Genomic DNA, 70,880 nt, shown 5'->3' on the forward strand with positions numbered 1-70,880 from the left:
CCCTTGTCTATCTGATCTTAGTTCTATTTATACATTGAACTAAGATCGTGGCTTACATCATCACTCTAGGTCGTGGATGTAGTGTAGGTCATGGCCTAAGATCGTGGCCTGAGTTGACACCACTAAATAGATCGTGGGTGCATTGGAAGTTGTGGAGGCCTTTCACGAGTCCACTAACTCCTAGTTCGGTCGAATACTGAGACCGAACTGCTTTGGTCTCAGATCAGCTTTTACCGATCTGAGAGTAGAGCTTGATGCCGACCTGAGGGCAGAGCTTGATTGGTCGGCTTTTACCGAGCTGCAGGCTGAGGCCGAACTCTTTGGTTGTGCCGAACTGAACTCTTGGCCGAACTCTTTGGTTGTGCCGAACTGAACTCTTTCTTGGGCTAGCTGAGCTGTCACTGCTTTTGGGCTTGTTTAGTACGTACCCCATCACTCTCCAATTCATTCATGTTTTCCGGCGATTCCTCAGCTTGCTTTCCATATTGGCTGCCTGCAAATTAATGGTTTTACATTCGGCCACAAACACGTCACCTATTCGCTGTGACTTCCCACAGAGAAAAACCCTATATCTCCCCCAATCGCCTCTCCTAGGTTTATGCCCTTGCGCTTCAGATTCTCACCTTTGCCGATTCCGCCGCCGGAGGAGAGGGGTAGTCGTTAAAAATGTAGGATGGGCTCTATTTCAAGCTCAAGCCTGCATCAATGGCGGAAACCCCCCGCACCAATTCAGCGGCGGCGCCGCAGCCGCGGGAAGGGGCGCCAAAAACATAGTGCTGAAGCGGTTTTCAGATGAGGAGTTAAACCGCCCCTCTACATCTGATTCGAGCATTAACGCTGGTAACTATTACAGCACAAGTTTTGGGGAGGACCCTATTGTAAATAAGCTGAGGAGTCAGCTCGGGGTCATCCATCCAATTCCATCTCCAGCCATAAATCGCAGTGTTTTCGGCCTTTTCGCTTTGTTCTTTTTCGTGGGTGTTGTATTCGATAAGGTCTGGACATGGAGGAAGACAGATGAGAGAAGTGGCGGCAGTAAGCCCGGGAGCCGGCAGAAGGTGCCAACGGGGCTGTCGTTGTTCCTCGAGAAGGACTTGCAGAGGAAGGAGTCGGTGGAATGGGTGAATATGGTGTTGGGGAAGCTGTGGAAGGTTTATAGGGGTGGCCTTGAGAATTGGCTGATTGGATTGCTGCAGCCTGTCATTGACAATCTGAAGAAGCCGGATTATGTGCAGAGGGTGGAGATCAAGCAGTTCTCTTTGGGGGATGAGCCATTGTCTGTTAGGAGCGTCGAGCGCAGAACTTCACGCCGTGCTAATGACTTGCAGTGAGTTTTTCATTCTGCAATACATATTGCTTCTCAGTTATATGAAATCATTTTCACATTTGATTGATCCTGAGTGTAGTAAGGTGATTGAGAATGGGTGGATGAATGTTTCTCGTCTTTTAGAGCTCTTGTTGCGAGCTAGCAAGGGTTGTAAAAGAGTTATATCAACTGGAATGAATATGTTGCTTTATGGATTGCATTTGATATCTACACTCTCATCCCCTAATATAACTGATAACCAGAATAGATGTTAATTTTTTAGTTCCGATGTTTTGCCATCATAACTGAAAACTTTTCAATAATCAATTTTACATCAATCATAACCCAATTCATGCAAAACAAAACTTTCTGATGTTCTAAACTTTTACAAGAACTGATATGTGGATCTTACCAAAATAGATTTCCTTGATTGATACATTCAAGAGGTGTGTTGTTTCAGTCTTTCAGACCAACTCTGTACAACTTATATTTTCTGGGCTAATATTGGTTGGATTTTGCTTGCTTAACATAGAGCTACCAACTTTAACAAGTAACGGAAACTCTAATTAGTTTTGCATGTGCAGTCTGGGAAGAAATGGAGTAGTGAGAAGAATCTTTTAATCTTTTCTGTGATTTATCAACATTTATCCACAATCTGTACTCTGTAGTTATTTTGCATGATGCAAATATATTTAACTCTGAATGCATATTGAATGTTAATTTTTTTGTCCTGGTAAAAAGATACCAGATAGGCCTCCGGTACACTGGTGGTGCACGTATGCTTCTACTTTTGTCACTTAACTTTGGCATCCTTCCCATTGTTGTGCCTGTTGGTGTGCGAGACTTTGACATTGATGGGGAACTATGGGTTAAACTGCGACTCATACCAACAGAGCCATGGGTGGGAGCTGTATCATGGGCTTTTGTGTCTCTTCCGAAGATAAAGTTTGAGTTATCACCATTTCGCTTGTTTAATTTAATGGGTAGGTTATTGCAATTTCTCCATTGATTTTTTCTCTCAATAATGGCATGTTGTTACAATAAAGCATCATGAATTGCGAGTATGATTTAATGAAAACTGAAAGTCATAAAAAATCATATTTGAGGAGCAATTGAAACTTGGCGTTGAACCTTGTTAGAGTTTGCAGAAATTTCTTAGTTTATGATTATAAAGGTCATTGGTTGACATAGGACAGAGAATAATATGCATAAATTAGTTTTTATGTAATGAAAGTAGAGCAGTTTTGTACTAAAAAAGCCAGTTTCTTGCTTTCTGTCTTCATGTTTAGCAAGGCTATATCCTGCTTAAGTTACTTAGATCTCATCTGGTCCAAGTTTTAGAAACATAATGTCTATGCATAAGTATTGCATCTGAAACTATGCTCATTTCATATATCAGATCTTCTAACTTGTTTCTAATGCTGTTTTCTGTGATGGTGCTCGGGGAAATATTCAGCAATACCAGTACTTTCAATGTAAGTGATGTCCTTCAAGCTTTTTCTGGATTATTGTCCATATCTTGATTTCTGTTATTCAGCCTTAGCTATAAAACACTTATGCAGGTTTTTGACAAAACTTCTCACTGAGGACTTACCAAAGCTATTTGTTCGTCCCAATAAGATAGTTCTAGATTTTCAGAAGGGAAAGGCTGTTGGACCTGTTCCGAAGGACTCCAAATCTGGAGAAACTCAAGAGGGTAACAGTAACTTCGCAGGAGAATTGTCCGTGACACTTCTGGATGCTCGAAAACTTAATTATGTATTCTATGGTATAAATCTTACTCATTCCAATGCTAAGTGGAATAATTTAACGCTTCTCTTAGGCTGAAATTGTTAGCGTTTAGTTAAATGATCAGCTAATCGTTGCACTACTTCTGGTTCATGTATGTTTTTGTTTATAGTCGCGAGTTTTGTCCCACACTTTACAGGCAAAACAGATCCATATGTTATTTTAAGATTGGGAGATCAAGTTGTACGTAGTAAAAGAAATAGCCAAACTACAGTCATTGGGCCTCCTGGTGAGCCAATCTGGAATCAAGTGAGTTCTTTACTTGTTCTAGATCTGATGTATGTGGTTTCATGAGGGAGAGCTCTTGATCAATTACTGATATTCAGGTTTTTACATCTTACAGGATTTTGATATGTTAGTTTCCGACCCTAAGAAGAATAAATTATCAATTGAAGTAAAGGATTCTCTTGGATTCACAGACCTGACTGTAGGTACAGCAGAGGTGAGACTCTTAAATTTGCTGGCATACACATTTGTTTGTTATATCATATCAGATATTGTAAATGTTACATGGCTCAGTTTCCACTTTTGGAATGGTAAACTAGTAGTATTGTTTAAGACTTTTAGAACATTGCCACATTCACTTCACCTTTGTTTATAGTTGTGGTCTTCTGATTTTTGTTTGTAAAATCGAGACTCTGTAGGAATTTTAAACACAGCTCTGGAGTTGCTTTTTGAGCAGTCACAATTATAAGAAAATTATATTCAAGTTATTATTCAATTCTCTCATTAAGGTTTTGCTAATATCATAACAAAGTTGTTGGAATACCTTTTGCAGATTGATCTTGGATCTCTGAAAGATACAGTTCCTGCAGACAGGATAGTTGTACTTAGAGGAGGTTGGACTCCATTTGGAAATGGATCAGTTGGAGAAATTCTGCTGCGTTTGACATACAAAGCATATGTTGAGGATGAAGAAGATGAAAGGTCTGACAAAGTACTTGCAAATACAGAGGCATCCAAGGATGACTTGTCTGATTCTGATGAATCGGACATTGCAATTCCTGAGAAACGTGCAGAGGAATACATAATTGCAGCAGATAACGACTCTTTCATGAATGTTCTAGCAGCTCTATTAGTAAGTGAGGAGTTTCGAGGTATAGTAGCATCAGATACCACAAATAACAAACCTCCAGGTGATGGAGCCAACAACGGTGTCTCTGAACCAAACAACGGCACTTCTGTCTCTGGACAGCAAACTCCGGCTAATGACTCTGGTGGTTCTCAAGGTATGGATATCCGATTCCTCGGTGCTTGTTTTCTTAAATTGATCTTCTTTTTCAGAATACGTTGTAAATTCAGAAGCAACCGATCTGTTTTTCAGGATCAACTTTATTTTGGCTTGCCATTGTTACAAGTATCACAGTCCTTATAGCGTTGAACATGGGCACCTCGGGTTTGTTCAATCCTTGATGCAAGTGGCACATCGGTTTTGTAAATTCTTTGTGAGGTAAGGCATTATATAAGAGGATCCTATCCATTTGCCTGGTTCCTATGTAGTACTTACTATATATACTTCTTTTTAATAATCTTTTTTATTTTTTTTAATTATGGCAAGAACTTGTCTAAATTAGGAGGATTTTGTGATTGATGATGTTACTGACTCTATACATTATGTGTGATAGGGTTGTGGAGATTGAATAAGGCGGAGAAGGAGAAGAGTGGAAGGTGTAGAGCTGCTATCCTTTTGGTGAATGTATTGTTGTTCGGTAGAGCAATGTTTTTCCGGCTTTATATTCTTTTGTCCATCCAAATCTAAGGAGTATAGCTTAGGCAATGGACATGGACACTTTATATCCACTGATTAATTGTCTGTAGATAGCAACCACATAAGTTTCCTACACAAATAATATATGCAAAATAGCTCAAACCATTGTCCGAAAGTATTCCATATTGCAGAGCTGCATTTTTTTTTATACTTTATCCTCTCTAAGTAATCGTGTATGATATGTTTTTAAAATAGTTGTGATAGTACTCTAAAAATAATCTTAGAGCATCTGCAATAGTATGCGAGGGCCCACTACCAACAGTCCCCCTAGCCCTCCTATTTTATTTATTTTATCACATTAATACAAATACGAAATTAATAATTGGATAAAAAATGGAGAAAGTTGCAACATATTTCAATAAAATAAAACTTCTATGAGTGGTGTGAATAAAATGAAATACAACAAACAATATATATAGAGTTTGTTAGTATGCCTTAAATCTATATTGTTTGTAGCTAGTTAAACGGGGTCTCTGTTTTTGTTTGTTTCGATTACTCATGTGACGCCCCGACTTTTCCTATTTCTTTTAAGTTAGTTTTTGGATGATCGTCGAATTTTAGCCAAATATCATTTAATTTTATTTTGAGAGTTTATGGAATTTTTTTTCAGAAGTCCAAAATATTAATTATACATTCTAGTCAATCAGTCAAATTTTGGTCAAATATATTTCTCACAATCCCGCCCATATATATCTCAACTAGTCCATACCAGTTTCAAATAAATTTTACCTTTCCTCCAAATTCTGAGAAAGCAAAAGGATTTTACCTTTCCTCCAAATTCTGAGAAAGCAAAAGGAGTAGGGCAGCCGTGAATTCCAGAATTTGTTGTTCCACAAATTTTGATCCATCAAATTAGAGGTATACTCAAGTCCCACGTTTCTTTCTCCATAGCATTTTTCATATTCATATTAGTTCACTCCCATGAAATTAATACAACACTTTGAAATCTTTTGAGAGTCCTTTTCAATGTTCAAACTCTAATCTTTAATTTCCCGATGAAGTGCTATGGCCCTCTTTGAATAGTATAGTTTGCCAATTCGTTAATAAACCCTGAAATTTAATAAAATTGTGGAATAAATAAAAGAATAGTTTTGAGTGGGGAAAAGGGGGGACTTACCTGCTTGAGAAAAGAGAGGGCAGCGGCTGCTGGATTCCGCAGTGACGGCAGACCGCGGCGACGGTGAAAAGGAGAGGCAGCGGCCGCAGTTAGTGAACGGAGACAGCAGACGGTGAGAGAGAGTTGAGGGTGTGCGCTGTTTTGGGATCTGTAATTTCTGTTTTGTGTGGGAAATTGCGAATTTGGTGTATGTTTGTAGAATTTGAATTGAGAGAGATATGGTGGGAGCCGAGTTTGGTGGTTCTGGGGAGCACATGTTAGAAAGAAAGTGAGTTACAGAGAGAGGGTTATGAGAATGAAGACAAATGCGTTGTGATGGCTGGGAGTTTGCAGTACTTACTTTCTTTTTTTTAATTGTTTGCAATGTGTTGAATAGGGAGTATAATATTAATTTCTGGCTTCTTTATTTTGTTTGATTATAATTGTGTTTCAACGGCAGTTTGGAGTTTTGGTAATTGTTTGATTATAATTGTGTTTCAACGGCAGTTTGGAGTTTTGGTAATGGGTTGAACTTTTGGTTGTTTGGTGGAGCTATTTGTTTCCTCCAGCCCAAGAACATGAATAATTTTTGAACTGATGTTGAAATTTATCTTACATCAGTATGTTTAGTTGTAGTAATGATGAAGGGTAATTTGAACACACACTTAGGATGCATGCATTGTAAATTTATTTATTTAGTAAAGTCTAATTTTGCATATCATGCGGTTTCAAAAATGGTGAACTTGTGCACGATATTGCGGTTGGGAACTGAAAGTGGTTTGAGGAGTTAAGCATTTGAGGTGGGCTTTCCATCCTACATTATTGTGTAGGCTTACTTTTAAATTTACGCAATATCTTTCAAGTATGAGTTATGTGATTAAATTCCAAATATATTGTGTTATGCCGTATTTTGTTTTGTGGATGTGCCTATCTGATCGCCCTAGTGGGGAGTGAGTCCCTACTAGAAGTTATGAGTTTAATCGAATTCGGGTTTGTCTAGGGAGTGAGTCCCTATTCAAGCTAGTGTACACAGAGGGGATCGTGCGCTATCTTTCGAGTTGGCCGGTGCAGTGATCGAGAATTTGACCACGTTCTCGTTTCACATATGAGGTTCAGATATGGTACGAAGAGTGAGAAAAATGGGCTGCAGCCATACTTTTGAGCGAGAAAATGTTTTGATGACTTGGCCTTTTATAAAACCCCGAGTTCACTTTTAAATGTTGACACAATATTTTATGAAAATTATTTTGGCATGTGTCCACTGAGTGCATCAAGTACTCTGCCCTGCATTTCTTTTTAAAAATGTGCAGGTTGAGCGTGACGGGTGCGGTGGGTGTTGAGCAAGACCGTTGAAGAAATTTAAGTGTTTAGAATGTGTCATGTCTTCACACGTGGCTTTCTCTCAAATGCTTCCGCTGAGTAGTTGTCTTTCTTTTGAGTTTTTGTATTGTTGAGATATTCTGATTTTATTCGAGCTATTCCCATTTGTTTCGAACTATGGTCGATTTGTGTTATTTCCCCTTTCTTCCCCGCTTCTTTAATCCTCCCTTAGTCGCGATCAACCGTATTTTCTATCCTTAGAAAATGCGGGTGTGACAACTCAATTACTTTATTCCGTCAAAACAGAGTTGAAATAATAAATTACAAAAAATAATAATATATTTTCGGGCGTCTCTCTGTCATGCCCACAAGTTGGGGCATTTCTCTCTCCTCTTCTCGGCAGTCGCAATACTGCCCTAGCCGCACACCAGTGCTAGAGCGATATTGCGGATGCTCTTAGATCTACTTTTTCTTCTCTTTACTGTAGCCAACAGTTAATCAAATCACCTTTGATATATGTCCCTCTCCACAATTCATAACTCATAAACAGCCGCTAAACATTACGTATTCAACATAGCGGATTAGCTGCAATGTTAAAATAAACATACCTAAATTTAATTATTAAACCTATAGAAAAAACCTCCCTCTGCGGTCTGCTCTGTTTGTTAGCAGTAAGTCAACATTTAAAATCGACCATTGAAAACATTTTGTTTTGTTTGTGGAATTCCTTAGAATTGACCATGGAAAACATTTTGTTTTGTTTGTGGAATTCCATTATAAACCTATATGTACGCACTATTAGGGCTGGAGAAAAATATCGAAAAAATGATATATCGCTCATATCGTATTGAAAAATATCGAAAAATTATCGAATTTTCGATATATCGTAATTTTCGATACGATACGATACCGTATCGTAAGTTTTCGATACGATAACGATATGAATTTCCTTATATCGCGATATATCATTTTATATCGAATTTACGATATAAATCGATATTTTCGATATATCGTTTTATATCGAATATACAATATATATCGTATATATTGAAACATATTGAAATTCAATACATATTAAAATTTAAAATTATAAATATATATAAATCCATTTAATTGTACTTGGCTGTGTTGTATTTTGATTATGGAGATAAGAACACTATTAATTTTATTGTGTTGAAGTTTTATTAATTTTTGTGTGAATTTTAAGTTTTGAAATTATAATTTTCGATATACAGGTATTCGATACGATATCGATATTGATATTATCCATATCGAAAGTTTCGATATATCGAAAATTCGATATATCGAAACTTTCGATACGATAACGATATGAAATTCTTTCATATCGATATTTTTGATATGATATACGATACAACGTTTTCGATACGATATCTCGTATCGACCCACCCCTACGCACTATTTGTGAATAACGGTAGTTATTTTCAAATAATAGTATTTTATTGAAGTATGAGATACTCTTATATCCAGTGACATATCCAATGACAGGCGCAGAATTTAAACTCTAGGGAAGTGTAAGCCACTTACATTAGCGGGGATGTACATTTACTTAATCTTTGAACCTACTATATACTCCCTCTGCCCCTGAAATATTGTCGCATTTTTTCATTTCCGTCCGTCCCTCAAAATTTGTCACATTTCATTTTTTTTTATCATTTTTGGTAATGGACCTCACATTCCACTAACTTATTTATACTCACATTTTATTATAAAACTAATACTTTAAAAGTATGACTCACATCCTACCAACTTTTTCAACTCACTTTCCATTACATTTCTTAAAACCCGTGCCCGATCAAACTGTGATAAAATTTCAGAGATGGAGGGAGTATATATAGTTAAAGATACAAAAGTTAGGGTTTCCATGAACCCCAAAGCTCCATGTAGGTCTGCCTCCGAATATACCTCCAAATTATTGTTCTAATAACGTGGAAATATTTTTATCCATTTATAGTATTTAGAAAACCAATATAAAAGTACTAAAATATTAGACATGAGTAGTGATATGGGGCAAGTGCCCATTAAGTATATAACTAGAAAATAAATCTCAGCCATAAGATTAAGAAATCAAGGGCTGGTATTTAGCCATGTGATTTTCAAAATTGAAGCATAATTAGTTCACTGTGTGAATGATTCGGTTCACTATAAGAATGTGGGGGCATAATAGACTTTTCAATGGTTTAAATGAAATAGAGTTCAATTTGCTTCCCCATTTCCAGATTTCGTTCTCGCTCTAATTCTCTCAAAAGTGATGGGATTTCCTCTTCAATTCTGCATTTCTTCCTCATTCCATAGCTAGGGTTTAGTCGATTTTTCATATTTTCCCACAGTAAGGAAGATAGTTATGAAGAAGAGGGGAAAACTAAAGGTAATTTGTAATTTTTTTATTTGTTGAATTTTTTTTTTGATTTATTTTCAAATTTCTATATATTTTGTTATTTGTTATCGATTTACTGGATCAGGTTCTTGATTTGTTGAATCTGATTCAAAAATTCATTTGTTTTCTATTTGTTGAATCTGTTTATGTAGAAACTAATGAAAAAAGGACAAAACTGAAGGGTATGTTGTAATTTTCACTTCAATTGTTTTTCGATTTGGTTCATTCTACGTGAATGAATTGGTGTTGTGTACGAATGAATTATATTGATTTTTCATCTCAGTGAAGTAAAAACGTGCTTAGAGTGAAGTATTCTATGGTTAGAGTGAAGTGTTTGTGATCCATGTTATTAGTGATTTGTTTTTTCATCTCATTGAAGTAAAACGTGCTTAAAGTGAAGTATTCCATGGTTAGAGTGAAGTGTTTGTGATCCATGCTTATAGTGCATTGTTTTTCATCTCAGTGAAGTAAAAATGTGCTTAGAGTGAAGTGTTTGTGATTCATGCTTATAGTGCACTGTTTTTTCATCTCAGTGAAGTAAATGTGCTTAGAGTGAAGTATTCCATTGTTAAAGTGAAGTGTTTGTGATCCATGCTTATAGTGTACTATTTTTTCATCGCAGTGAAGTAAAATGTGCTTAGAGTGAAGTATTTCATGGTTAAAGTGAAGTGTTTGTGATACATGTTATTAGTGAAGTATTTTATGTCTATATTGTGACTATATTGTGTTTATAGTGAAATATAAAATTATGCTTATGTTCAAGTATATTGTGTTTGAATGTTGTCATTAATTCTTTTTTACTTTCTTTATATGATAGGATAACCAGTGAATTTTCTGAAGCTGCTGATATACGTAAAGAAAGACGAAAGATGAAGAGAAAAATAAAGAGTAGGGGAAGCTGATGCATGTATGGAGAATGAAACAATTGTAAAAACCGATATAGTTCATAACATGATTCAGTTCACTGTAATACCTATTCGGTTCATTTACATTCAATAGTTTCATAACTTACATTAATATTTGTTCAAAATTTTTATTTATGTAGTTCATAGATAAATAGATTCAGTTGATTTTGACCAGTTGTTCATAAATGATTTAACAAAATATAGTTCACAAATAAACTAATTAATAGTTGATATGAAGTAAACAACTAAAGAAGTGAATCAATTAGCAATCATAGTGAACTAAAATAAGTACACAGTGAACTAAAAACATGTAAGCAGTGAACTAATTCACACTTAATACTGTCCAGAGCCTTTGTCCTAGCGGCAAAGAGCTTAGACATTATTGCATGAGGTGCCGAGTTCGAGCCCTCTTGACATCAGTTGTAATTTCCTCCCTTATATAGGAGTTAATTTAAAAAAAAAAAAACTAATTCACACTTATACTGAACTTAAAATTAGGTATGCAATGAAATAGGTATGTTGAACCAAGAAGTATATTGATTGAGCATATACTTCACTAAAATGAAAATTATATTGGATATAGAATTAAAGAACCTTTTTTTTCTAAAATTATTGCAAAATTTCACAAACCGACTTTAAAAAATCATAGATAAATCTGATGTTTAATATGCAAAACTCTAAAGAAGAATTTATTTTGATGGATTTTGACCCAAAGAAATATGAAGAATTCATAGAGTACTTTAATTGACATAATCTTAATTCAATTCGAAATAAAAGAAACAGAAGAAGAAATCTGATGTGTAATCTGCAGAATCCTAAAGTATAATTTATATTACAAAAAACAAGTTTGCAATGAGATAAAAATCACTTAAAAGTGAACTAAAAATGAATAATAAGTGCACTAAACATGCTACAAAGTGAACTATGAAGAATTTATTTTGATGGATTTTGACCCAAAGAAATATGAAGAATTCATAGAGTACGTTAATTGACAGAATCTTGATTCAATTCGAAATAAAAGAAACAGAAGAAGAAATTTGATGTGTAATCTGCAGAATCCTAAAGTATAATTTATATTACAAAAAACAAGTTTGCAATGAGATAAAAATCACTCAAAAGTGAACTAAAAATGAATAATAAGTGCACTAAACATGCTACAAAGTGAACTAATCTTGTCCAGATTCCCACTTCCCCTGTGTTGTCTTCTCTTTCACCTTTTTGCAGTTCCTCGAATCATGGTGTCCAATCTCATGGTAGTTTCCACATTTTCGACCTGGTTTCATTGATAACCTCACTGCTGACTCCTTCTTCGAAATCTTCCTACATCTACTTCCCTTTGTACTCACAATATCCGGAGAATGAACTTCAATTAAGTTGGGAACTTGTGAGTCGTAGAAGTTCCCGATCAATGCTCTCTTTTGTATGGAAGACAGGACAATACCTTCTCCAAGAAGATGCTTCTTACCTGGGACAGAAGGGCAGCAACAAATGTCACAGGATGACCATGATTATCCTTACCTGTAAAAGGAGCAAATATCGTACATTAGCTACATATTAAAACCATCATATAAGTACACTATAAAGCAACTTTAATTAACTATAAGTAATACAAACTTCACAATAAAGCATGCACAATATATTTAATTGTAAGTATATACTAGTTCACTATATACTCAATATACTTCACTATATGCTCAATCTACTTCACTGAAATGAAAAAAATAGTACACTATAAGGCATGCATAATATACTTCACTGTAAGCATATACTAGTTCACTATATTCTTAATTTACTTCACTATATTCTCAATATACTTCACTATACGAAATATTCATAATAAATCACTTTTGTATAAAAAAGCAATGTTATACTTCACTATATGAAATATTCATATCACTATAAGCATTAAATCACCAGTGTATAAAAATGCAATGTTATACTTCACTTTATGAAATATTCACATCACTATAAATGATAAATACTTCACTCCAACATAATATGAGTAATTTTAGAGCTAATCATGTTGAGCAATTCACAAAACACGTACACTTCATTTTAAAGCATATACACATCACTTTGACTGTTATATACCTCGCTCTTACATCTTTTCACATCATACACACTCTAATCATGCTATAAGAACAAACACATAGACTTCATCTTCATCACTTTAACTGATAATAATTGATAATTACTTCTTCTTCTTCTTCTTCTTCTTCTTCTTCTTCTTCTTCTTCTTCTTCTTCTTCTTCTTCTTCTTCTTCTTCTTCTTCTACCTCCTCATCCTCCTCCTCACGAAGAGGAATCAGAATTAGAATAATCAGCCAACGATGGTTGCGGAATTGAATCCATGTGATCAGAAATTCAAATGTCGCTGATCAATCTCGCTGGATGAATGAATCAGAAAGAAATCGAGCTGCAGTAATGAATCGTGGCTGACCAATCGCGATGGAGGAATGAATCAGGATGTATAAATCAGGAATCATTGAATAGTGATGGAGAAAAATCATTAATCGTGGCTGATCAATTCACAAATTTGGACGATTCACGATGAACAAATTAGAAATCTGGATGATTCAGGAAAAATGCGATTTGATTAGGAAGATCAAAACAGAAATCTGGACGGAAGATGAACAAATTGTGAATCTATGGAAGAAATCATAAGTTGAATTTAGTTCAGATGGTATAAATTGCATACACACAATTCACGGTAATCTTATGAGTTTCGAAAATGCCCTTGGACTATTATTTTGAGAAAAATTTAAAAGATTATTTAAGCCATAGGATTAATTTGAAGTAATAAGATATATGGCTAAGATTTATTCTCTAGTTATACACTTAAACTTTAATCACTCATCAGTTAGACATAATCCACGTCTGTTAAATTTAAGTATTTAACTAAATAGAGTATGAATTATTTTATTATTAAAAATCGCCAAAAATTCCATCTCCAGCATTCAAGTTGCTAGTGGTAGTCAACGCTGACCGCCTCCCCCCATTTCCACACGCCCATGAAATCCGCCATTAAAATTCTTCAATTCCACCTTCAAAGTTCAAACCATCCTCTCCATAATGTCTTCTCTCAACCATCTCCTCCCTTTCATCTTCTTCTTCACGCTCTCAATCCTCAATTCATCCATCTCCTAACCACAATCCGCCACCAACATCTCCGTATTCTCCTCCTCCAACTCCCCATGGCGGCTCACCCAGAACCACACTCTCCTCTCCCCCAACGGTACCTTCGCTGCCGGAGTCCTCCCCGTCCCCAGCTCCCCCGGTCTCTACACCTTCTCCGTCTGGTTCCGCAACGTCTCCCAAAACGCCATCGTCTGGTCCGCCACCAATTCCCCCGTTTCCGCCGCCGCCTCGCTGATCATCTCCCGCTCCGGCGAGCTCCGCCTTGTCGACGCTCCTGGTAACGCCACAAATCTATGGCCTTCTCGTCCTGTTGCGAGCGTGAACGGAAGCGGCCTCTCGCTGCTTCCCACCGGTAATCTCGTTTACGGCAATTTTGAAAGCTTTGATTTTCCCACCAATACTATTCTCCCAAATCAACAGATAAACGGGACAACCCTAGTTTCGAGCAACGGGAAGTATAGGTTTGATTCTAGGCAGCTTGTTTTCATTGGTAGGAACGATAGTTATTGGACTAATCAGCGCAATTCGACGTTCATGAGTTTGGATGATTTGGGGGTGATTGTGTATGGTGATGCTGATAAGTATTACGCCTCCGATTTCGGAGTTAAGAAGCTGAGAAAATTGAGCCTTGACGATGATGGCAACCTTAGGCTGTATAGCTATGATGTGAGGTTGAGTCAATGGATTGTTAGATGGCAAGCTTTGTTCCAGTTATGTATGGTCCATGGCACTTGTGGTGCAAACTCCATATGCATGTATGATGCTTCCAACCTCTCCACTTCCTGCGTTTGCCCTCCGGGGTACACGAAGGGGCTCGGGGACTCGTGCCAGTTGAAGATCCCGTTGAACAGTTCAGGGAGGACCAAGTTCTTGAGGTTGGATTTTGTGAATTTCACCGGTGGATTGGACCAAACTGACATCGAGACTACCAACTTCATGGCGTGTGAGGCTTCGTGTTTGTCCAGGCCTAATTGCTTAGGGTTCATGTTCAAGTATGATGGCTCGAATTTCTGTGTTCTGCAGCTGGGGAGGATGTTTGACGGATACTGGTCTCCAGGGACGGAGAAGGCCATGTTCTTGAGGGTTGATGAGTCAGAGAGTGATGTGTCGAGCTTCACTGGGATGACGTCCTTGATGCAGACCATGTGCCCGGTGAGGATACGCCTCCCTGAGCCCCCACAGGAGTCCAGGACGATTACTAGGAACATTGTCCTCGTGTGCGCTTTGTTTGTGGCCGAGCTGTTTTTTGGTGCATTCTTCTTCAGGACGTTCCTCAACAAGTATATAAAGTATAGGGACATGGCTAGGACCTTTGGGCTTGAGGTCATGCCAGCTGGAGGGCCGAAGAGGTTCAGTTATGCTGAGCTGAAGGCTGCCACAAACAACTTCTCCAATCCAATCGGGAAGGGCGGATTTGGCATTGTCTACATGGGGAAGCTGAGTGACGGGAGTGTGGTGGCTGTCAAGTCCCTCAAGAACATCACCGGTGGCGATGCTGATTTCTGGGCTGAGGTCACCATCATAGCGAGGATGCATCACCTCAACTTGGTGAGGCTGTGGGGATTCTGTGCTGAAAAGGGGAGTAGAATTCTAGTGTATGAGTATGTTCCTAACGGGTCACTAGACGAGTTCTTGTTCCAAACTGTGGAGGATTGCCCATTGGAGAGTGAGGCCGATGCAGATGCACTAACCCTAGGCTCGAAGGGGAAGCCTATTCTTGACTGGAACATAAGGTACAGGATCGCGTTGGGGGTGGCGAGGGCGATAGCATACCTGCACGAGGAATGCTTGGAGTGGGTGCTGCATTGTGACATCAAGCCGGAGAACATATTGCTGGGAGATGACTTCTGTCCTAAGGTGTCAGATTTCGGGCTAGCTAAGCTGAAGAAGGAGGACATGATCAGCATGTCGAGGATCCGAGGGACTCCAGGGTACATGGCACCAGAGTGGACGCGGCGGGAAATCACCTCAAAAGCTGACGTGTACAGCTATGGATTGGTGCTCCTGGAGATAGTGAGCGGTTCTAGAAACTTTGCGCAGCTGGACTCAAAGGTGGAGAGCGACCAGTGGTTCCTACCCGGGTGGGCGTACGACAAGGTGTTCAATGAGATGAGCGTGGAGGAAGTGCTGGACCAGCGGATTAAGCAGAGCTACGACAGCCGGGCGCACTTTGATATGGTGAATCGGATGGTGAAGACCGCGATGTGGTGCCTGCAGGAGAGGCCCGAGGCTAGGCCGTCGATGGGGAAGGTGGCGAAGATGCTCGAAGGGACGGTTGAGATCACCCCACCAAACAAGCCCAACATATTTTACTTGGATGGTTGAAGTGAAGCCTCAATCTTGCTTCTCCTTCTTCTCCTATCATCTAAAATTTCAACCTTCCATTACTTCTCTACAATATATACTTACTATAAATGCTATCAATGTCACGACACAATCATATATTTATGTACCAATGCTATTATATTATAACAATATTGATTGAAATTTCACATTATAAGTATCTCATTTTACACCAACAGCAACATCGTGGTTGGTAATAGCAAAGGAGGTAAGCTTAGAAAGCAATATTTTCACAAAAAACAAACGTGTAAATTCGACAAGTATATCATTTTACCCCAACAATTCGAATTGAATTAGCATTGGTCGTAATCAGATGTTCAAGAAATCAAAATGATAGTACTAATTTAAAGTCGGTTGGTTGTCTGTTATTGGGCCATGATTAACAATTAAGTAATTATAAAGCCCAAAAAGGCGAAGGAACATATTCTAGAAATTCGAGAATATGGTAAGAGTAATTTGCGACGCCCACACGTTTTATAGTTGAAGATCATCTGTTAATTGCATATATCCAAAATTCCTCCTCCTCCGCAGCAGAAGCTCTTGAATTGAATCTAGAGGGAGAAAAGTTATGGCTCTGAATCCTCAACTTTTCCCCAATGGGATGCCGGTGCCCTTCGACAACGAGATGTTCGTCTTGGGTAGAGACGGCGTCGAATTTGAGATCGACAAGATCCCCGGGTTTCTTTCTTATCCTATTTTTCTATAATACTTTGTCAAATTCGGATCAATTTTGCTGTCGTCTTGGCATGATCGTCGTATTGATTAATCAGATAACTACTTGTGTGGAATTGTCACTTTTTTTCCTTTTCACTTGCACTTATTGTTTTGGAGTTGAATTGTTGGGTTTGTGCTGATATTAATATTCTTCTGTTTAATTCGCGCTAGTGTGGCCATGGTCATGGTCTCTCGTTCATTTAATTTAAATTCCGTTGACAATCATGGAAACGGTCTCTTTCTGATTTATAGCCCCAATATTGATTCCTTTATTTTGCTCTCTGCATCACATTGTTAGCCTAGTTGCAGATAGAAAGTTTTCGTAGTTAGTGCATTTTGCATTATTTAGATTAGCTGTTAGCATAGATATTGTTATGAGTGGCACTTTTCATGTCCTGTTATGCCAACTCGGCTTCTGAATGTTTCACGTTTTACACTCGCAGAGCTCAAGCTGGAACAGTGAAAGCAAAGGGAACTATTTACTTGTCAAATATCCGCTTGGTGTTTGTTGCACAAAAACCTATTGCCAATTTTTATGCATTTGATATGCCACTGGTAAGCATAAATACAGTAGTAGTACTACTTGTTTGCCTTCTTTGATGGACGTGCTGAAAGAACACTCCCTCGGTCCCATTAAATATGAAACGACCGCGTTTCGGGACAGGATTTTATTTCGTGTTGTTTTGTGATTTAGTGAACAGGGAGTGGTAAAAGGATAGATGATGGGATTTCTATTCTCGGAAATGTTTCATTTTTAATGAGACATTCCAAAAAGGAAAACTTTTCATTTTTAATGTGACAGATGGAGTATTAATCTATATTCACATCCATCTAACTTTTTTCTTGGATTTACTGTTTTACGTTTGCTATTTCGACCTAAAATGACAGTTCTGATGTTGCTCCAACTATCAAAATATATCAGTGATAATTTTTTACCATCACTTGGGAAAGGACAGAGTTTCACAAGAATGTGGCATAATAATATAACTTATTATGGTGCCTGAACACTACTCGAGGGTATGGTGTCCATATTTGACTTTGTGCCATGGGTCAATTAGCCAGAAAAGACACAATCTTCTCTAACATGGGTGAAATAGCCAGATCACTAGGCATTAGTAGTTCATGGGTTTTGAAAACTGAGATATCCAATCAACTTGCAACTGGAACGAGTAGAGAGAGATAGAAAAGATTGTAACAAATAACAAGGAACTTAGTGAAGTGCTCAATCGTCTGTTGTGGAAATATCTTTTAATGAATTGTTCTTCCAGCAAATTTGTGTTTTCTGGAGGATAGGATAATCTAAGGATACATTTTGTAGCCGTTTAACCACTTTCTCATGTGCAACACATTCTTTGCACTTTGTTAATATATTTCTCCTCTATTGGTTTCAATGTCTAATTAGACGAGTGAACTTATTTCAATGCAGCTCCATGTTCATGATGAGAAATTCCACCAGCCAATTTTCTACTGCAACAACATTGCTGGCTATGTAGAACCTGTAAGTTTTTAGAACATGTGCTTCTTATCTATTGTTTCACTTTAGCGGGTCTGAAGTTTCTGGTGCCATTTCCAGGTTGTGCCTGATGATGAACATTTGGCTCTTTATTCAACTCATTCTTTCAAGATTCTGTTCAAGGAAGGCGGTTGTGGAACATTCGTCTCACTCTTCTTTAACTTGATTGGATCTGTCAGACAATACAGCCAGCACCTTGCAGCACAGCCTCGAGTGGATCCTCTTCAAGCAGCACAAACTCCTGTCGATGAGATGATGAGACATGCGTATGTGTTGTTTTTGCTACAGTCTCTCGCTTTTGTTTGCATTTTTTTTTACATCACGGCCTGCTAACGAGAGAAGGCACTCTGTATTTTGCAGATATGTTGATCCTAGTGACCCCACTAGAATTTTCTTGCAGCAGCCAAATGCAGAATCTCAGCTGAGACGCCGCACTTACCAGCCAATGGATGGCTGAAAACCCAATGTAAATCATTGCTGTTTTTTCCGTGGAGCTCATGCTTGGAAGTCTATGTAATATAAATCTTGTGTTTTATTTGGTTGCTAACATATTGCTAATTTATTTTTCGTTTTGAACACCTCATAGCAGCAGAAATGTGCATGACCAGCATTTGTGTAGTGTTTTTATCATTTTCATGTGTTGTTTATATCAACAGTTAGGCTCTGAAAACGAGCAGACGATCATGCTCGGCACTAAGGGTAGGCATATTTGATTTAAATATACTCCCTCTGTTCCATATAAATAAACCGTTTAGGATTGACACGGGTTTAATGTGTAATTGGTAAAGTAAAAGTGTCCAAAATAGTAGCAAAGCCACACCTCAGCCACAAAAAACACTTGTCCGACTAGTCATCACATTCATGCCTTAGCCACAAAAAATTTGTCCTGCCACCCTACAATCACAAATCACATTATTTTAGTGATTGTTGGTATATTTTAATTAGGAGAGTGGATTTGAGAAATTTTTGAGATTGGAATGGAATGGAAAAAATGAATTGAGAATAGGTATTTTGCATATAAAAATTAAAGAATTAAAAAAAATAAATTGACCGGCGTTCATTATTAGATTGTTTTACTTCATTTTAAAATGAATTTCATATAAAAGGAACTAAAACGGACTAAAAATATTCTAAAATGAACTAATAACAACTAAAAATAAAGGGTTCGGTGTTAGAAATTAGTTCAATATTAATTATATTTTTATGGATCAAAATGTATTGTTTGATGGTAGAAATTAAGACAGTTAATGTACAAGAATAAAAAGTTTTTTATGCAAATATTGATAATCAATGTTTTAACTTTGCAACCATTTCCTATATACAACTAATCAATATATAAAATTATGATATTCAAACCAGTATTATAAACTCTATATTCCATTCGTCTCTTAATGTTATGGTATTTATTTTAGTAAGTTTTTTAAAATTATGAACTTTATAATTTAGAAAAAAATTCTTTCTAAGGTAGTACTCATATCATGATGGCATGTTCAACACATTACACATGTAGCATACTATCTTTCATAACTAGTCCGCTGTTCCATTGTACGAACAACCACTGGAATTGCAAGGGAAGTGAAGTAGTGCCATGATTGAGTTTAAGCTACACAACAAATTCACTATAATAATTGTATAATACGATAACTTTTACTACTTTCTCAGAAAGCCTCCAGTGCATTCCACGTAAATTGGTACTTCCATTTTTCGGTAAAATTTGAAAGAAAGTGTAGAAAGGACTGTAGCACCTGGTTGAAGAGGCATTGCCAAAATGGTTACTCACTTACTCTAACAAGGGAATGAGTTCAGGGAAGGTCTAACTTTATCCACCGTGTGCGGTTACTGAAGCGCTGTCAAGCCCAATTGTTGTGTAAAAGTTGGCTTACCCTGTCATATATTAAGTTTAGACAAATAAAATTTTGGAAACTACACAAAAATCTATTCCCTTATCATACACACCTTTTCAAGCTTTCTGAGGAAAATAATCTCAACTTCTTTTCGAAGATTTTCTACATCCAAAGCATACTCCTTATACTGATCATCGAGAATCAATTGCAGCAACTGTTGTTTCATTCTCCCTAGTGCCAAATCCAGTTCACAGATGTCTTTGAAGACAAGAGCATCAGTAGACCTTAGCATCAACAAACTCTTTACTGCATATAGGGCCTGCAAAAATTTGAACAAAAAATATATTCTGTAGATGATTAAATGACCAAAAAAAAACTTTTAAATTCAAAAAACATGATTGATGCATTCAATTAATTTGACCAGTACGAAAGTACCCAAGTCATTATTCTCTAAAACTCTAGATATTAATTATGTTTATTCAACTGCACCAAGAATGCCATACATACTGCTCATTGCTGTTCAGGTGAGTCACATTGTCTACAAAATACAAATAGCAATCACACATCATATATCATATATACTGATAAAAGGACAAGCAAAGACCTTTTCCTGGAGATCAAGGTCTGTTGATGCCATTAGATCAACAACAGATTTTAACAAGATGTGATTGCTGGAAAAAGGCAGTTGTGTATCACTTCTGCTTTGCAATTGACAGTCAACAAGATCAGCCAAGAGGAAAACTGATTTCCGGTGTAATCTGATATCAATGCTAGAATTGCTCAGTATTTTCTGCAAGATTGTATAAAAAGTAATAGCTGCAAATTAGAGAGACAACAAGATGTGTGTCAGAGCCCCAACGTGTTATATTATCCTTTAGTGTTTTCACCTGAAGCATCAAATCTCCAGCTTCCTTATAAAATAATTGTTGCCCCTCAGGATTATTTCTAATCAAGGCTGAAATAGCATATAATGCTTTAATGGCCTCTTCAATGAAGCCAGAGTGTGCTCTCTCCATTAACTTTGCCAGTGCTCCAAGCTCCAAAATCTGACATTCACAAATTTCAGTATGAGCTCTACACTACATGTCATGTGAGTCCCTCCAAAAAGAAGTATGACTGAGGTTCTGGAGGGATTAAGAGGTCTAGAAACACATCATCAACTTTCACATTGAATGGTAAAAGCAAATGACAAACCTGGTTCTGGACAAAGGGATTATTTTGGCTGGCTGTCCCAAGAATCCATGCTGAAATAGTTCTTATGTCTGGATTTGAATGGTTAAGGTCCTTTATGACTGCAGTGAGTCCCCCTAACTTGTGCAATTCTGGAAATAAAACATGTTTTTATGTGCCTTAAGCTAGTGGACAAAATAATTTTGCTTAGCATCAGTTTTTATGTGCCTTGAAAATTATTGATATATCATAATATCACATACTTATACCAAAAATTGCAATTATACTATTATCCTTCCACCAGCATTCTAATATCCTTCCACATACAGCCAATTTTAAAAAAACAAACATGTCACAAAGAACTCACTTAACCTAGTATTTCTGCAACAGTGGCGATGTAAAATTGATAATTTTCTTTTGTGAATGCAATGAACAACACATACCATTTGCATTATCTATTGGCTCCACAAGTATCAGGAGTTCTTGAAGGGCACGATGGCGGTCATCTAACGATATGGATAAGTTGTTTAGATCATTTATTGAAATCTTCATCAACTCTGCATCTGATGGTGTCTTCAATTTATCCATCAGTTCCTATGCAAGCATGCCATAACCAATAGGATTAGATTTCCATAGGAGAAAAAAGAACTTACAATTGGATGTATTTACCAATATCCTCCAACAGGAAGAAATGACACAGCATCGAGTATAATCATTCAGATTGACGGGACACTGTTATTGGTTAAGACCTTAAGTGTCCTCAAGACAAAAGGAAACCAGAAATGTAAGTAGGACACAAAATGGATCTCAATTAGCCAAACTGCCAAAGATGTTTCACCTTCAATAAACACAATAAAATTGGAGTGAAATAAAATGAGATCCCTTAAGGTATGCTTGATGAAAGTAATAACTGTAGCTACCAACACACAATGCAAAATTCAACAATCAATACAAACTTAAATACCATTGTCTGACAAACTATACATCTATAATAAGTTATACATGTAAATGTAAGGTGTAGATATGAATGTATTGATACTGTGCTCATGTGCTGTAAAATATGATTGCAAATGTGAATTAGAGTCGGAAAGAAACATTTCAGAAGAAATGATTGCAGAATAGCTGGTGAAAACCTCTGAAGAGTAGCTAAAACACCTTTGTAATTCTATAACCAGAAATAATAATGAAAAATCATGACGAACTACAAAGTTACCTTTATTTCCACCTGGCGTTGCTTTAGATCTTGAGAAGAAAGCCGCTCGATGTCTAATGCTGCTTCCTTCAACTTCTCTGGATCTGAATGGCCTGCCTCCATTTAAAAGATACCACATCATTCTAATATACTGCTAAACCTAAATCAACTACATAAAAATCATTGCACGCAGAGAGAGAGGATATATAGTATACCAATAGACCACTGTAACATTCCCTCAAGGGTAGAGAATCCGCCGTCCAAATGGCGTTCCTCCTCCTCCTGGACAGTAGTAGGAGGACCGCCTAAATCATCTCCTTCCCCTTTCGCACTGGACCAAAGTGCCCCGATCGACGACGTCTTATTTTCGCGCTCAGCACCAGCAACCGCCGCCGCCATAAACACCAGCATCGCCGCTGCAACCGATGAGGTAAAAATGGCTCGCCGCTTCATCTCTGCTACTTTTTTCTCTCTTCAATTACAAATACTCTGCGATTGTTGAATTCTCAATAGGAAGATGCAGCAATCGTCTTCGTCTTCGTCGGTGTTTATGTGTAGCTTGATGCCATCGGGGTTTTGGGCTTGGACAAATGGTTGAACAATTGCTTATAAAAAATACAGTAATTCGGTTGCTAATTTGGAGTCTCGAAAAACAAATTAAGTTTTTTTTAATTAAAAATAATAAATTAAGCTTATGGAGTACTACCTTATTAGCGGTGATATAATGGGCTTTGTATTCGTCTATAGCCCAATCAATCTATCTCTATGAAGCCCAACAAGCTTTAAGCCAATTTTACTTTTCCTATAAAAAGAAAAAAAAATACATATAGGAGTAATAGCTACTCCATTAAATTAAACCTTGGAACCTAACACAATGTGATTTAAGGAGCTTCATTCGAATAAATGTCAATACATCAAATATAGGAAATTTTATACCATTGTGGTTTCCATCTCTCTGACATAAAATAGGATAAGAATACTAAAACATAGAATTTACTTGATAAATTACCTCTAAATTAATGTATTCACATCATCGTGTCATAATGGTTCATAATTTGTATCAATTTAAAATTTCATTCAATTTTCTTACAAATTTTATTTTACAGGAAATTAAAAAAATCTGATAAAAAAGTATATATGAAGTTTAGTAGTAGTAATTATTTTAAGAATAATCGTCATTTAGATTATAATTTTTTGTTGACTTATGGTGAATCTCCTACCTTTTTAAACTATGATATAAAATCATAGTAGTAATTTATATTTTCAATTATCCCACAAAGGTTAAAATTGGAACTAATATAACAAAATTAAATACAATGTGACAATAAAATAATGCCATTATTTTGAGAGTTATTTTATAGATACTGATATAATTGAAACGATGTGATTTTATTGTCATATCATATTTAAATTTACCATATTAATTTTATATTTAATTTTTAAGATTGTGGGATTAACCAAAATCAAGCAAAACTGTTACGCAGTATTTAATAGTCCTCTATTCAAAATAATTTAAAATGAACAAATTAATAGCAACTCGTATTAAAAATAGATAATTGCATAATTTGCATTGCATCGGGAGTATTGTTTGACAAATCATATACTCGGATAGTTTGATTATCAATTTATTGATTATTTTAAAATCTAAAAAATTTCGATTTATACCTGAATAAGTAGCATTATCCTAACTAAAAGTCAAATACAATAGAGATTTTAGAAAAATGATTAAATTTGCTGATCTTTTGAAATTTAAGATTAAATTCATTTAATTTTTTAGAATATGCCCAAATCCGATAATTGAAGGAGTTTCAATGAAAATTAATGCAAAATTAATTAAACTTTTAAACGGAAATAAACGGTCATCACAAATTAGTACTCCGGTATTTCGGATTCAGTATTGATAGTTGACGTATTTTCTGCTTTTTTTTTTTGAGTCTGTTTGACATTTTAGTTTTATTATCTATATTAGCCTTACTAAATAAGGAAATTAGGTAAACATTTGTTTACCGTCGCCACGTATATATATAGTGGAAAAAAGAAAGTGTTGAGGTGATGGATGAATGTGTTACTCTTTCGGCGTAAATCAGAGCATATGCTTTTATTATATTCTTATCCGTCTCCATTCACTTAGCCTACCTATAGCGGTCGCTTTAAGATTGTACTACTCCCTCCGTCCCAAGATATTAGACTCATTTCTTTTGGCACAAGAATTTAGGAGGTATTGTTTAGTGGTGTAAGTGGAGTTGGTAATAAAGTAGATTTTTACCATAAATAGAAATGGCTCAAGTATGTTGGGACATCCCAAAGTGGTATACGAGTCTAATATCTTGGGACGGAGGGAGTACTATTTTTTTTATCATTGGAGAAAAAAGCGATTCCGTCGCCTTGGCCGCCCCACACTCCGGCCCGACATCACGTTAATATAGTAGATGTGAATTGGACCTCTACCACTTAAAATAGAAAAATGGAACTTTCATATTTAATTTGATAATTTTAAAATCATGAATCTGAGAATAAGTCAACAAAAATACTTTTAATAGTGGAGTAATGATTTTCCTTCTTTCAAAGAATCCTTACTGTTCATTTAATTATCTAAAATTCTAAATTAGTAGTACTAGTAGATTATTATAAAAAGAATACATCCATAAATTTAATGAAAATCTGAAATTCATAATATAATATTCAATGTATTTTCAGCATAGAGTATATACAGAGTTTAGATTATTTCAACTCATATTTCGTTTTCGTAAGAGGCAATTAACTAATATTGTGGTCTTGAGGTGGATTCATGAATAGATTTTTTAGAAGATAAAGTTTGGTATACTGATTAAAAAGGTATACCTAAACATCTGCATGCAATTATTTGTTTTGCTTCTGAAGGAAATACTTAGAAAAAAAAAGTCAAACTTGCTACTTGATTATCACATCTTAATAGAGTAATCTCATTTTGTATTTGGCGTAATTACCTAAATTATTTCTCTAATTTAGAAATCCTGTATTTCTAGCAATATTTTGACACCGTTACGATTCTCTAAGCATTATATTACCAGAAATTAGTACTACTAGTAGTATACAAGTGCATACATTATCATTAAAAGAATATAAAGCCTATAGTTCCCTAAAAAAAAAAGAAAAGAAAAGAAAAGAAGCCTATAGCAATATGTGTAACTAATATTTAGGAAATTATTTTTGATGATAAAAATCCAGAGTAGTCAGGCAAGTCACGTGATCTAAAATGCATAAATCTCGTTTTTGAAACACTGAAACTGCTGAACACTTTGAATTCTAATAACGAAGTTGAGGTAAATGCTCATCTTGTAACTGATTATAACGGCTTTAGGTTATTTAAATAGTAATTTTTTTTTTTGTTTTTCTGATATGAAAAAATGAGATATTAAGGAGGAAGATAGATGCTAATGTGGATTTGGTATTTTTTGAGATGAGTCTGTTCATGGATAAAGAAGCATACAAACCTCTAATTCGTTAATCGTTATCAAAAGCCAAATATCAATCGAATTTCGATGTGGAGCGATTTGAGTGTATCGTGAACGTATCTCTTTTACAACAGATTGGAGAGAGAGAGAGGAGGCAGTGGGTGGCCACTGTCCACTGCCAATCTCAAAAAGCCACCCAACCCCTACGTTTCATGCCTTTCTATCTCTCTTCATTTACCTAAATTCCATATTCATCCATAAATTATTTAATTCTTTCACGATTCTTTCTTTACCTCCATTTGCCTGTCGCATTTGCACAAAGTTGGCAGGAATTTCACCACCAACACACAATCCTAGTTTACATACACAGGAGTTTACATTTGGATTGATCGCTCAACGGAATAAATTATATCCGAATCGAATATTGGAAATTGGAATACGATATGTTTGTTTGGATTTTGGTGTGAGAGAGACAGAATCGAGATCGCAATCGCGAGCATTGGTAGGTCGATCATGGCGTCCTACAAACTCATCAGAGATGGCGGCGACGAAGGGACATTGGATCTGCGGGCGAAGAATTGCGCTCTGCGCATTGATAACGGCGGCGATGTTGAGTCTGCTTACTTGAAGACCAATACGCCTTCTTCTCGTCTCAGGCCGCCGGTTTTGCCCGGCTCCGGCGGTAATGCTAAGTGCACTCCGCCGTCTGGCCGCCTAGTTTCTCTCGACGTTTTCCGCGGCCTCACTGTTGTGGTAATTTTTTTTGTCTTATTAAAGTTTTTGTTATTGTTTGCTTTGTTTATGGTAAACGTGTTTATCGTGATTGCTTGTTTGAAAAGCGAAGCCTTTTTTCATATCATGGATGTGTAGTGTAGGTAGTATTTCAAGGCTATGAAAAATTGAAAATACCGAAACAGTAATTTTTTTGTAGTCTTGCTTATACTATCTTCTAAGGTAGACTTTTGCCTTGTTTTGCATGTGTCTTTAAAAGCAAAGCAAGAAACTGTACTGAAATAAAAGTAGACTCAAGTTTTTTTGCTTTCTAATCCCTTTGCTCTGGAGATGAAAACTACCAATAAATTTGGAAATTTTAGCCCAGCATTTAACTGGAATAGGATGATTATAACTTAAAAGAAAATTGGAATGCAATGTCTAACTTGTTTTCTGGAATGATTGGCTATCTCAAATTGATGTAGTGGAGAATAACTACTGTGGTTTTTCTATTGCAGTTGATGATCATTGTTGATAATGCTGGTAGACTTATACCATCCATCAATCACTCGCCGTGGAATGGTTTGACCCTGGCAGATTTTGTTATGCCCTTTTTCCTATTCATGGTTGGTGTTTCACTCGGACTTGTATATAAGGTACTTATCATTTGCATAATTAGATCCTACTTTTCTGAAACTTGTTTAGGCTCTAAAAGTAGTAGGTATATATGCTAACTATATTGTTTTGAACCAGAATATGACTTGTAGAGTTGCTGCAACTAAGAAAGCAATACTCCGAGCAGGAAAGCTTTTCGTACTTGGGATTTTTCTACAAGGTGTTCTTCATTTTCTACATCTTATAAATATTTTTATAGTATGATAAATAATTGGGATAGGATCTGTATGAGGAACTGTATATTATGAAAGAAATGCTGGAAGTTTTCAAAGTGTCACACTCATGTTTCAATGTTAATCATTTATCTGTGATCATTGATAGTAGTATTATTTAATTTCATATATCAGGTGGCTATTTCCATGGCCTCAGTAAACTGACATATGGCGTGGACTTGGAACAAATCAGATGGATGGGCATATTGCAGGTATATAAATGTGAAAGCTGCTCAATGTTATTGAAATGAGTAATGTATTGCTAGTTCCTCATGTAACTTCTTGATGCTGCATAAAGGTAAAATATTATGTTAGAAGTGCATAAGTCATGCTTAGTTTTTCCATTTTTTGGGGGTCTTTTGCAGAGAATTGCAGTAGCATATTGGGTTGCAGCAATGTGTGAGATATGGCTTAGAAATGATGAGATCGTTGATTCCAGAAAATCTTTGCTGAAGAAATATAGATGGCAATGGTAAGTTCTGTATGCTTACAAAGTTCATGCTTCCCATAGAGCAATTTAGACGAACATAGATCGAAAAGTTGGTTGCATGTTGAAAGTTTTAAAATGGACTAGACCATGTTTTGTTACCTTCCGGCTCATAGTTTAATTTTATCATAGGAATCATGTGCAGCCCCAAATCGTGAAACAGAGCCATTAATACTATGAGCTCGAGTGTTAGCTTGAAGCAGGTCATCAAAGCCGACCACAATGATTAGAGTTGTATGTAGTGTTTTCTTGTGAGATTAGGTAAATATACACCTATCCAATGGCTCATCTCGGTATCGATACTAGGTAAATAAAACAGGAAATGAGATGAGACACATTCTTGTAGGAAGAGAAGCTACACTTGTTCCTTAGGATGATGCAGTTGAAATAAATACTTGAGAGCCACATCCATCCCAAAATGTCAACTAAATGCCAGTTTCGTTGTTGGGCTTTCAAATATGCTTCGCAAGAGTGTAACCCAAATGCTATCAAGACTACCTTTTTTAATAAATTGAGTAAATTCTAGCCACTCTGTAAACACATAAATATTTATCGTTTGATGTTTAAAGGTCTTATTAGTTTTTTTTTCCTTTCCTGGTTTGGATTTTGGTACACACATAAATATCTATCATTTGATGTTTTAATTTTAAAAAGTTCTTATAAGTTGGTTTTTTCTGATTCTGATTTCTGTAACACATAGATATCTATCTGATCTTTTCTGTTTTTTTCATTAATTACTTCAGGGCCACTGCTTTCGTGCTTAGTACAGTGTATCTTCTGATGTTATATGGCTTATATGTTCCTGATTGGGAATACCATATTCCCATAGAAGCATCTTTCAGAGCTGAGGTATTCAAGGTAGGTTGTTGGCTTTGCGAACCCAGAAAATCTTATGACTGGAACCTACATGTTGTGGTTATTAGTCATAGTATTCTTCTTATTTTTTGTAATATCCATTGCTTTTGAAGGTGAAATGTGGAGTAAGAGCTAATACAGGACCTGCATGCAATGCTGCCGGAATGCTTGATCGTGCAGTGTTGGGTATTCAACGTTTGTACCGCAAACCAATATATGCCAGAACACAAGTAAATTCTTTCAGAAACTTAAGATCTCGTATTCTCTTGCTATAATTTGATTTGGGTTCTAAATGTTAATCTCTTTGGCAGCAATGCAGTATCAACTCACCGAATTATGGTCCACTTCCTCCTGATGCTCCCTCATGGTGTCGAGCCCCCTTCGACCCAGAAGGAATTTTAAGGTTTCTTTGCCTCTTTGCTCGGATAGATACATAGTTAATAGTTTCCACTCATGATCAGGACCCTACAGATAAACAACTTCCCTGCCATACTCATTTAGTTGAGGCTGTGATGTGAAAAAGACAACCCCCCCCCCCCCCCATAGCTTTGTGCCTATCTTGTAATTTTAACCACTAACCACAATCTGTATCATCTTGTAGTACAGTGATGGCAATTGTCACATGCTTGTTAGGTTTACAGTATGGACACGTAATCGTTCACTTTAAGGTACACACCTGCTATTTGACATGGTTTTGTAATCATATTCAATTATCTTTCACGATGAGTGCCTGATTGTGTTCATCTGTCTTGATCTTACTCAGGAACACAAGAAAAGACTTTCTCTGTGGTCGTATCCATCAACGGGCTTTATGCTCCTGGGATTGATGTGTCATGTCTTAGGTATGATTTTCCCTTCATTGTACAGTGTAATAAAGGATTAGTAGGACTTGTTTTACTCATATAGAGTTATTGCTCCAGGGATGCATATAAACAAGGCTCTCTACTCCTTCAGTTATACATGTGTTACGGTTGGCCTTGCTGGGATTCTACTCGCTACGATTTACCTAGTGGTAAGTTGATACTACAAAACAAAGGCATATGTATCAAGTGAAACAACTCTGCAGAATACTGATCCTGGGCGAACATTTGCAGGTAGATGTGAAAGGATGGAGGCGGTTCAGTATGGTACTTGAATGGATGGGAAAGAACGCACTGCTGATATACATTCTCGTAGCGTGCAACATCTTACCCCTTATTCTACAGGGGTTTTACTGGAAGGAACCTCATAACAACATAGTGAGAGCATGTTTGCATAGTTTTATCCTTATTATTTCTTCTTCTGTTCCTAACAAGTAGGGAAAATTCTTTTTACAGCTAACATTGATTGGAATCGGGAAACGTAACTATTGAGTAGTAGCTCATTTTTGGTGATACAACTGCGCCGGGGAAGATTTGAGTCATCAGCCAATCATCTCTTTCATTGGCATAGTAGAGGAGGCGTGGGGAGAGGTCTTCTCGGGGCAAGTGCAGCAGCAGCCATTTTTGTTGATGTAGCAAGCACGTACCGGCTTCATGTACAAACACTTTTAATACATTTATGTAAGAGAAAGAAACCGGTAATTAGATCTGGTAATAAAATCAGATTGGAGCTTATTAGTAGATATCTACTACTGTATTGAGTAGTAGCTCATTTTCAGTGCCATGACGATAGGGGCCAATTGAGACGAGATATGGGGTGTAAGCCGTGGAGTTGATGGCGGTGACGGAGGCCGGGCTTCTGTAGATGGATTGTTTGCTCCATTGTGCCGACTAGTTTCCCTCATTTAGAGAGATTCGTGCTTCACACGACTTACATGTTTCAATCAACTTATTTTCTTATGGTTAATAGATACAAATTACAGGAGTAATAAATAATACCACTCCACATTTTAAAACCAATGTATACTATTAATCTAACTTAAAACCATGTTTATATGAGACGTATTTTTTTCTCGTAACTTTAGTATTTCTAATTTTAAACAATTCTTTTTCAAAACAAACATTTGCAGCAAGTTTTGTTATTTTTCTCTAATTTAAGCTTAGTATTAAGTACTACTACTATTAACTAAAAACAACAAAACGGACGTAGTAAATTTCTTAAGCCCCCTCTCATCTCACTTGTGTGGTTGACGGTACATATGGATGGATCTTTGTTGGATTGTGATACACTACTACTATAAAAAAAAGCTTTGGCTATTTATATGGTTTGATGAAAAAAGTTTCACAACATATTTATGTTTAGTCAAATTTTGACGGGTTGGGAAATAGTTCCCAAGTCCCTACATAGCAAACAAACAATTTGTATTTTTCAGTACCCAATCGAATACATGGTAGGTTGATTGCAAGTGGTTGCAATCAACCACTTGCTGTACCACACTACCCCTCCCACTGCATGGGTTGGCTCGTCAGTCACCAACTGCGACTTTACTTGTGGTTTCTTTCTATAAATAGTGCCCTCTTCTGAGATGATAATCCATACATACATATCATATTTAAATCCTCTTTATTTCAGAAGTATCAATAAAATATAACCTTCTGTTAACCATAATTGCTGGCATCGAGCTGGTCCCGGCACCGACGGTCAATTTGAGGTGAAAAGTGAAGCACTCAAAATTAAATAAGAAAAACTTTTGTCAGGACACATGAAAGAAATCAAACAACATTTTGGAATTTCATTATAATGATGGGGCTCACAATCTGAAATCAACATCAACACAATGCTTGCTCCATATTCATACATAAACAAATCAGACCATACAGATAGAGAGAGAAGCAGCTACACATAGTATATAGGAATAAATCAGCAGCCACAAAAGTGAGATATCACTGCCTCTGTCTCTCTCCCCCCAACATATATAAATATACAACATATAGTATATATTTAAAGTATGACTCAATGTGGTCACATTGCATTGCATTGCATTGGATCATATGTCCCTGTCTCTCTTGCACTCCGGTGGCGGGGTCTGGTTGCGGGTCCGGTCCGTGCAATAGTTATAGATGGTGTACTTGCTCCGGACCCACTGCAGGCGGCGCCACTGGTAGGCGTCGAGGTCCTGGAACTCCTTCTGGTCCCACCAGCGCTTCCCCTGCGTGTCGCAGAACTTGGCCTGGACTGAGGCCTCGCATCCGTCAATGTGGAAGCCGCGGTACGAGGCCATGAAGGGGGCCTTGGACCAGTCAGTCTTCTCCAAGCCCCCCCTAGTGGCCCAGTCGTCCGCGTTCCACAGGCTAGAGTACAGCTTCATCGGCTGGTTGAACGGGAACTTCACCCCGAGATCCTTGCTGTTCTTGAACACCCTGATCGGGACATCATCGACGAAGAATCTGCACAACAAGCATATGCATTGCTACGTTATCGACTTAAAAGGGAATGAACTGAATCGCGCTTGTTAAGATAAATTTAATGAATTTTCTGAATGGATTGACACATGGTCCTGAATAAGTAATTAAATTGTATCCAACCAGACACATGGAAAGCTATCTATAATTGTGAAATTAAATAGATTTCATAATACCAACTAACCGAATCTTGTTGGTCCCCTTAATTTCACGTGCCTACCGACTTTAAGTCAAATTATGTTGATTTTATGACCACATTCGACAGCTATATATCCACTATCAAGTGTACCCAACATATTTGACTTGTTCGACTCTTGCAATTTGGAGATTTCAAGATTGGTCAGCATGTTTTCTTATCCAACAATATATAACTCGTTCATTGAACAAGATGCATAGGAGCTTAACAGAACTTACACAATCTGGTAGAGATTCCACAGAACAGAGTAGGTGTGGAATGATGTAGTTGGATCAAACCAAAGATAAATTCTTTGCTCTTTGTCTCCTTTGCCACCAGTGTACACATTTGTTTGCAATATGTAGGGCTGCCCACTTCTGTTTCCCAAGAATTCAAAGTCTATTTCATCATGCTCTGAGTTTTGGGAAGATAGCTGCAACCACAAAATATGATTGTCAAGCATGGAAGAAGACTAATCAGAAACAATTTGTTTGATTGTTATAATTTCCAAAAAAAAGGGGGGAATCATTTATTGAGTGCAAAGTGGAGTCCAAAGCCAATGGAATGTTGAAGAATGAGAAAAAAAATGGTAAAAAGGCCAACTTTACTTACATAGAAAGCAGTAACGGTTCCAGCAGAATCCCCACCAACCAGCTTCAAATGCATACTAAAATGCCCAAATAGGTATGAGCCCTTAGATTGGAATCCAGTGCCTAAGCCAAAGAAACAACACTGATTAGTCTCTCTCTCTCTTTCACACAATATCACACACACACAGAGGCATACTGTAGTACATACCAGTGTTTTTGTCAAGAACGAGCTGGATCTCAGAGCCACCATTGAAGTATTTGATATGGTCAAAAGCCCAAGTTGGGACGTAGTTTCTGCCGAAGGGAACATCCACCGCTTTTCTAGGTGCAGCCGCCAGTGCTCCGGCGAAGAGCATCAGCAGCCCAAATGACAGACTCCAAAGGAAGTGATGAGCCATGTTTCTGCAGAGACAAAACAGAATGTGGGTTATTATTATTAGCTATACCGAGAGAGAAAAACAAGGAAAACAAAAACAATAGTGGAACGAGGTTCAAGGATTGGATTGGCTTGCCTTGAGATAGAATGAGAGTGAGAGATGATGGTGTTGGGAAGAAGAGTGTGGAGGCCTCCTTATATAGGGCTACGGCCATTGCCTACTAATTAATGAACTGGTATTTCCTCTTTTTTTTTTAAAAAAAATAGTACTAGTATGTGCAACATATAATAGTACTAAATTGGTAACTAAGGCCACCCGCAACGCGTCACGCGGGTGGCCCGGAACCCGTCACGCAGGGACGGGACGGCAGCGCGACGCATTGAAGCGCCCCGTCTCGTCCCCAGCCCGTCGCCATCTCGTCACGAAACCCGTTCCGCTAGGACGTAATGCGGGACAGCTCGCCACGCGCCGCGGCGACGTGGCGCGCTCCCAGGCCATGCGTGACGCCACTCGCCGGCCCGCGAGTGGGCGTCGTCACGCTGACGCAATAATTACTTTTTTTATAAAAAAATCAAATTAAATAATAAAAAAAAATTAAAAAAAAAAGTGAAACGGTAATGTTACCGTTTAAAAGAACCTTTTTCAATTTTTTTATTATTTTTTTACTCTATAAATACTCCTAATTCATCCTCATTTCACACACAACTACACATCTATTCTTTCAAATTCATCTTCATTTCCTCTCCAATTTTCATATAACATCTAATCACAAAATGTCCGGCAACGAAAACTCCGGCGGTGGCGGCTCCGGCGCGTGGGATCTCAACTCGTTCGGCGACTGGGGGAGCATGTACAACACATTGGGTGGTTCCGGTTCGTCGACGTCGGGCACCCAGGGTTCGGGCACGCGGGGGGTACCAACCACCCAATTTTGATGTTGATGCATACGCCCGTCCCTCCGCCCCGCGGTATTCGCAGGGATTATCCCAGATTCGGGAGGGTTATCCTGTTCAACCCACTCCGGAAAAAGGCCGAGGCGGGGGAGGAGGCCGAGGCGAGGGAGGCTCCAGGGCAGAGGCGGAGGAGGAGGAGGAGGATCTAGGCCGGCATCCGTACGGCCACAAAGAAACGCTGGCGGTGTAAAACGCCTGGATCAGCGTCACGTACGATCCCATCATCGGGAATCAACAACCCCGGTAGTGCTTCTGGGAAAAGGTCACCGAGACCTACCACGAGATTAAGCCGAAAAAGACCCGCCGCCGCACATATAAGATGCTTCGCGCTCACTTTGACTGAGTCGACAAAGAGGTCAAACGATTCTGCGGCATCTACAAGAATGAAGCGGCTCAGTACCAAAGCGGAGCCACGGGAGCCGACATTCTGAGGTCGGCTTTGCGGGTCTACTACGAAGACACCGGCAAATAATTCAAATATGTTGATGTTTGGGAGGTTGTCAGGGACGAGGAAAGGTGGGCCGACGGTGTGCGGTCCAGCTCGGGCTCGACCTCGAAGCGCACGAAGCACACGGCGAGTGGACAATACTCGTCTGGTGAGGGCGGTTCGGGCATCGGGCCACAAGAGTTTGCCTCGCAGGAGGAGGAGACCCCGGCAGACAATGCCGGGGGGTCCTCCCGTGGGCGCCGTCGGCCGCAAGGGAGAAATGCGGCGAAGGCGGCTAGAGGGAGGAGGGGCCGAGCCGAATCAAGCCAGGCGGGCTCGGGCTCGGGGGGACCCTCGAACTCCCTTATGTCCATGTACTTGACCGCCACAATGGCAGACACTTCCCGCTTTACGTCCACCCAATACGAAGCCTGGCTTAACGGAGTCCTGTTTATGGCGGCACAACTTGGTATCCCGCCTCCAAGTGGCCTCAGGACACCGCCTTCGGGGGATGATTCGCCGGCGGAGTAGTTTTTTATTTTCTATAAAATTTTATTTTAAATTATGTCATTTTTATTTTTTAGGATTTTAATTATGTCTTTTTTTAGTTTTTTGAATTTTAAGTTGTATTTTTATTTTATGTTGTAACGTTATTTTATTTTTAATGAAGTGTGTTTTTTATAAATTGAATTTGGTGAAAAAAATAAAAAAATGAAATTGAATGAATAGTAATTTAAAGGACGGTTTAAGGGACGGAGGATTGCAGTTCCGTCCCTTAGTTAAGGGATGAAGTAAAAAAGTATAATGGGGCCCGCAAATAGTGTTTTAAGGGACGGTATAATGCCAGCGTTGTGGATGGCCTAACTATGTATGGGCTAAAGTTTTTAAATTTTATAAACTATGTTTAACAGTAGAATAAGAATTTTATCTTTCTCTTTCTCACACACACACTCATCATGTTAGAGGGATTTGATTAGGCAGCATGACAACAAGTAATAGTGGAAAAGGAGTTATAATATTTGAATTTTTACTTTTAGAGAGGTCACAAGGCTATACTACACCACATGGTGAATACTGAGATATCACTTTTAGTAAATATTAGTACTACTACAATCATGTGTGTATATGCATATGGATAAGTTTTGGTTCTTTTGGATGAGTATCGAGATATAATTTCCTTTACGTTTGTAATTTTACTCATAAATTATTACTAGTATTAAGCTACAAGTTACATAAAATTTCAGTTGAATACATCAACTTTTCTTCTTCTTTTTAACTTCAAACAAACGACCGAAACAATAACTAAACTATGATTATACTACTATACAGAAGTTTTCATGTACTGGAGTACCTCCTATGCATGTAGATAAATAATTAAAGAAGCTTTTTCTCGAACACAAAAATGTTGAGCCTTGTTGGACCTATTTTGAATAATATCGACACATCTCGACTCTCAATTCTTATCCAGAGAATATCACATTTATTGTCAGTACAATAAATGAATAACTTAGGATAGGTACGTGACTATGTAGCCAGACACATTTTATTTTATTTTACTCCCTCCGTCCCGCACTACTCTCACTTATTTCCTTTTTGGGCGTCCCAAGTTACTTGCACTCTTTCCATTTTTAGTAAAAAATTTTACCTACAGCCGTCATTTTTTACTTTCCTATATACTCATTCCTTAATCTCCGTGCCGAAAAGGAAAGGAGCGAGTAGCCCGGGACGGAGGGATTATTTTATTTATTTATTTTATTTTATTTTATTTTATTTTATTTTATTTTATTTTATTTATTTTATTTTATTTTATTTTATTTTATTTTATTTTATTTTATTTTATTTTATTTTATTTTATTTTATTTTATTTTATTTATTTATTTTATTTTATTTTATTTTAATTTATTTTAATGAACTAATGATAGCTAGACACATGTCCTAGCGAAGGAAGTAAAATTATCAGGCGTGTTTGCACTTTGCAGGCATCCATATTAACGTATCAATGCCTTTCATTTTTTATGAAGAAAATTGGAGTGGATTCGGCTCATTGGATTACCCTCCTTGTCCTTATTGAAAAGGAGAAATCCTTTAAAATCAATTTATCCAAATCTATCTTTTTGATAATGAAAACTGTAGGAAATACTAATACTCCATAATGGAAGTCCGGGATTTTGGCAGGAGCAGTTAATCAGTATGGTGAAAAAACAAAGGCATGGGAAAGCGGGCCGAGAGGGCCCGCACCACCCAATTCCATGCGCTGTTTGTCGGGTTCGAGGGACCAATCGCAACCCGTCAAATTCGACGGTGGCCCGATTCTAACTTGTTTTTGCTATTATAAGCAGTAGTGGCGAATCAGCCGGGCAGGGTTGCCTTCTCCGATTATTTTGTACTACTACTATAATAGTATAATTAATCTATTGCTCCTAATTAATACTGTACCGCTCTCTCTTCAATACTTCCACCTGTTACCATCCGGATATCATTATATTTATTTCGCATATTATTAATTTGAGTTTATGAGTTATGAAATGAAATACTAATAGTAGTATTAAATTGTGATTCAAGGTGTCACCGGTGAGGGTGCATATCTATGCTCAATACAGTGACAGACTGACAAATTAGTTGGTTTAAATTATTTCCTATTGCAAGTACTCCCTCCACCCGATATTAAACGTCACACTTTGACTGAACATGAGTTACAATAGAAAGGGAGTTGAAAAAATTAGTGGAATGCGGATCATATTTTTATATACTTCATCCGTCTCACTCTAAGTGGAGCGTTTCCTTTCTGACACGAGATTTTACATATTGTTATTTTTTTAGTTAAGTGAAGAAAAATTAAGTAAGAGAATGTGATATTACCATTTTCAGAAATGTGTCATTTAGAGTGAAACAACCCCCATAAAAATGTGTCACTTAGAATGAATTATTCATTTTATAGTAAAATATCAGGGAAATGAGTTTATACAATGTGGGGTCAATTACCAAAAATAGTACTCCCTTCGTGACTCCGTCTGCCATTAGAATTCCGGGTTTATGTTTTTAGTATGTCCGCCATTAGGAATCTCGGTTCATTTTTACTATAAATGGTAGGTAAACCTCACATTCCACTAATTCATTTCATTCACATTTTTATTATAAAACTGAAGTATATAAAAATGGTCTCATATTTCACTATCTTTCCATCCACTTTCCATTGTATTTCTTAAATCTTGTGCCGAACTCAAATAAGACTCCTAATGGGGGATTGAGGGAGTTCTAACTCTAGTTGAGTCTAATTACTTTTTGGATTGTCCTACTTTACTCTAGTCATTTCTTTTTTTAGCAAAAAACAAACATATTATTTCTATCATACTTTACTCTATCTTACTTTATTCTTCTTTTTCTCTCTACCTTTTTTTCTTTCCTACTACTACTACTTTATTTCTCACTTTCACTTACTCTCTTTTAACACAAATTCTCAAATCTCATACCGAAAAGAGTCGCCTCCACTAATAGTGATGGAGAAAGTAAAAAGTAAGTGTGGCAAGTATTGACGAACAGATTAAAAAAAACTAATAACGAATAATAGCAAACGGATAGAATATATTTTTTTATTCTAGAAACTTATCCAAATTTATTGGTAACCCTGTAAAACCAAGTGTGAGATTTCTCCTCTTTGAACTACCATATTCATGAGTCATGATGTGAAGGTAATGCTTTTTTATGATGGCCAAACTTATGTCCTCAATTAACTAGAAGTAATAAATTATCAATTACGATTATTTTTGCAATAAAATTATTAACATCCAATTAGAGTCCATTAATAATACTTAATTAGACGTTCGCAAATAAATATGCTACTTAATTTTTTTAATAAAATTCACTCTTATTAGTACTACCTCCGTTCCACATTAACTATTACATTCACTTTTCTGCATTGATTTTGTAAAATTATAATAAATAGTTAAAGTGGAGAAATAGTAAAGTAAGAGAGAGAATAATGTAAATAAGACTCGTCTCTACCTTATTATATTTCTTATTTTGTTATTTCTCGACTTTAACGATTTATTATCATTTTTACAAAACGAGTGCAGAAAAGTAAATGTGAAAGTTAATGCGGGACGGAGGTGGAGGTAGTACTTCTTTATAAAATAAACTACACATGACCTATCATTTTGCCTATTACTTATGTGACATTTTCTACGCTATGTACCTAGCATTTTATTAATACTCATTTTTATTTCCAATGTTGCAAATTTTTGGTGACCCGAAGAGTAAAATTTAATTGATTACTACGTTTACTTATATCACAAATACAATAGAAATAAGAATTCTTGTAAGATTGAATTAAAAATCCAGTGTTTACTAAAATGGCTGTTGATAAATCCAATTGTAGGTAGTAGAAAAATAATGTGTAAGAGCATCCACAATGGCGCCTAGCGCACCGCCTAGCCGAGCGCCGGCGCTAGGCGGTCGCTAGGCGAACCATTGGAGGAGCCGAAAACCGCCGAGCGGTTTTCCGAAAATCAATTTCGCCTAGCGCTAGGCGGTCAAAATCCACTGGGCTATGCGCTGGGCGATCCGCTCGGCTCCATTGCAGCGCCCGGATCGCCCAGCGCATAGCCCAGCGGATTTTTTATTTTTTATTTTTAATTTTTAATTTTTGAAACACTATATATACTCGATTTGCACTTCATTTTCATACGGCGAGTGATTTTTTTTAAGTAATGTACTTTTTGCGATTTTGAATGTAATTTTTTTTATTAATGTATTTTTTTAATTTATTGTACTTTTTTTTTAAAAATTAAAATAGTATTATTAATGTTTCTCGTATATGTCTCATAAATTAAATTCCGTATATTGTGTTATTAGTGATGTGGCTATTTATGATATGGCTAGGCTATAGCTGGGATATTTCTGATGTGGCCGGAGGATTTTTAGTATTGATGATGTGGCAGGAGGAGTTTGAAGCTAGGCTATGGCTGGGCTATTGCTGGGCTATTAACCACTTTGAATGCTCTAAAACGATATTGCAAGAAAAATACTATTACTAGTAGTAGTAGTAGTAATTTTTATGAGTACGAGAGAATAGTAAAAGAGGGGGGGGACCTATTTCAACACCGCTCGTGTTTGAAATATATAATATTCAAGTTTGATAATATTTTTTAAGAAACACAATAATAGATGATATTGATGTATTGGTATTATTATAGTGAAAAATATAACATCGACAGCTCAAATCATTGTTTTACGGTATTTATAAGGATATGGTTTGTATTAAAGATTTATTAGGAGTTTTGGAAAGAAAATTAAAATTTTAAAAAGTTGTGGGCAAGGGGAGAGTGGCTATGGCCTTTTGGGTGTATACATTGCACGCGTCAACCTCAGCTGGGTTGGGTTTGGTGACTGCATCTCCATGCAGCCTGCTTCAAAACTGTACTAGTAAATAACATTATCAATTTTGGCATACGTTTATAACACTAAACATTGGAGATTATGGATGATCCATGGATTGCTGATGATTTTATGACGGAAAACACATTGTTAAACCAATGATGGATTTACGAGCTAATCACCAATGGAGTTTGGCTTAAAACGAAGCATGAGAGTTTCCGACCACTTTGCCAATGTATTATCGACTGTCATTAATTGATTCATTCGATTAAATTTGAAGTACTCCTACTTTATTTTAACTATAATAATCTACGTAGGCATGCACACGGTTCATAAACCGTCGGTTCCGGTTCGGAACCGGTGGTTCACGGTTCAACATTTCCATGAACCTGAACCAGCCCGCCAAGGGTTTCGGCGGTTCCGGTTCAAAAAACCCCCGGTTCAGGCGACGGTTCAGAACCGCCGATTTCCGGCCAAAAACAGCCGGTTCCGGGCAGGTTCGTAATTTTTTTTTTTTTTTGCATTTTCTTATTTATTTATCTATGAAATTTGCATAAATAAAATTCAAAAAATCACGATGAAAGTTGCAATTTTATTGAGATTACAAGTTACACCAATTACAAATTACAAAAAACTTGAAGTTTTAAACAAAAAATTTAAATAGAACGAGACTACTAGTCTACAACGAAGCTAATTACAAATTACAAAAACACTTGAAGTTCTGAACAATAAATTTATAAGTATATATACTCTTAGTCGGCGAATGAGATGTTTCTACATAACTAAATTGAGGACACCTTTAGCAATTCAAGCTTAAATGTTGAGTTTAGTCTAATAATCAACAATTATAATAGAATTGTCAAAAGTTTTCCGGATTTAGCCTTATAGAGAAATCTACTTCACCGACTAGAGTATGTACAAATACAATTATTTAATTGTATTTGCATATTTTTAAAGTAGAAACAAATGGAATAAAAAAGAAATTAAGGAAAAAAGGACTTGAACTCAACTTAAATTTAAAATTTAAGTTGAGGTGCCTACGTATCCCTAATGCTCATTTGCATTAGGGAATCAAAGCTCACGTAGTTCTCTTACCTTACTTACCTATTTGGCTTGGCCGACGGTTGACGGTTGACGGTTGGCCTACGATTCATCCACGGTGAAATCTTTTTGTGATTCCTCCTGACGATCATCACAAGCATTTTCTTGTTCTCTGACGCCAGCTTTGGCCCAATCATCAAGTAACATCACGGCTTCCATATTTTTCGCGAAAAGCTTACTTCTTGATTCATCCAACACACGTGATCCAACACTGAAAGCGGACTCGACGGCGACAGTGGAAGCTGTAACCGAAAAAATCTCCTTGGCCATTGACGCAAGTATGTGAAAATCTTTCTCGTGTGTTCCCCACCAATCGAGGACGTCGATTTGGGCGGGAGGAGTAGGACATTCATCACCAAAGGAAAAGTGTGAATCTAAATATAAATCTAACTCACTTACCATACCTACGGTCGACCTTCCGCCGGTGTTGTAGCTGTATAGGTCGGCTAATTGGGATTGCGTGTCGGGGTCATCATAATCAGTTTGAAATGCGAAGCCAAAATTATGTTGTTGAGGAGGGGTAGGTTTTCTGACTTGGTGGGTACTGTTATACTTGGTTTCATATTCGGTGTAGAGAGTACGCAAGTTAAACTCGAAGGTTTGTTGGACAATTGACAGGTCCGGGAGGTTTATTTGAAATGTTTCGGTTAGGTTTACTCTCCATTGGTCATTGGTATCCTCTTGCAATGCTTGAAGTGGACCAAAATCAATAGAACTCAAATTTTATAATAAAAATCTAAAATCCTGGGGGTACCGGCTAATTTTCATTTTGGATCCAAGACCTTTGCAATCAAAAACACCGTTGGAATCTCACTGAAATACTTAAGCCATTTGTTAATCATATAATATAAAACACACATCAATTCAGGAGAAGAGCAAGCATTTTTCATCGCCGTTTTAAAACCAAGTGATATATACATGCAATGCTCTAAAACACGAACAACAATGCAATAATAAACACCCGATAATTCAACAGTCGCATTTTTGAAATATTTGAATAATTTAAATAAACTCACGCTATGATCCCAACAACTATGCGACAGATATAAATCAGAAACGGGATAGGTTCTAAAAAAATCACACAAACAATCTTTATGCTCCAAAGTAGAATTCAGACAATCATATGTCGAATTCCATCTATGAGACACATCCATGGTAAAATTCGTATATCTTACATTCTTTTAATGGCAATACTTCTTCCAAGCTTTGCCAATATGCGGCTTTTGATGGATTAATCTAACTGCAGTTCTAATAGGACTAACATGTTTTTGCTATAATTCAAGCGCATCTTGTACACATAAATTCAAAATATGAAAAATGCATCTTTGATGAAAATACTTACCATCAATAACCGGAGCACAAGCCGCAATCAAGTCATTAATACTTGCAGTGTTAGTAGTTGCATTATCAAAACCAACAAAAAATATCTTATTGCATAATTGAAATTAATTCAAAACTTGATTAATTAAAGAAGTAATTTCGGGTGTAGTGTGTGGTGTCTCAAATTCTCTAAAACCAATCAAACGTCTGTTCAAAGTCCAACTATTGTCCACAAAGTGAACCGTAATGGCCATGTATGAATGTCTGTTAAAAGAATCAGTCCATACATCTGAGCAAATGTTCATTTTGTGTCCCAAGTTGAGTAAATAACGTGATAATTCAACTTTTTTCTCCAAACATTGTCGAACGGTAGATCGTTGAACGGTCATTCGACCTACTCTTTTGACAGCTACGTTCAAACCACTTTGCATAGTAACCTCAAATTTTTTGTCATCATAAACATTAAAAGGAAAATGCTTCATTGCAGCCCATTTAATCATAACGTCAGCAAAAGTTTTTAGGATCATATTTAAAAAGTTGCGTACCTGACGAACCTGAGCCACCGGGTTGGAAGTTTAGTTGGGTTTGGGTAGCGGCAGTGCCACATTCTACGGGATGTTTTGTCACCAAATGACGACGGAGGGTGTCATATCCCCCACCACTCGCAAATTTATAGACTTTATCACAATAGTTACAATATGCATGAAACGCCGATGTCTCTTCTTGAGAGAGCGGATCATTAGGACTTGAAATTACCACATGGACCTTCTTGTAGTGTTTAACAAAAATATCAGATTTCAATGTTTTTTTAGTGGGTGGATCAGGGGGAGACATGTCTTCATTTCCGCCGGTGCTAGACGGAATACGAGAACGAGATCTATCATTATTGTTGTCCGAGTCCGACGATACAACCACGTCGTACTCGTCATCTTGTTGGGAACTACCACCGACCCCCACCTTGATGCATTTGAGTGAGTAGCATGGCGGTCATATGATCTTCTTCTATCTATAAATATTATATATGTTGAAGTTTTAATTAGGAAGACAAAAAAAATAATCTTATGAAATTATGAATTGTAAAAATAATTTTATTTTTTTAGAACTTACTTGCATGCGTTCAGCCGCCACTCGGGAAACCTCTTCCATAACTTCTCGACGATTGGGTCGCTTTGATCTTTGGGGACGACTACTTTAATCTTGGGAAATTCCTTTGCCCCGATCACCACGTCCCGGTCCGCCACGAGAAGAAGACATAATGCAAAATGAAAGTAGTATAGAATATGAAGTATTGAATATATGGTAAATTTCGAACACAACAACAAATATAGTAGTAAACAACTTGAGCAATTAGAGAGAATAGGGATATAGAATAGAGAAATTGAGATTGAGAAGAAAATCCTTGTTAACATAAGAATGGGGTGAGTAAAAATGATGGGGAAGTGGGGTATTTATAGGAGTAAAATTGGAAGAAATAAAAAAAAAGTTCAAATTTCAAATTTCGGCCGGTTTACCGCCTGAACCGGCGGTTCAGTCCACGGTTTCTGACGGAAACCGCCGGTTTCTAGCAAAAAATCGGCGGTTTCTGACCGGTTTCAGGCCTACACACTGCCACCTGAAAAAGATCCTGAATCGTCGGAAACCGGCGGTTTACCTAAGAAACCGCCGGTTTCTGACGTGAACCGCCGGTTTTTCTGCACACCTAACCTGAAAACCTACGCCCTAGCTGGAATCCTACCGTTGGAACCGCTGAACCGCCGGTTGCGGTTCACAATTTTTTTGAACCTGAACCGGCCAGCTTAAACCGCCGCGCCGGTTCCAGTTCCAGTTTGTGAACCGGCGGTCCGGTTCAGTTTGTGGATGCCTAAATCTATTGATCCATCGACGAATTGATGTCTGTCAGTGAACTGATGGACACTACCATCGTTACCAATATTTTATTATTAAAAAAGTTCTCAATAGATGTGTGTGAAGGTGCACATTGTAATTTTCTGGATGAATTTAGGACATAACTGAGATAGAATTATCCAAACAGGTTTTATGAAAAGACCCAAAATGAAAACAATAATATAAATATAAATAACTTTCATCGAATAATTAAACTTCTCATGCTAGCATGAATCATATATTGGGAAAGCGGATACCTTTCTTTATTTTTCCTTAATTAATGATTGCATCAAAATCAAATATATTGCATTGAGGATAGGGTAAAATGAGAAGACTAACATAATAATAATGAGATACTACATGATATATGAAAGGGATAAATTTCATCTAATTGAATGGAATTGACATTGAACGTTCATATGCATGCACACATACAACAAATATCCAAGTAGATTATAACAAAGATAATAGCTACTGAAGGACCGATAAATTTCATCTAATTGAATGGAAGGACCGTTTCGGCTGTGGTACGTGAAAATTATTGCCGACATCATGTACACGTGTTTAATCTTGCACAACATGATTATAGCTGATGAAGGACCGATGTCGGCTAGTTTTTACGACGAGGATGAAGCCGGAAGCTCAACCGCGAGGTCTCCCCCACGCCGAGGTGTGCATACGACGGTGGGTGAGAGGATCGAAACAAGGGACACAATGCGCGATACCCGAACCCACGTTGAGCTACAAGAAGACCTAATCAAACACATTTGGGCGAAATTCGGCCACGAGTAGTGGGTTTTTTTTTTATGAATTTAATTATGTAATTTTTAATTTTTATGATTTAAATTATATAATTTTTAATTTTTAAGACTTTAATTATGAAAATTTTAGTTTTTAGGATTTTAATTCTGTAAATTTTAATTTTTTTTATAATTTGTAATATTATTCTGATTATTTTTAATGCATTTTAATATTATGGAAATATTTTTACTTAAATTGAATAATAGAATGGTGGGACCCTTGAGCTTGTCCTTGCGGAAGAGCACGGATGTGGGTGTTGTGCTCTTACCTAAGAGCAGAGAGTAAAAGTGGGTCTGGGTCCACATCCGTGCTCGTTGGCAAGAGCACGGATGTGGATGCTGCAAACCTCTATTTCAAAACCAAATACTATCATGTGCTTCATTGCATTGTGTGCTCATAACTTCAATTTCTCTCTCTCATTCACTTCAAATTTTCTGGCAAATCCCATTATTTGATGTATAGTTGAGCTGTCTTTCATTAATGCCGCCTCCATTATTATTATCATTAATTAATCACAACCCAACCCCGCACCAGCACATATCACTTCACTTTTCATATCTAATTAAACCCACCACCCTAATTGAAATTCACTTTGGTTTAAAAATCATTCTCATACCTGTGATATGTCACGGTGGGTCGAAGAAAATATGCTTTATGTATATTAACAAGTTTAGACGGGCGAAATTATATTTTTGCATATAAATGGAGAGAAAATGAGCAAATTTCAACCTAATACTCCTTCCGTTCTATAGTAATAGAAGCGTTTCATTTCGGCACAGAGATTAAGAAAATTTATGTTATGTGAGTTAAGTAAATGAAAAATAAAGTGGAAAATGAAAAAAGTTGAGAGATGAAGAGAGAAAAAAATAAGAGAGAGTAAAGTAGGTGTGAAAAAATGGGTTGACTTTTACTAAAAATGGAAATTACTCTGTTACTATGGAATATACCAAAATAGCAAAATGACTTTATTATTATGGAACAGAGGGAGTACTATTTTATAACATTAATAAAAGAAATCGGTTGAGCAAACGCGTCATGCCCGGCCTTCGATTCGCAATTGACCACAATTCACGTTTATACTATTTTTCATTTCATATATTTATTTTAGTTTTAATATCATAGAAATTGTGATTAACGTTGTTATTATTATTATTATTATTATTATTATTATTATTATTATTATTATTAGATTTTGGTTAGACCACAGGTATACTGAACTCGCATTTGGCGGAATCCGACTAATCCTGCTCGATACCTACTAATTACTAAGCTCGGTTTCTTTTCTTTTCTTTTTTCCTTTTATTTTATTTAAATGAATAAAAGAATAAATCAAGCTTTGATTTAAATATTATAAAACTAACTAACTAATACATCAACAATCATATTTGAAGTATTTTATCTGTATTTGTTTATTGGTATCGTGTATAGGGGTGGGTAGGTACGGTATACCTTACCGAAACCACCATGCAGTATACATTACCGTAAATTCGGTATGCGAATAAATCATACCTTTACCTTACCAAGATTTTCGGTATAGCGAACTTCGGTATACCTTATTTTCAGTATGGAAAAATTTCATACTGATACCGTACCTCATTTTCGGTATACCATACCAAAGTTCGATATACCGTACTTTTGCGGTATACATGACTTTCAACATCAATGAAAATAAATAATTTGAGTTTATAGAATATTATTTATATTTTACAATTTAAAAAATATGTTAAATATATTGTATTCATAATTATATTTACATTTCACAATAGATTTTATAATTTAAAAATATATAAAATATATTTTATATATAATTATATTTATATTTTACGGTATATACCTTAATTTACAGTATATACCGAATTTCAGTATGCAACGGTATACCGCGGTATATAAAAATTCATACCGTTACCTTACCGAAATATTTCGGTAAGGTATCATACCTTATCGAAAATTCGGTATATTCGGTATTTTTTCGGTATGATAAGACCGGTATTTCGGTATTACGGTATTTTTCGATAATGCATTTGGGAAATAAACCAAGGGTTTAGAATCTTAATAATTTGAGGTGTTAAGCACACTACTCCAGCCTAATTAAGTGGAGTTTGTCTAAAAATAATACTATTGGTACTGCATGCTTGTCAAATAAAATAATAATGTGCGTATCAAATAATGATTTAGCAAGAGTCAATGGATCATTTAATTTAATAGAAAATAAACCGAATCATGAAAAATTAATCTCTCGGGATCAAGCATTAATGTTAATAATGATATCAAGGAGCTAGCTAGAGTTGATTAGAGTTTTGCCTACTACAAAGTTAAAAATTCCTCTATATCACCAAGTTTAAAAAACTGCTGCCGACTTATCCATATACGGTTTAAGGCTATCTCATCAATTAAATAGGATTATCGTGTAAGCAAATTAATAGCATCTAGGGTTTCTCTAGAAAGTTGGAAGTTTTGATGATAGAGATTTATAGATAAAATGTTAGTCTTTGTTAATTTCGTATCCACTTCAGTTAATGTTTTCTATAACTAATTCTTCTTCGCTTGATTCTAATTTGACTTCGACTTTTAAGTCAATGGCATTGATTTAGTTATGTTACTACTAGTAGTTCTTTTCCTATCATTTGATTCTTCTTTTTTTAATCATTTCTGCTATCAACTTGTAACTAAACTAAGCTGATGACTAAGTTGTTTAATAGTGGCATTTAATTTTGAACTAATGAACTTCTAATTAAAATCCTTGACAAATTAAGAAGACATTGGTAGGGATCCATCAAATCACACATGTGAAGATTTTAAGGCTTTGCCTGGCTACTTGCTTGAGATAGTAGTAAATAAAAAATTCTTTATCGATCCTCTTTTTTGGGGGGAAAAGAAACATACAAAATGTTGTTGTTGCCTTATTTATTTAATATAATCCGTTACGATTGTAACTGTAACTTGGGGATCTCTCCCACAGATTCTAAAATTAGAAAATAGTTTCCCCATGTGACCAACTCACTCATTATTATCAGGAGATAGATGAGAGAGAGACCGTTTCACCCACACCTGATTCAAGCTGTTTTAGTTGCATTGTTATTTATTCTACAAGATTCAATGAAGCTATTATAACGCCTTTTCTTTACTATCGTTCCACCCTCACAATAATTTTTTTCAAATTTAATTATCACCTACATTCCTAAGATTATCGCGTCAAGGCCATTTATGGTTTAAATTAGCTTCCATTCACAAATGTTCTAAGTCAACAACAAATTGATAGCAGAATTTGGACACAAGAAATATGACTACGGTCAATACTATGCTTTTTTAATAATCAGTTTAAATGTGTACTTACATATATCAACACAATTTGCTAACTGTGAGCGCGCATATAGACGCATACTGTTACAAACTAAATTGCAATATGATACGACTTACGAGCATGGACTTGACAACACCAACGGTGCCAGCAGAGAGTGAAGAAGCATCCCAAGAACATCCCCAGCTGCCAGCAACGGACCCGAAATCCTATCGCAAATTTTAATTAATAAAGTGGCTACCTTTTGGATTCAGATTCTGGCTGTCCAGAATTGGTCCGATGATATAACGGGACTAGCATGACATTTGCTTGGGGGATCTTGCAACATAAAACATTTTCTTGTGAATATGCTCACATGCATAGGAGGGAGGGGCACTAGAGCATATTCACTCTTTACTGAAATGTAGCAACCACAGCACTAGAGCGTGTGAATACAAACTCCGAAGAACAAACCCTTAAGAAGAAACTCAACCCAGATAGCTACAAATATACGTAAAGATACAACCAACAGCAAGAAGAATGATTAGCCCGCATCCTATGCACAAAATTACACAAGAGGAAGAAACAAGACAAGGATGCTCCAGAACACATCTTCTATATATTTCTTTAAATTAACACATTTCACAAGTATAAATGCAAAACCTGAAAATGTCAACTTCAATGGCATATGCACCATAAAGAAAGCTAGATGCATCTGCTTGTTTATAACAAAGCTGAACAGGTAGGATGAAACTCTCAACTTCTCTGGTGGCATCAAGTGGATTTCAGTTACAGGGTCACATATTTTTTCTTCTTCTAATTGCTTAGAAGCTTCTCCGAAAAAGTAGGGAAACAAACCCATCGATTTCGTTGTGAGGAAGCCTGTAAACAGCTAGCTGATAGATTTGAGTTCATATTTATCGTGACAAGGTCAACTCTTTATTAGCTGATACAAATGACGAAGCGAAATTGACAATGGCTAAAAGGTGCATGTGAACTTCAGCCAAAATACATTTTGATATGAACCCGACAGCGGTTCCACATGAAAGTTGGAATAGCATATAAGTGGGAGTTGACTTTACCTTACCTTTGACCATGGTTTTGGTTGAGTTCAGGCTCTCTAGCTTATATGATTATCACATTTATTTTCCCTTTAACCTCTTACTTTTCCTATTGACCTGCTCTTGACGTGATGCCTGGGCATCAGAAGGCTCAGTTGTGGTAGCAGGAGAATCATCATTATGATATCAGTCGAATACTTTTTTATCCTCAATGATATAAGAACGCTTGATGAGATCCCACGAAGAGGAAATAAATATGACCAAACCTCAGACTTCTGGGAGCCGGATTCTGGACCTACCGCAGCACTCGCCAGTCTGCCAAATGAAGTATTTTGCAAGATCATGGGCATGCACCCAATGACTGTTGGAAGCAAGAAATCAACTAGAAACCCAACATTAGTAGGCAGTAGCAGCCAATGCATAGTTTGCGACATAGGAGGGTACAGGTGAGAATCGAGCAAGAAGAACAAACTTCCAACCATCCCTCTCAACTCCCGTTGACAACATGTGAAAGTACTTATTTTTCTAAACCCATTCAGCTGCAGAGCCATAACTTTGAAAGACAAGTCCGTCATGGAAACATGGATCATATCAGATTACATTGTTAGAAAATTCACACAGCCCAGAGAGAGAGAGAGTAGACAATATGAGGTTAGCATATAAACGAATAGCATAAACCCAGCCCTTTCTAGACAAAGATCCCCTAATGTGTACAGCAGCATGTTGTGCACCAAATAAGATGATGGAAATGAAAAATAGAAAAATACTACAAAAGATCGTTGTTTCGGTGCAGCATGGTGCTGTGGACTTTAGAGGCCTTTCCCGTCAGCAATTGTGAAATCTTCTGCTTTATATTTCTAAAACCCACCCCAAGACATAGAAGATATCACAAAATACTCTATATGGGCAACAATGAAAAAATGTATCCATTGCACAGAGCGAGGCAGTGCTCCTTTCAGTTATACAATATTTTGCTTCTTCTCCAATTATCACTTGCTACATGGCTTCACATTCTATCCTGGATGGCTGGTGGAATTATGCTTGTCCCCAAATTGTTACTCATGGCTTAAAAGATTTATGTTTTTCTTTTTATGATTATTTGGGATTTGGACAAGTACTCTTTTTCCATTCACAGTGTTCTCCCCACTGAGTTTAATCGTAAAGGTTTTAATGAGGCTCCGTCCCTAAGTCCTCAGCCTGTGATTTCTATAGTTGAGCCGTTGAGGTGTTCGTTTTTGTTTTTCTTAATGACAACTAAATTTAATTTCATTTCATTCCGTTCCAATTATGACTACCGTCTAGCTATACAATAACAGTGTACAGATCCTCAAACTTCTCTATCTAAGTCAAATAGATAACCATCAATAATCTAAATCTCGCTGCACATGAGCTGATTTAGTTTATATGCTCATCCATCTGAATAGAATATAGATTATGTGGAAAGGACAGTATTGAATGCTTTTCATAACAGACCACACCACCATCAAAACCAGAGCTCAAACTTTAAATCCCAAAACGAACATCGCAAACAACAAAAGCACGCAAAGTATGTCTGAATTTTCTTCAATCGGGATTTTACCGAGCAACAGTTGATTAACCCAAGTCACGGAAACTAGATATGAAGATATGCAGTCAAATTAAATAGGGAAACATCAGACTACCAGCAATTACCAGAAGTTTGCTCAATGCTAGAAACAGAAAACTTTATAATTAATAACAGGATCAAAATTGGGGAAAGGAGATAGGAGGAAGTGCCTGCCAATCAGAATGAGAGAGAGGCACCGAGGATTTTGGCAGAGAAGAAACACATAAACGCCGGCAAAAATCCGAAGACCTTGAAGAAGACGGCATATGCTGATATGCATAATTATACTAATAAGTTTTCTTCTGTTATATTTTCCGGGCCTGTTCAGCCCAATAAACAGAATTCAGCCCAACTATGGGCCCACTTTTCCGGGCCTGGTTAGTCCAATAAACAGTGTTAGGGGCTTAAAAACAGTTCCTTGTCAAGCAACCTCAAGCTATAAATGTGAAATTCAAAGTCTTCATCTTTAGGTAGATAGGATATAAATGTGAAATTCATTGTTATCTATTATTATCTTAATCAAGTTGAAAGTTATATAGATAAACAAAATGTAGACACCTTTTCATGCTCTACTTGTTTGCTCTTTTATGCTTTTCCTTTTCCATTTTTTGAATGGTAATTATTAGCTTTAATGATTGATAAAGCTTTCTCATGAACACACAAAAGCAGGTGAAGAATACGATAGTCAAATACTAGTGAGTAAAATAAATTACGGTTTTATATCGAACGAACAAAAGTTTGTTGTATTGTGGGGACAGTTAATATTTCAGATCTACTTTACTCCCTTTACTATTTTTACTATATTGACCCAATCTACTTTAAAAAGTAGATAACATTAGATCTTTCTAATAAAAAGTTGTGCAATGGTTTTAATTAATTTTAAAAGTCCATATAGTTGGAGAAACTATTGTATTTGGTCAAATTTCAAATCGCTCCACAACTTTCAAACTCCAGCGTAAAAAATCGTAATATTCCGATTTGTTCACAATTACTATTTCACATCAAAAAAATTACAAACTTATACATGTAATATATTATTGATGCTTTCAACAAAACAACATTGTTATCTTTATGAATAAATGATGATATTGAACGTGCCTACAATAATGTTCATATATGATTTTTCGACTACCGTATTAGATAGTATAATTTTATTTTAAAAATTAGGATTTAATCCAATTTTATGATTTTTTTCAATAACTTATCTTTAAAACAAAATGTTAACACGACCGAATGAATTACAAATCGATTATTTTCTTGATAGGAAAAACAATAAACATGTAAATAGTATGTTAGAGCATCCACATCCATGCTCTTGCCAACGAGCACGGATGTGGGTCCGACCCCACTTTTTCTGTCCGCTCTTAGGCAAAAGCACAACACCCACATCCGTACTCTTCCGCAATGACGAGCACAAGGGTCCCACCATTCCATTATTCAATTTAAATAAAAATATTTTCACAAAATTAAAATACATTAAAAATACCAGGAATAATATTACAAATTTAAAAAAATTAAAAATTACATAATTAAATTGCTAAAAAAATAAAATTTGCATAATTAAAATACTGAAAAATAAAATTACATACTTAAAATCCTAAAAAATAAAAATTACATAATTAAACTCCTAAAAAATAAAAATTAAGTAATTTAAGCGTAAAAATGCCCCCGGGGAGACTATTCATCATCCGGAAATACCCCCAACGTTCTTTGGAGACCCCGTATCATCGCCACATGTGATCGAAGTTGCTCGGGGGTCATATTTGACCTATCGGCCAAATTGAGTTAGGCCAAAACCCCCCCACAACGAGTTGGTGGGGGGTTGAGGTGGCACATAGGGAGCGGAAGCGGGAGTCGGTTCGGGAGCGGGGGCGGATGGAGTCGCGGTGCGACGGCGGTTGGCCGCCGCCTTCTTCCTTCCTTGCTGTCTGCGTTGGGAACCGCTCGGGCCGGCGTCGGGGCCACCCAAGTTAGCTCCGCCAAGTTGGCTAGCCACGTCTTCGGAGCCGGCGTCAAATAGGGATACCGACCTTGACCGTTTGGATGAGCCGCTAGAGGAGGATGTTACGCCTCCCTTATACTTCGGATGCGACCGCGTCTCCTGCCAAATGTTGAGGTACTTGAACGGCTTGTAGTTCATGGATTGGTAGGTCGACAAGGCGGAACTGATGATGTCGATCTCGCTCCAGCCGCTCCCCGCCGACCGCTCTTCCTGGAGGTAATACCCTGAAACTTTTGGATTTCTTCGTTGGCTCTGTATATGGCGTTGCACACCATACTCTCACTGCGCTCGATTGTTCCAGCCGACCAGTTTTCATTATACAGGCGACAGATGCGCCACAAATAATGATCGTCGGATTGGTTCGTACCAACCTCCGGATCTTCGGAGATTGACAAGAACGCTTTGAACAATTGCTACATCTCCGCCAGAGTGTACGGTGTATGGACACAGCGAGTAGGAGGAGTCGGAGTTTGGGAGGGGCCTCTCGACCTCGCTCTAGGCTCGGGTGTCCACCCGTATTGCCCTTCGGGGGCATCTTGATCGTCGATCGGGTAAGGCCGGTAGCCACCCGGAACTTCCGAACCTTGGATTTGAGGAGGGGCCAAATATTCCGTTTCCGGACTAGGAAACTGTTGTGAACCGAACCAATCGGGGTTCCAACCGTGGGAGCCGGGGGGGTGATTGCCATGGCCGGACATTGTTTTGTTGTAAGAGTAAGAGTGAAAGAAAGATTGAGAATTGAGAATGGAAATGAGAGAATTTAGATGAGAATTATGTAGTGTGGTGTGAATTTTTGGTGTGGAAGTGTGGGTATTTATAGATGAAAATGTGTATTTTTTGAGAAAAAAATTGAAAAATAAATTAAAAGTGGGTAGAAAACGGATATAATTTTTTGGGAAGTGGAAAAATACTTTTTTATTTTTAATCGGATTTTTTAATTAAAATCTGATTTTTTTTTAAAAAAAAAATTGAATTGCCAACGGCTATGTCGTTGGCCAATAGAAAGCTGTTACGTCGCCTGCTCGCTGGCACGGACGTGCTCGATGCATCGAGCAGCGCCGTGCCAGCGGCAAGAGCGCAGCGGCGGACATCTAATCCGCGCCGCTGGCACGAACGGACGGACGAGCTTGTGCTCGCCGATGTGGATGCTCTTAAGTTCTTTGTTTGTAAGAGTATTAAATGTTTCGTAGTGCTATTTTGAAATTTCAATTATTAAATATTTTATTTTATTTACTACTATTATATTTAATAAATGAATACTATTAGATTTGAAACTCTCATTCTAATCCCATTTATTATAAAGTTAGTATATTCAAATAAGATTCGGGGACATATATTCGATGGAAGAAGTACTTGTTAAACATGAGGCCGGAAAGGAAATTGAATAGTACTCCATTAGAAGGCTGCAATTTTTAATTAACGAGTCCGGATCGCCTAGCGCACCGCCTAGCGCGAATTTTTAATTTTTTTTTTCCGAAACACTATATATACACGACTTGCCTGTCATTTTCATTCGCACTACTTGTATTAACGAGTACTCTCTCTATCTAAATTTCTGTACAAGATCAATAACGGTAAATGGATCTCAACAACGAGCCTACTTCAGGGAGTAGCGGATCTCAAACTCCCCCGATCCCCGTGGGAGGTGGATGGAGTCAGATGCACCCATACTACAACATGTACCCGTGGCAGCAGATGATGCCCGGGATACCAGCGGGGGGGAGTCCGCCGGGGGCGTTTCCGGCGATGTCGGGGTGGGCACCCAGTGTCCAGATGCCGGGGTGGGCACCCGGGATGCAGATGATGCCCGGGTGGGTACCGGCGACGCAGGGGATGCCCGCGACACAGGGGACGTCGGGGGACGTCTATCGCCCCAGTTTTGATTTTTCGACTGGTTCGTCGCACACATCGACGCCAACGGAGGCTGCGCCTCCGGCCCAGTTTGACACTTTCTCCTTCGATGACTTGGGGTTAGATCTTTCCCGTGTTCCGGATGCTCCCGTTCAAACGGGGGGCGCAGGGCGGGGTCGGGGCGCCCCAAAGAAGAAAGGCAAGGGGAAAAGGGTCGGCGAGTCCTCGCAGCCGGGTGAGGACGACAACTCGGTACGGAGGAGGTGGACGGACGCGGAGAACGTCGCGCTGTCCAAGGCGTGGGTGAGTGTTTGCGACGATCCTCTCGTTTCGAACAACCAGAGGATCGTCAACTTGTGGGGCAAGATAGCAGCAGCCTACCAGAGGTTTTGCCCGGAGGGGAGGCCACGCAATGGGGAGGATTGCCGGAAGGGGTGGGACCGAATCAGGGGGTGTACAGGAGGACGACTGCAGGAGGATAGCGGAGAAAGCCTTCCCCCTGAAGGGGGTGTACAAGGACTTCACCTACTGGAACTGCTATCTTGTGCTGAACGACTCCGAGAAGTTCCGAGTAGATGTCGACTCTGGCTGGCCGAAGAAGCAACGGTTGAACTATTCCGGTGATTTCAGCGGCGGTAGCGGTGGTTCCCACGACCTCCCTGAGACGGCCCAGGAGGTCCCGACCCCTCGTTCGTTTGCTCGCCGTACTCGCCCGGTTGGGCACAGGCGGGCTCAACGGGAGGCGAGGGGGGTCGCCGGGGGTTCACAGGAGGTCCAGTCGGCATCCCCCCTTGGCCAATCCACAACGGATCTTAAATTCTTCGCGCATCAACAAACGCGCGCTCAGATGGTCAAGACGATGGCCGAATGACGGGCGGCGGTGGACCCCGTGGAGAAGAGTTTGCTTCAAACATTGCTCCTGAGCATGCAGGAGGATTTTGAGGCGGCACGGAGGGAAGCCGCCGGGGGTAGAGGCGGCGGCGACGGAGGCGGAGGCGATGGTGGCGACAGCGACGGAGGAGACGACGACGGCGACGAGGAGTGAATTATTGTACTTTTTTTAATATTATTGTAATTTTTTTTTATTATTGTACTTTTTTAAAATTATTGTACTTTTTAAAATTTTAATAGTATTATTAATGTTTCCCGTATATGTCTCGTAAATTAAATTTCATATATTGTGTGATTGTTAATTATTTCATTTTGTATATATTTGTTAATAGTGATGTGGATATTATGTGGCTAGGCTATGGCTGGGCTATTGCTAGGCTATTTGCTTGTTTTGATGATGTGGCAGGAAGATTTTTAGTGCTGATGATGTGGCAGTGGCTAGGTTATGACTGGGCTATTGCTGGGCTATTAGTATTGTGGATGGCCTAATAAGTAGGAGTACTATTATCAATCATGGTATTCGATCGCACGAGGTCAGGATCCACTATTATGAACATAAAATGCAAAAGTAAATATCACCCCACTATCATTATTCATCATGCGAGGTAAAAATATATATATATTTTTAGTCTTTAAATATTGTATTAATATTATTTGTGGTTTTATTCTTAAAAATATAATTAAAAGTTTTTGAACATTGATATAATATCATTGCAAGTATGTTTATATTTTTTAATTCTTTTTAAAACTAAAATATCACAAACTATAAGAACTACATAGAAGTATTATTTATTTATGTCTATTACATGAGAGAGGGAATTGTCACTTCAAGTGCATTTAGTTCGTTTATTTGTTTTGTATTCTCAGCGACAAGTTGTCTAAGTACAATAATTGCTAGTTACAACACATATCCGAAGAGAAATGATTGAATAAAAGTAATGGCTCTCACTCTCTCTCATGAAAAAGACATAAATAAATGAGAGTAAACGAGTACATATCTATGCTCTATACAATCCGCGATGCACATTATCGGTCCCTGTACTTTAAAATGTACACTTGTTATCCCTGTACTACCTATTTTGCATTTTAGAGCATCCGCAGCGGTGGCGGTTGGCGCCACCGCCGTCCGTGCCAGCGGCAAGGCGAAGGACCGCCACCGTTGCAACCGCGCCGCTGGCACGGCGCTGCTCGATGTATCGAGCACGTCCGTGCCAGCGGACGCACACGTGGCGGTCTCCCATTCGCCAACGGCATAGCCGTTGGTTTCAAACATTTTTTTATTTTTTTTTTTTTAAAATCGGATTTTTATTAAAGAAATCGATAAAAAATAAAAAAAAAAATTTCACTTCCCCAAAAAATTATATCCGTTTATAACCGTTTTTCCCCACTTTTTAATTTTTTTTTTTATTTTTATTACCCCAAAAATACACACTTTCATCTATAAATACCTCCAATTTCACTCCAAAAAATTCACACTTTCACTACACAATTCTCATCATCAATCTCTCATATCCATTTTCATCTTCCTCTCACACCCTACAACACCACTATGTCCGGTAACGACGACAACCCAAGCGGCTCTCACGGTTGGAACCCCGAATGGTTCGGTTCGCAACCGTTTCATAGTCCGGAAACGGAATATTCGGCCCCTCCTCTCACCCAAGATTCGGGCGTTCCGAGTGGCTACCGGCCATACCCAATCGACGATCAAGGTGCCTCCGATGGGCGCTACGGGTGGACACCGGAGCCTAGGCCTCGCGCCCCTTCCCAAATGCCGAATCCTCCATCTCGCGCCGGTGTCCGCACACCGTACTCACCGGCGGAGATGGAAAGATTGTTCAAGGCGTACTTGGAAATCTCCGAAGATGCGGTGGTTGGAACGAACCAATCCGGCGATCACTTTTGGTGGCGCGTCTCTAGCCGGTACAATGCACACCGGCCGCCGGGAACAATCGAGCGCAACGAGAGTATGGTGCGCAACTGCATCGGCCGAGCCAACGAAGAAATTGGCAAGTTCAACGGCTATTTCATCCAGGAGTCCCGGAATGCCGGGAGCGGCCGAAGCGAGGTCGACATCATCACCGCCTCGCTGAGCACCTACCAATCCATGAACGGTAAGTCGTTCAAATATCTTAACGTTTGGCTGGAGACGCGGACGCACCCGAAGTATAAGGGAGGCATAACATCCTCCTCTAGCGGCTCCTCCAAACGCTCACGGTCGGCATCCCTATCCGACGCCGGCGAAGAAGTGGCTAGCCAACTCGCCGAAGCTAACTTGGGTAGCCCCGATGCCCAACCAAGCGGTTCCCGACGCCGACCGCAAGGTAGGAAGAAGGCGGCGGCCGAACGACGTCGCGCCGCGACTCCATCTGCCCCTGCTCCCGAACCCGCACCCTATGTTCCACCTCCACCCCCGAACAACTCGTTGTGGGCCCTTTTGGCCCAACTCAATTTGGCCGATAGGTCAACTATGACCCCCACGCAACTTCAAACGCACGAGTCCATGATATTGGGTCTCCAAAAACAATTGGGGTTGGTGCCGCAGGATGCGTAGTCTTCCTCGGGTTATATTAGCCAATAATTATGTAATTTTTAATTTTTAGGAGTTTAATTATGTAATTTTTAATTTTTAGTATTTTAATTATGTAATTTTTAATTTTTAGGATTTTAATTATGTCTTTTTATTTTATTTGTAATTTGTTATTTTTATTGTGGTTTTTTTAATGAATTTTAGTATTATGAAAATGTTTTTGTGTAATTGAATTTTATATTAATTGTGCTCGTCCTTGCGGAAGAGCACAGTTGTGGGTGTTGTGCTCTTGCCAGAGAGCAGGCATGAATAGTACCGCCCGGGCCCACAACCGTGCCGCTGGCAAGAGCACGGTTGTGGATGCTCTTAGGTGCTTTTACATTTTTTTCTATCACATTTTCGGACAAAAGTGCCCCAAATCCATTAGGAACATTTTTGTACAGTTACTCTACAATGATACTCTACAATGACCTGAAATAAAATTTGTTATGTATATTTAATAGTAATAGTAGTTAATACTCTGACTAATCCAAATTAATTTTGTTTTCCTATTTTAATTAGTGTGTAAACTTATATGCTTTAATTTATGATAATTTTTTCTATGGTACAAGGTTTCTAAATTTGATATACTTTAATTGGTGTATAAATTGATATGCTTTGACTAATTTTTTATAATACTCCAATCTGTATTTAGTCATCTATTTATATATGCATGTATATAGCTTTAGAGGATTAAAAATGTTTTTTTTAGGTACATTTATATACTAGAATTTGAAAACTATACTCCTTTCGTCCTCTAAAAATAGAAACTTTAGATTTTAGGAAATTTCTTTTTATCTAATGAGGTAAGACTCATTTTCCACTAACACACTTTATATTCTATCTCTCTCTTAATATATCAATTGTGTATTAAAACTCGTGCCGTTTCAAAAGTTTTTATTTTTAGAACACAAAGAGAGTATATGTTTGTGAGAATTGCATTCTATAAAAAAGAATTAATTCACAACTCATAAATCCAGCCAAACTATGGATCCACGAATTGCACAGTATAGCCATTCCAAACAATCATTCATAAATAATTCGAATATATCACAAACCACTTACCAAAAAACATAGTAACAAATTTTATTTCAGGTTATGATCAAACAAATTTCATTTCAGGTCATTGGAGAGTAAATGTACATAATTGCCCCCAAATGAATTTGGGGACATTTTTTTGTCTAAAAAGTATTTCAAAAATGCAAATGTACATAAATGCCCCAAATAAATTTGGGGACATTTTTTTGTCTAAAAAGTATTTAAAAAAATGCAAAATCACATGAAACGATTAAAATGGATAGTATAGGGACTGCCAAAGTGCATTTTAAAGTATAAGGACTGCATATGTGCATCGCGGATAATATAGGGCCTAAAAATGTAGATCACTCATTAAATAATTACTCCGTCTATCCCTTAAAAATATAAACTATTTTCTTCTTGGTCCGTCCCCTAAAAACAGAAATTTTTTATTTAAGGAAATTCATTTCTCACTAATAAGACGAGACTCATTTTACACTAACAAACTTTTCTTTCTATCTCTCTTATACTTTTCTAATTTTGCATTAAAACTAGTGATGTTTCAAAAGTTTCTATTTGACGGAGGGAGTAGCTCTTATAGCTTGGGAGCATTTTTATCCAAAAAATCTTAAAAAGTGCAAAAGTCCTTCCAGCGATATTATATAAACATACATTGACTTTTAGTGATATTTTAAAAGAATAAAGATTGTGAATGATACTCCATCCGTCCCAATTAAGTTGTGTTGTATTCATTTTTCGAATGTCCTAGCTAAGTTGAGTCATTTTTTTACAAAAAATAAAGCATCCAACCACTTTTATTTTATCTCATCACTTACTTTACTCTCTCATTATATTTCCTACTTTATTCATCTCTCTTACTTTTCAATACAATTTTTTAATCTTTGTGTCTAAATTTTTTGACTCAACTTAGTTTAGACGGAGAGAGTATTAGTACAATGTCCGAGAACTAAAAATGTTGTTATACCCTATACAAGCGAGACCACTCCACTATCGTCACCCAACATGACAAAATAATACTTTTTCTGTTCTATTGTAATTGAGTCACTTCTTTTCTGCACTCATTTAAAAAAAATGACACTAAATAGTAATTAAAAATGAAAATTTATATTACTAATTTTAAAAACTATTCCATGTGTTATTAAGAAAATTTCATTTTTCTAATTCGTATTATCTAAATTTATACATTTTCTTGTGATTCGTATTTATTTTATTAGATGTAAGTAATTTTTTAATAAAATCTAGTAATTTTAATCTGTATTTATCTAATAAAATAATATTTTTTTAAAATTTCGTTCAATAAGAAACGTTTTAATTGAAATATTAAATTTATAAGATAGACAGTTACCCTAATTATGGTGCCTGGGGAATAATCATACGGTCCACTTAACCCAGCTGGTCTTCTCCTGTTCCAATTCTTCTGCTTCGTACTGTGTATTTAAACCCAATCCGCCACTTTTCTCTCTCTCTACTCTGATGACTTGAGACCTCCTCCATCGCCGCACCCAATCCAATCCCTAAATCCCCAAATCGAAGCAATGGGATTGAGCCGCCGCAAGCTCAATCAGCTAATGGTCGCCCCTATCCCCCGCTGCTTCCACCGCGACTACGACGCAAAAACCCCCCACCGCCGCAGCCGCTCCGCCGCCGTTATCCGCCTCGTCAAATCCGATGGCATGGTCGCCATCTACGACACCCCCGTGACCGCCTCGGAGCTGATGGAGGAGTTCCCCAAGCACATGGTTTGCCGCTCCGACTGCTTCTACATCGGGCAGGTCACCCCCGCCCTCTCCCACCACGACCGCCTCCTCCCCGGCCACAATTACTTCCTCCTCCCGGCCAATTTCTTCCAGTCCGCCCTCTCATTCGCCACCTTCCTCCGATGCCGCACCGCCGCCGCCGGCCCGCCGCCTTTCGAGCTCGAGAAGACCGCCGCGGGGGGGCTGCGGGTCAAGGTCACCGAGGAGATGATCGTGCAGCGGCAGAAGGAAATGGAGGCGGAGGCGGAGGTGGCGCGCCGGATCGTCAGGGTCTGCACGACGCCGCAGCTGCGCAAGGACTATGAGATGCTTGTGGGGCGGCGATTGCAGTGGAAGCCCAAGCTCGACTCCATTTCCGAGCAGAAGAGCAGGAAGATTTTGAGGAAAACTAAATCGAATGTCGTTTGAATTCGCCATTTTTTTTAGGTATATTTTGTTCATGTTAGGGATATCAATTTTTTAGCAGGGATTCAATCGATCCACACTTAATTAGCTTTACATATTATACAGTGGAATAGATGATTACTTGTTTTGAAATAAGTAAGTTATACAGTGATTAATCATGTGATGTCCAGTGCAAATTGGAGAATTGGTTGTTTGATTGGAGTGCGCACAGAGAATGAAACAGGAAATCTAATAATGTGCTTTTGCTACAGTGAAAGATAGATCATCAATGTAGGCAAGTAAAGTTAATAATGATGTACGACCACTATATCAAGTCATCAAGATAATTTGCCAATTTTATTCAAGGAGATAATGTGATTGGATAAATTTTACTATCCCTTTGTTTGACTGAGAATAATCTGATATTGCCAACCACATTTCAACATGTAGGCCGGCAATTTGTATTTGTTGGAGTGTTATCGGATCAATCAAATAAGGCTAAACCCTAACTGGATTCTTATTGAGTCTCACCCTATTAACTTTGTTCATGAGCCTACTGTAACGTTAGTAAGTTACTATTCTACAATTTAGATTGACACGATACAATACGTACGGTCTGAAGAACCTGGTATTACATAATTAAAATATGATATAACACTATAATATTTGATATAATATGATTACAACTTTAGTACGATTTAAATTTATTAATAAATTTAATGTATAATATATACTCCCTCCGTCTCACATAATTTGATCCAGTTTTCCATTTCGGGACGTCCCACATAATTTGACTCATTTCACTTTTACCATTTTTGGTAGTGGACCCCACATTCCACTAACTCATTTCTACTCACATTTAATTATAAAACTAATATATAAAAGTAGGACTCACATTCCACTAACTTTTTCAACTCACTTTTCATTACATTTCTTAAAACTCGTGCCCGGTCAAAGTGTCCCAAATTATGTGGGACGGAGGGAGTATATTTTAATATAAATTATAATTTTATTTTTTAGTGGATAATCCAAATTCTTATTGTGTTGAAAGTCAAACCAAATAATACATGACTTAAATTCATTAATTTCGTGATAATTTGTACTCCCTCCATTCCATGTTAATAGAGTCATTTTTCTATTTTGGGAAGTTCTAAATTAATTGAGTCATTTCTATTTTTAGCAAAAAGTAATTCTTCTTTTTACTTTATTCTCTCTTCATCTCTCTTACTTTACTCTCTCTTACTTTTTTCACCATCCATTTAACACATTATCCTTAAACTCCGTGACGAAAAGAAATGCCTCTATTAACAAGTAACGGAGGGAGTATTTTGTATCGAGAAGTAAAAAATTGTGGGCACGCCAATAGATTCTTAATTGCATAATTGGATATTGGTAGTGAGTATATTTGGTTGAGCGGGAGCGGAGAAAACGAAAAAGGACAAGATAGGAGTCAAATGGAGTCAGCTCGCTACCAAATATTTTCTCACGTGCGCTGCCAACTCAGACCTCTCTGCCTCGTCGCCCGCCCCCCCCCCCCCCCCTTTCTCTTCTTCAACTTCTACCCACTAAATAATTGTGCTTTACTATTAAGAGCTTTATTAAGTATTAGTACACGTGAGCTAGATGTCGTCCACATGAATGTGTCAAATGCTTTCATATCAAACCACTTTCAACAAGACCTTATCAAAAATTGCATACTACAACAAAAGACCATTCCTTTCATTCTCATCTTGTTTTTCATAGTTCCATGTTTTTTACTCCACTGTGCTGGAACATGTCAGCCTTTTTTTAAGCCAAGATATTTGACTGCATTGATTGTGTTAGGGCATCACATCACCAGCAGACCCGACCCGCCCTATGCACCGCCACATCAGCATTTTATCCTCCTATCCTTCCACTTGCAGTGGGGCGCCCTAAGGCGCGCCCTATAGATTTGCTATTGTTTTGTTAATTAATTTAAATGTTTTCAAATATATAAATGCAAACTAATTAAAAAACACAACGATTAAATGAAAAGCGACAAATACTACATTGATTAAAAAAAAGTTACACGGGGTTAGAAATTTAAAAAAAAGTTATACTCTACAAAATTCCCAACTTCCGTCGCAGCTCATCGATCAACCCCTGGAGGTATTCGGCTCTGACCGGATCCGTACACTTCATGAGGGCGTTGTGCGTGTCCAACAACGTCCGCGCCATCGAGGCCGTTGCCAACTCCGAGTAGGCAAGTGCCGTCGGGGTCGGGGTAGGGGTCGGGATTGGCGACGGGGAGGCGGTTTGCGAGGAGGATGTCGCATTTGCCTTCCCCTTGTTCTTCGCAGCCTTGACGCCTATGGGACGCCGGGAGGACATCGGTGTGGCGGAACTCTCTTCCTCCGTGTATGTCCGGTTGAGGTCCACCGGACGAGTTCCTCTTTCGCTGCTCGTGTAACCACCAGCGTCGGTGGTCTTCGTCCTCTTCGTCGCACCGGTGTACAGAATCCCGCCTTGGAACTTCTGTTTGTCCCTCAAGAGCACCCAGATGCTGAAATGCTTGAAGTCGCCGTACAGGGACTGGTACGACGGCAGCGCTCTATCGCGCATATCGCTCAAGCTCTCGCCGCTTCCCTCCTCCCTCGAGCACCTCTCGTACTTCGCCGCGAACAGGTTGACTTGCTTCTTCACCAGATCCTAGTGCTTGCAGAGCTGCTCCCTATGGCGCTTATACGCGGTCAGCGGCTTCGCCTCATTGTAGCGATTGGCGGCTTCGCCTCATTGTAGCGCTCGGCGATGCGCTCCCAGTACGCTAGCTGCTTTTGGTTGTTCGCGAATATCGGATCCTCCGATATATCCACCCAACACCTCGCCAAGACGAGAGTTTTATCCAGTTGGTAGTTTGTACGTCCAGGGGCGTACTCTTCATTCGTTGCCGGAGGTGGCAACTTATACGCCCTGTACTTGGTTCGCTTCTTTCTGGCGGGAACGGCAGTGGCGGCGGCGCGACGGGAAGGGGCGGCAGGGCGAGTTGGAGACGGCTCCATGTCAGAGAGACCGTACGAATTCGTACTGAAATCGAGATCGTACTGCGTGTTGGGGTCGAACGACCGATATTCGTCAGGTTGTGTACTCGGCTAACGTGCACCGTCTCCAAACATCGGGCTATTGGGACTTGAGTACTCGCCATCGTCCACGTCGCCCACAGTGGGAGGCCGATGGCGCGGACGATGCCCTATCGTCCGCGGACTAAGCTTAGGGTGAGGACGACGCATCGTCCATCGTCCGCGCACCCACAGTGGCGGACGATGGCGCTCCCGAGGCATCGGACGGCCTATCGTCCGCCCCACTGTGGATGCCCTTAGGCTTAGGCGTTTAGGGCTTGCCGATGTGGACTAGATAATAGTGTTATTAAACATATCTCAGATTTAGGCTAACCAAGGTGTTGATATCAACTTATCTTAATGAGCCTAAATATGCAATAAACTAGGTCTCTTGACCCATTTTGGAAAGGGAAATAAACTTTGTACGGGCATCCACAATGGGGCGCCATATAGTCCGCCCTATAGGGCGCTTTATGCTCCGTCACATCATCATTCTATCCTCCCATCCTTACACCTGCAGTGGGACGCCCTAAAGTCCGTCCTATAGTTTTCACTATTATTTTGTTAATTAATTTTATGTTTTCAAATATATCATGCAAAATAATAAAAAAGCACCACAATTTAAAGACAAATCCTACGTTACTTAATTTAAAAAAAGTTACAATAGTTAGAAATAAAAAAACAAGTTCACTACAGATCAAAAAGGCATACTCTACATCATTCCCAACTCGCGTTATTATTGATTTAAAACCCTGTTTTAAATCAATAATAATGAAGGTGATGCATAATTTAAATTTAAATTTAATTAATACAAATAGATTAATATGATTGTTTTATATAGTTTATAAAATTAATTTTTATTTTATTTTATGAGATGTTGGCAAATAGTTTCAGCCTAGCTTGTTAATTTCTTTTTCATGTTTAAATTTCTTTTTCTATTTTCTTAGAATAATATTTCCATAAAATCCTAGATTCTATAAATATTAGTACAATAGATATAAAATTGAGATTAAATAAATCTTAATAAAGTTCTTTATCAACTACAAATTTATCTGAGATTAATAGATTACAACTATTAAATAGTATTTTTAGAAGTTCCTATATAGAGTAGCTATTAAATAACTATATATAAAAAATAATTAAGCTAGTTTATGTTTACCATTGTCCCACATTATTAGTATAACTAAGAAAGGAGAGAATAGACCATTTTAGTTTATGTTTACCATTGTCCCACATCATTAGTATAACAATGAAATGAGAGAATATGCCATTATAAAAGGAAGAAAAATGGAAGAGTTTATATATATAAATTTTGAAGAATTAAAAAAAATGTGAAACGCGTTGCATAGTCCGCGGTATTATCAGTGTCGCTCGCAGTGGGGCGGACGATGCGTGCTCCAACACCTATCGTCCGCATGGCTACAGTGGCGGACAATAGTCCACCCGATCGTCCACCCCACTGTGGATGCTCTAACCTGACTTAATTTTGAGTTTAAAATACATGTACTAAAAGTAAGGATGAAAAACTCAATAATTTCACTAAGGGTTACATGATAATCTCATATCGATATTCTCGCTAAAAATGTGATCCAAAGATCGCTCTTCATCCAACTCAAAGTTGGCGTTGGAAAACTCGGTGCTGCTGAAGAAAGCTTTCAGAATTCAGATCATTGATTCCGTAATCAAGTGCCTGTATTTGAAAATTCCTCAACCTCAGTTACCAACTAAATCCATAAATAACAGGAAACAGGGAAGGAACGGTGGACAAGCATAAGGTGAAAGCGTAAACTGAATTCAAACTATACGTTGCTTTGTAATTCTTCCACTATTTCTTCAAAGTGAGAGGTTATAAGTAGAATCAGTTACAATTTCTTCAAACTGTCCTTCAAAGTCCCCGAAGAAGGTGCAGAAAATTTCGGTGAAATACTTTTTGAATATCATATAAGTATTTTTTGAAGTTCTACAGAAAGTTTTGAATCATTTCAGTTATCCTACATAAGATATGCTTTCTTTGCTTGAAAGTTCAAAACAAATACACAGTGATTATTCCTTTTCATCCTTTGAGATCTTATTTGTAAAAGCATTTAAGAGCAATTTTTCATAATTATGTCTTTGTCATTAGGATATATGGTCATTCTTAAATTTGAACAAGTGCAAAATGAACGTTTTAAGAAGGTAATAGATGATTAATAGATACTTGGTCCATAAGTACCTTCTGCAATGCTTTCTGCACACCAAACTTTTGGGTTGAGATAAATGAATCAAGCAGAACTTGAATGGCCATGTCCACATCCTCTTGGATGACATGACTTCTGAGGTGCATTCTTGCATGGGCTTTAGACATTCGTATCATTGATTTTATGCGTCTCACTGCAATAGAAACTCTTTGTCCGTTCTACAAAAGTAAAAGCCAAATAGGAGAAAGAAGGGGTCATTATGGTGATATATCTTTAATATACCTCATGAAGAAAACGCAAGGCCAAGTTATCTTACTGATGATTCTCTCCGCAATTCAGCATAAACCTGCGTAAGATTGTTTAAATCTGCATCATGCGACTTCGGATATATATTTAGCTTGACATAGGTTAGGCATTTCTTTAGCATCTCCTGGGGTATTATCTGCAGAGAAAGAAATACTCTTCCATGTTAGAATAATAATTATGAGAGGGTGGTGACAATGCTGATAAGAGATCAAAATTAAGAGTCTAAGACCTCTGGATCTGTATGTCCTGCTTACGCTTGGTTTTCATCCTGTGAATCGTTCCTATGATCAAACTTGGAGCCTTTGGGATGGGAATTGTAGTGACTATCAACTAGAAATTGTGTCAGCATCTCATCAGTTACTGGGTCAACCACATCCTGTATACATCAAATATTTTACGATTAAAGAGCTACTGAAATTCGAGCACAAGAAAGCCATCTGGCACACAAAATTCAAAAAAGACGAACATTGACAACACAAAGAATATCAAATCGGGAGACAATTGGATCAGTGAGTTCCACATTTTGCGAAAATGTCTTTAAGGAATCATATCTGCAGAAAATTATCAAAACTAGCTTTGGAACATATAAATTATTAAAAAAAATAACATGAGGCAATGACCCGGCCTTTCCTTAAAATAGTGTAGAATCGATTGTAATAAGTTTTCTTTTGAAAGTGGAAAGTAAGAAATACATAGGAAATACAAGCAATTTCTGGATAAGTCTCCCAGGATTATGGAAACAGGTGCACTTATCTTATCATGAGTGAAAGACCCCAATAAAAGATCCCTCACAGGAAGGATTTAGGACGTGAAGACCTAAAAAACATGTCTATTTAACTGTCTAAACTTGGACTGTACACACCTTCACCCGATAGGATTTGCAGCAGCAATTACAGAACAGCGCGCCTGGAGAGATGTGACAATCCCAGCTTTTGATATGTTAATATTCTGCTGCTCCATTGCTTCATGGATGCTCACTCTGAATGGTAAAGATGTATAATCAGTTTCATGTACAAATCAAGCAGGCAAGCATTAAAGACACAGCTACTGACCTGTCTTGGTCATTCATTTTACCAAACTCATCAATAAGTCATATGCCTCTATCAGCCAAAACAAGTGCACCTCCTTCAAGAGCACTCCCTTGTGACCGGATCCTTGTAAACTGCAGCAGTGAGTCCTACAGCTGAAGCTCCAGTGGTGTACACAGCCCTTTGTCCAGTCTTCTCAACATACCTAATAAGTTTGTCAACCAATATTACACTATCACCCATAAGCATGACCTTCAAATATACACCAATATTGCTGCATCTCAATCCATCAAAGATGTTAAGATACTGAGAAGCTAACTAAAAAGGTTAATGGGGAATGTGGAATATACAGTAATCCTTTAAGCAAGGAATCAAATTGGATGTATTGTTACTAAAGGAGTTTGGAATTTTGAAACTCCCAGTTTCTATTGAAAGTATACACTTACTTTAGGAGCTAGGACTTAGCAATTTCAGGATCACCGAGCAGGAGTACATTAATAGCTCCTCGTAGATGGTATTTTCCTTCAACATTCTTCTCTTGGCCACCAAACATGGCGAGAGCTATTGCAGTCTTAATGTCTTCGTAGCCATAGATGAAGGGGGCTATTGACTTCGCAATCTGTATTAATTAAAAGGAAAACCAAAAAGGTAAGCAAACATGTAGCAAACCAATTAGATGGACAAAATGCTCAATCAATTAACACTGGATATACCCTTTCTCCAATTCTTGGGTCTTTTGCCAACTTCTAAATTTATTCTTTGTCGTCTTGAGTCAGCTTGTAAGCTGAAAAGAGATCATGTTTCTTGGCAACGTAATTTGCTTCAACCACAGTGGCAAATACAGGAAAGCATTCTTTGTATTTAAGGACAAATCAAAGGTGGTATATATGCCAGTCACCTCCTGGAATTTAAAAAACAACAAAAGTCAAGAGATTATGAGCATCAAAGGAAAATAAGAAAGCTGGGGTTTGAGATGTGAAAGATTTACTATCTCTTAGCCAGGCCGGGCACTATCAATAAGATCATTCAAAAGGATCACTCTTGTATCTCGGTAATCGACCAGCAGGAAAAATTCCAGGGCATTCCTGAAGGGTGAGTTTCTGGTAGTTCCTATACATTGTCTGTATCAAATAAAAAAGTAACTTAGCAGAGATATCAGTAGCATTTAACAGAAACAACAGGGACTGTAAGAATATTTACCTGTTCATTGTTAACAGTAAATGGTCCCTTGGACTGACACTCTGGACACGAACCCACCTTTACCTCTGAACATGAGTTCTGGACAAAAGGCCCCAGAACTGCTCCATTCGTATTTAACTTGCAGTAGTTGAGAAAAAACTCCAGAGCGTCGAGTGACAACTCCACCAATACGAATCATGGTGTTCAAGTGTATCTGCCTGTATGGTATAAATGGAAAGCAAATTTCAGTTGTCACATGGACTACACAAAAATATCATTTCAGGATACAAATTTAACCTAATGTTTCAAGTGTATCTGCCTGTATGGTATAAATGGAAAGCAAATTTCAGTTGTCACATGGACTACACAAAAATATCATTTCAGGATACAAATTTAACCTAATGTTTCAAGTGTATCTGCCTGTATGGTATAAATGGAAAGCAAATTTCAGTTGTCACATGGACTACACAAAAATATCATTTCAGGATACAAATTTAACCTAATGTTTCGTATCTGCTCATAGACAGGTAGTTTAGTGATGCGCACATTTATTTTTGATGGATTTTCTTGTATTTTGGGTGCAAGTAAAAAACAAGCTTATTGGCAACTTCTTCCATAATCTCAAGGACAGACTGTGGAGCATCCGCAAGCCAGATTGCAATGTTGGGATGAGCAAAGATGAATTGAGTATAATCAGTCTCGTGGCTACACTTGTTAACTACAAGAAGAATCAACAAGATAATAATAAGGCACATTAGGTGACTGAAAACAGAAGAAACTCTAAGCTTAGTTTGGGATACTACACACCAGGAAGGTTTCTTCTTACCTGATATCATTTCATTGATCTGCCTTAGATACTCAAAGTCTTCATTCTCGCTCCTTGGCTTGATATATGCGAGCAAAAAACCCTTGAATTTCTTGCCAATGAAACGCCTCACTTCATCTCTAGTAACCCACTCTCTAAGGGTTCCCTGAACCCTATACATGGCATTCTCTGGTTCATCATTCTCTTCATCCTGTGGTAACAGCCAACTGACCCATCAACATGTGCTTATATATGGTGAAAACAATAGTGATATATAGCGTGGAATGTGAATCCATACATCATAGGGGTCATCATCTGTCTGATCAGTCATGGTTCATCATCCCTGGAGTTGCCTTGTGTCCTACCTGGAGAGCTGGCCATTCCATCAGTATCGTCCATACTTTCGGGAGTGGCTGGAGGTCTTAAGTCAGCCCTTGTTCTTTTTGATGGCCTGTAGCTTTCATCATCAGAATCTGCAAAACAAAATATAGCTTTTCCATTAATGGGGCAGTCCAGCTGGCAGGTTTTTGGTGTGGTGAAGCACATCTTGTACTAATACTCTTGAGACAGGAAACATTCCACGCCACAATTCATCGCTCTCAGTTCAGCAACAAGCCCGGATACTCATTCAAAAGAATGCCACTAAATCATAATATTGCTTGCTAGCGTTCTTCAGTTGTTTTAGTCCTCACAACACATTTAG

At 37.9% G+C, this 70,880-nt stretch overlaps 7 protein-coding genes, 1 long non-coding RNA gene and 1 pseudogene across 8 annotated transcripts; 5 read left to right on the forward strand and 4 right to left on the reverse strand.

The window, feature by feature from the left end:
• Positions 1-444: 444 nt before the first annotated feature.
• LOC121798403 (extended synaptotagmin-1-like) lies at positions 445-4,980 on the forward strand. Its single transcript, XM_042197391.1, has 9 exons — positions 445-1,327; positions 2,048-2,289; positions 2,763-2,781; positions 2,869-3,074; positions 3,234-3,343; positions 3,438-3,536; positions 3,873-4,323; positions 4,419-4,544; positions 4,720-4,980. Exons 1-8 carry the CDS (start codon positions 504-506, stop codon positions 4,505-4,507), a joined length of 2,040 nt encoding a protein of 679 aa, XP_042053325.1. The 5' UTR covers positions 445-503; the 3' UTR covers positions 4,508-4,544; positions 4,720-4,980.
• Positions 4,981-5,168: 188 nt separating this feature from the next.
• LOC121798404 lies at positions 5,169-6,948 on the reverse strand. Its single transcript, XR_006050054.1, has 2 exons — positions 5,980-6,948; positions 5,169-5,912 (listed from the first exon to the last, which is right to left on the reverse strand). It is a non-coding gene; the product is annotated as an uncharacterized LOC121798404 (long non-coding RNA).
• A 6,777-nt stretch (positions 6,949-13,725) lies between these two features.
• Positions 13,726-16,211, forward strand: LOC121800611 (G-type lectin S-receptor-like serine/threonine-protein kinase At1g34300; the record flags this gene model as incomplete). The annotated part of the gene is made up of 1 exon (XM_042200142.1): positions 13,726-16,211. A coding segment is annotated over one exon (2,316 nt), but the record flags the coding sequence as incomplete, so codon positions are not given.
• A 298-nt stretch (positions 16,212-16,509) lies between these two features.
• On the forward strand, positions 16,510-18,904 carry LOC121798406. Its single transcript, XM_042197393.1, has 5 exons — positions 16,510-16,737; positions 17,217-17,328; positions 18,200-18,271; positions 18,347-18,552; positions 18,647-18,904. Exons 1-5 carry the CDS (start codon positions 16,628-16,630, stop codon positions 18,741-18,743), a joined length of 597 nt encoding a protein of 198 aa, XP_042053327.1. The 5' UTR covers positions 16,510-16,627; the 3' UTR covers positions 18,744-18,904.
• Positions 18,905-19,739: 835 nt separating this feature from the next.
• Positions 19,740-23,097, reverse strand: LOC121798405 (hsp70 nucleotide exchange factor FES1-like). Its single transcript, XM_042197392.1, has 8 exons — positions 22,708-23,097; positions 22,514-22,605; positions 21,744-21,894; positions 21,325-21,452; positions 21,018-21,176; positions 20,735-20,920; positions 20,243-20,449; positions 19,740-20,170 (listed from the first exon to the last, which is right to left on the reverse strand). Exons 1-8 carry the CDS (start codon positions 22,943-22,945, stop codon positions 20,123-20,125), a joined length of 1,209 nt encoding a protein of 402 aa, XP_042053326.1. The 5' UTR covers positions 22,946-23,097; the 3' UTR covers positions 19,740-20,122.
• A 2,674-nt stretch (positions 23,098-25,771) lies between these two features.
• LOC121797644 (heparan-alpha-glucosaminide N-acetyltransferase-like) lies at positions 25,772-30,674 on the forward strand. Its single transcript, XM_042196280.1, has 13 exons — positions 25,772-26,679; positions 27,156-27,293; positions 27,391-27,472; positions 27,660-27,736; positions 27,890-27,996; positions 28,755-28,869; positions 28,980-29,096; positions 29,178-29,269; positions 29,468-29,534; positions 29,630-29,708; positions 29,787-29,878; positions 29,961-30,104; positions 30,183-30,674. The coding sequence occupies exons 1-13, from the start codon at positions 26,440-26,442 to the stop codon at positions 30,216-30,218; spliced, it is 1,386 nt and encodes a 461-aa protein (XP_042052214.1). The 5' UTR covers positions 25,772-26,439; the 3' UTR covers positions 30,219-30,674.
• Positions 30,675-31,495: 821 nt separating this feature from the next.
• LOC121801325 (xyloglucan endotransglucosylase/hydrolase protein A-like) lies at positions 31,496-33,523 on the reverse strand. The gene is made up of 5 exons (XM_042200795.1): positions 33,467-33,523; positions 33,163-33,356; positions 32,977-33,077; positions 32,604-32,797; positions 31,496-32,174 (listed from the first exon to the last, which is right to left on the reverse strand). Exons 2-5 carry the CDS (start codon positions 33,350-33,352, stop codon positions 31,775-31,777), a joined length of 885 nt encoding a protein of 294 aa, XP_042056729.1. The 5' UTR covers positions 33,353-33,356; positions 33,467-33,523; the 3' UTR covers positions 31,496-31,774.
• Positions 33,524-60,999: 27,476 nt separating this feature from the next.
• LOC121800612 lies at positions 61,000-61,629 on the forward strand. The gene has a single exon (XM_042200143.1). It carries the CDS (start codon positions 61,000-61,002, stop codon positions 61,627-61,629), a length of 630 nt encoding a protein of 209 aa, XP_042056077.1.
• Positions 61,630-65,977: 4,348 nt separating this feature from the next.
• LOC121798410 overlaps positions 65,978-70,880 on the reverse strand; it is a 5,744-nt pseudogene continuing 841 nt past the window's right edge.

Source organism: Salvia splendens, chromosome 4, assembly GCF_004379255.2.
Source record: "Salvia splendens isolate huo1 chromosome 4, SspV2, whole genome shotgun sequence".
In the NCBI taxonomy this organism is placed as follows: domain Eukaryota; kingdom Viridiplantae; phylum Streptophyta; class Magnoliopsida; order Lamiales; family Lamiaceae; genus Salvia; species Salvia splendens.

What these genes read in the sequence shown, in the direction of transcription:
- LOC121800612 (XM_042200143.1), top strand. Translation starts at nt 61,000, where the DNA reads ATGGGATTGAGCCGCCGCAAGCTCAATCAGCTAATGGTCGCCCCTATC.
- LOC121798405 (XM_042197392.1), bottom strand. Translation starts at nt 22,945, where the DNA reads ATGAAGCGGCGAGCCATTTTTACCTCATCGGTTGCAGCGGCGATGCTG. An exon ending in AATGTTACAGTGGTCTATTG is followed by an intron (nt 22,606 to 22,707) that starts GTATACTATATA and finishes AAATGGAGGCAG; the next exon opens with GCCATTCAGATCCAGAGAAG. An exon ending in ACCTTGATCTCCAGGAAAAG is followed by an intron (nt 20,450 to 20,734) that starts GTCTTTGCTTGT and finishes AAATTTTTGCAG; the next exon opens with GCCCTATATGCAGTAAAGAG.
- LOC121801325 (XM_042200795.1), bottom strand. Translation starts at nt 33,352, where the DNA reads ATGGCTCATCACTTCCTTTGGAGTCTGTCATTTGGGCTGCTGATGCTC. An exon ending in CGTTCTTGACAAAAACACTG is followed by an intron (nt 33,078 to 33,162) that starts GTATGTACTACA and finishes TCTTTGGCTTAG; the next exon opens with GCACTGGATTCCAATCTAAG. An exon ending in TGGAATCTCTACCAGATTGT is followed by an intron (nt 32,175 to 32,603) that starts GTAAGTTCTGTT and finishes CTTGTTGTGCAG; the next exon opens with ATTCTTCGTCGATGATGTCC.
- LOC121798406 (XM_042197393.1), top strand. Translation starts at nt 16,628, where the DNA reads ATGGCTCTGAATCCTCAACTTTTCCCCAATGGGATGCCGGTGCCCTTC. An exon ending in TTGCTGGCTATGTAGAACCT is followed by an intron (nt 18,272 to 18,346) that starts GTAAGTTTTTAG and finishes TGCCATTTCCAG; the next exon opens with GTTGTGCCTGATGATGAACA. An exon ending in GATGAGATGATGAGACATGC is followed by an intron (nt 18,553 to 18,646) that starts GTATGTGTTGTT and finishes TGTATTTTGCAG; the next exon opens with ATATGTTGATCCTAGTGACC.
- LOC121798403 (XM_042197391.1), top strand. Translation starts at nt 504, where the DNA reads ATGGTTTTACATTCGGCCACAAACACGTCACCTATTCGCTGTGACTTC. An exon ending in GTGAGCCAATCTGGAATCAA is followed by an intron (nt 3,344 to 3,437) that starts GTGAGTTCTTTA and finishes TACATCTTACAG; the next exon opens with GATTTTGATATGTTAGTTTC. An exon ending in TGACTCTGGTGGTTCTCAAG is followed by an intron (nt 4,324 to 4,418) that starts GTATGGATATCC and finishes TCTGTTTTTCAG; the next exon opens with GATCAACTTTATTTTGGCTT.
- LOC121797644 (XM_042196280.1), top strand. Translation starts at nt 26,440, where the DNA reads ATGGCGTCCTACAAACTCATCAGAGATGGCGGCGACGAAGGGACATTG. An exon ending in AAGAAATATAGATGGCAATG is followed by an intron (nt 27,997 to 28,754) that starts GTAAGTTCTGTA and finishes TAATTACTTCAG; the next exon opens with GGCCACTGCTTTCGTGCTTA. An exon ending in CAATATATGCCAGAACACAA is followed by an intron (nt 29,097 to 29,177) that starts GTAAATTCTTTC and finishes TCTCTTTGGCAG; the next exon opens with CAATGCAGTATCAACTCACC.